The sequence below is a fragment of the Myotis daubentonii genome, chromosome 9, assembly GCF_963259705.1.
Source record: "Myotis daubentonii chromosome 9, mMyoDau2.1, whole genome shotgun sequence".
Lineage (NCBI taxonomy): Eukaryota > Metazoa > Chordata > Mammalia > Chiroptera > Vespertilionidae > Myotis > Myotis daubentonii.
In genome coordinates, this window is record NC_081848.1 from 12,929,400 (window position 1) to 13,001,488 (window position 72,089).

At 39.8% G+C, this 72,089-nt stretch overlaps 1 pseudogene; it reads right to left on the minus strand.

Annotated features, from left to right (window-relative positions):
- Positions 1-21,821: 21,821 nt before the first annotated feature.
- Positions 21,822-55,260, minus strand: LOC132241720 (tRNA (adenine(37)-N6)-methyltransferase-like; annotated as a pseudogene).
- Positions 55,261-72,089: the final 16,829 nt, after the last annotated feature.

Consider the following 72,089-nt stretch of genomic DNA (forward strand, 5'->3'; position numbering starts at 1 on the left):
ATGATATACCTTACCAATGTCACACAGTTAGTTAAGTGGCAAAGGTTGAATTTAAATTCAGATTCCTTTGATTCCAGGACCAATCTTAGCTATAATTTATAAATCAAAAGGAAGCACTTTGTTTTTCTAAAGTATAATCACCTTATATCTTGTCAGTTTCAGGATATTACATTTTATCTGTTCTACAGAGTTGGCATTAGCTTTGGGACATTATTACACATTTGACTGAACCGTTAGAGCCCCCATAATTGAGCAATCAGCAATGATACTGGGTTAACTTGCCTTTTTTTCCCCCAATACAATGACCATGCACTCAGCATAACTGGGTTTGTGAGAGTTAGTGATTTTTATTCTTCCATGCTTTCTTTTGCTTTAACAATAACCTCTCGCAGAAGGCTGGCTTTGAGTTGTGCACACCTATCCACATCCTGTTTGTTTTGTCACTAAAACATGGGAGATATAGAAGTAGTCCAAGCAGACCTAGTCGCATCCTGTTGCCAAGGCAATATTGCCATGATTCCCTTTGCTTTATAACTAAGATGGCAGCAGGCTGGCCCCAAGCAAACTACACATGCCCACCTGTGTCTTATTATTTTGGGAGAACATAAGAAAAATTGTGCTTGAATTGGGCACAGTCAGGATTCTTTATGCTTATTAAGAATATACTCAGACAACTGATACATTTTTGATGTTTTTTTCTTAGCGAGTTTTACTGACAAAAATAATGTGCCTAACAAAATATATGCTAGCGGGATCCTTGGAGTCCAAGGCTATGTATTGAAAATCTGATTTGTCACTAACTGAGTACGTAGTCTTTCTATTTTTTAAAATATGTTTTTATTTATCTTTTTAGAGAGAGGAAGGGAGAGGGATAGGGAAATAGAAATATTGATGACAGAGAAACATCATCAATTGGCTGCTTCCTGCACGTCCCCTATTGGGAATCAAGCTCCCAACCCAGGCATGTTCCCTGACTGAGAATCAAACCTGTGACCTCTTAGTTCATGGGTCAATGCTCAACCACTGAGCCACACCGGCCGGGCTGAGTATATAGTCTTAAACTACTCTCTTCACTTCTTGCAGAAATATAATTATTAACAGAGATTACCTCACTGAGTCACACTAAAGTGAAAAAGAACACATATGAAATCAGTTTATAGTTATTCAAATGTTAATTGTTTTAAAATCCATGCTTCTATTTTGATAAAGCTTTATCCCCATGTGAAGAAAGTAATCAGTGACAAAAGAGAAGGGATGTTGAATTGTTTGAGGTCAGGAATTATATTTATACGGCGTACAAAGTAGCTCCTCAATTAATGATTATTCATGCATGGGTGTGGGTTTTCTAAGCTCAAGCCATTGCATCTTGAAAACCAGGCTCAGCAGGACTCACCAGTGAATACCATAGTCGTGAACACTGTAGTGCTCTTATCCTTGGCCTGCCTTAGAAGAAGCACCTCATTTTCATGAAAGAAGTGTAGCCATGAATGGTAGATTTGATTGTCATGTTTCTAGGAAGGTTTGTGTGTGTATTTAAAGTTCCATCATTATGATGTACATTAATATTTTATTCAGTTAGATTAGGGATAAACTGTATTTTATAAATTATCTTTGACAAACACACACACACAGCTGTGTTTACCCTAAGCACTACACATTATGATTGAAATAAAACTGAATGGAAGCTTTCATGCGATGAAGCAGAGTAACTCCGGCTTTCTCCTCTGCATTTTCTAAACTATTTCAGCCTATTAAGAGCAAGTCAGAAATAATTTTATTTAGAGTCAATATGAATCAGTTATAAGTATGGACAAAGTATACTGGGAAGGAAGTGAGAGCCAATCTCAGCCATGAGAGATTTCCACTGCATCCTTGGTAATTATGCACATATCATTCTCAAGCAAGGTCTTGGTGCCTTTCTGATCTTAAACTAATATTTTTTTCTTTAATGTCATTGGACAACAACATTTATGAAGTTGAAATATCTAAAAAAGAGTTCATGATTTCAAAAATCTATAAAAATCATTAGCTATATTATATATAACCCTCTTTGAATTCATGCCTCTCTTGAGAGTGAATTATGTTTTGTCTATAGACAAGATGAACACTTGTTATACTCATTTGATAAACTCTGAAATTGTAAAGACCATAGGAAATTCACCTCACTTAATGTCTCATAGAGCATCAGGTACCAATGAATAATCAGGCAGTGATATTTTTTAAAGTTACAAATGATATCATCACTACTTCTCTTTCTTTGAAAGGCAAACAGAAATTTCATTTCCTGGATTAAAAGTGGACACTCAATAAATAATTGCTGAATAAAAATGTAATGAACAAATTAAAAAGCATTAGCAGAATGAAAATATTGAATCACTGCATATTAACACAGTAGTGATAACTGTAAGTAACACAGCCATCTTCATTAGTGATGTACAGTTGCCTACTCATTTCAGCAACAAAAGGTCATCTCAAATCCTTAAAGAAATAAAGATCCTGCCCTGGCCGGTGTGGCTCAATTGTTTGGGCATCATCCTGTACACCAAGCATGTCAAACTCAAAGGCTAACACGGGCCAAATAAACAAGGTTTAAGTTTATGTGGGCTGAAAAAAACAAAAGCTTCAATTTTCATAGAAACATAGGTTTATTTTGATAGAGACATGCTGAATACAAAGGGCTGAAATAAATGAGTAATCTTTAACATAAAATAATAGAACATTTTAATAAAAACTAATATTTTTTCTTAAACATTAACTTTCCAGACACTGAATAACTGAACAAATTAATAAGAGTAACACAAATAAACCTATTTTTCTTGTTCTCAAAAGTGAAATATTTCCTGTTGCGCACACCAAACAAGTCAGAACAAGACTAATGACTTGTGGCTGAAAGGCGCGCCGCCTGCCTCTCTGGGTGGTGCGGGAGGAGGAGTCTGGCCGCTGGGCTCTGAAATCCCTCCGCGCCCACCGTAGGGCCTGTCCTCCCCGGAGCGGGTCCGAGTGTCTGGACCGGCTGCGTGGGCGGCGGGTGGAGGGGTGGGGGCCAGGCGGTGACCAACCACGGGGGAGGTCGTGGGAGCAGAAGGCCTCACCGCCTGGCTCTTTCCTCCCTTCCCCCGTGGTCGGCTCCCCGCTTGCCCGTGCTGGGGCCGGGGTTCCATTCGGCCCTCGGGGCCCGGTCAGGGGGGCCTGTGTGGGCCGGCAGCCGGGCCCCATGGGGCATCGGCCCCCCGGCCCACAGCGGGAGCCTGGTGCAGGCTGCCACCCGCCCGCTGCCCCCCGGACCGGGCGTCCACATGGGCCGCGTGGACCCCCGGCCCCAGTGCAGCAGCGGTGGCAGTGGAGTGGGGCGCGTGCCCTAGCCCGGGGAGGCCGCCGTGCTGCGGTGCACCGGCCCCGTGGGCCAGGCCTGCTCCGAGCAGATGCTGCTCTTCCGGAGCCGGGCCGCTCCACCGGCCGCACCCCGTGTGCTGGGCCTGTGCCGCCCAGACGCTCCGCTGCAGGTGTCCCGGTCCGCCCGCAGGCCGGCTGCGGGTGCTGTGCGGGAGGGCCATCCTGCCTTGCGGCATGTTCGAGCGGCAGCAGCGGGAGCCGGGCGATGACTGAGCCCTCCATCTTGCCTTGGGTCCTCCATTTTGGGACAGAGCCATGTGCTTCTTCGCCGGGGAAAGCCGCTGCTAGCCACGCCCAGGATTTCTCTGGACTAACCAATAATAATCAAGGGAAGTGCACGCCATCACTATGACCACATCCTGTACTGACTTGCGCCTGGCCAATCGGCGGGGCACACAGTCCCCTCTCCTGCCCTCACTCCACCCCCCTTTAAAACCCCCTGTCCCATCAGGCCTCGCTCTCTCAGCCACTGGACTTTCCGCTGTGTCGGTGAGTCTGGTGAAAGGGGAGCGCAAGCCGGCTTGCATTAAAAAGAACTCTTTGCTTTTTCATCGGACTGACTGGCTCCCTGGGGGTCTTGGGAACTTTGAAATCTGGGCACAACAGTGGCAATCGGCTGCTAAAATATTCGCTGCTAGTATTAGTGGAGAGAAATGGTGCTCCTGCGCGTAAGGCATAAGGGGAATGAATGCAACACGATTATAGTAGTCAGTCATTAGCAAACATTGTAGTTGGTTATTAATAATTATGTATAACAGGATATTATAAAAATTAAGTTACAAATTTTTTATTAAAACATTTCTTACATACCGTTATATTGGCTGGGCTGCAAAAATATTCTGTGGGTAGCTTGTGGCCCATGGGCCGTGAGTTTGACATGCTTACTGTACAACAAAAAGTTGCCAGTTCGATTCCCTGTCAGGGCCCATGCCCAGATTATGGGTTCAATCCCCAGTAGGGGCCATGCAGGAGGTAACCAGTGGATGTTTAGCTCGCACATCAATGTTTCTCTCTCTTTCTTTCCCTTTCCTTTTCTCTGTTTTATCTTTTTTTTCTTTTTTTCCTTTTCTTTTCTCTGTTTTTAATAATATAAAATATCAATTTAAAAAAATTAAAAATAAAAAGAAATAAAGATCTTCACAAAGACTATTTGACCAGTATATACAGAAAGAAATTTCACCCGAACTACTGCCTACAATGCTTTCAATATTAATGATGTAATATGTAATTAAACAAAAAATTTCATCAGAAATTATAGGTGTATGTGTGCGCAATTATAAATATTGCTCCCCAACACCGTAACAGCAGGCCAATGTTTGGTTTAGCATTTTTCATTTGTGCCATATAATGAAGAATTATGCTATTTCTTCTCAGAGAATTAGCAGCTAGTCATCAACTTCAATTAATCAGGACACTTCAAGTAATTTTGAATGTTTTTTGCATTATTAAATATTTCAGCCTCACTTGGGACTTTCCCTTTAATGTTCTCAGAATAATTTCACATTATTATTTTTAACAGATTTCCTCACTTTTTCATCCCTTTAAAATGAATTTCTCTCAGGAGGGAAAAGAACCAACACAAACCATTTCCTTCTAACCCCATCAACTAACCAGATCCATTATCATAGTAGCATCTGAAATAAGTTCATTTTCACCTATCCACAGGAAAAATAAAAGGTGTTGTGCCATAAGAATTTTCTTTGAGTAAATGCTAAAAACATTACATGAAATCACTTTCCCATGCCATCATGTTTCCATCTACTCTGATTAATTAATAAATGCCTATTGAGTAAGCAACATTTTATATACTTGGATAGAGCACAAAAACTATTAGAGGGTTTTTTTTCAGAAGCTCGCCTTTGAAGCATTTGGTACATGTACATCACATCTCTAGCAAGATGCACTATAAAACGATATTCTGGTCATCATAAATTAAGTTTGAAAATAAATGTAAAGTACCTACAGACTTCTGGTCAAGATGGTGGCATAGCCGAAACCGGTTTGGCTCAGTGGATAGAGCGTTGGCCTGTGGACTGAAGGGTCCCGGGTTCGATTCCGGTCAAGGGCATGTACCTGGGTTGCGGGCACTTCCCCAGTGGGGGATGTGCAGGAGGCAGCTGATCGATGTTTCTCTCTCATCGATGCTTCTGGCTCTCTGTCTCTCTCCCTTCCTCTCTGTAAAAAATCAATAAAATATATTAAAAAAAAAAAAAGATGGTGGCATAGATAAGGTACTCCCATCTTCCCACAACCACATCAAAATTACAACTAAACCATAGAATAATAATTACTCAGAACCACTTGAAATCTTGTTGAATAGAAATACTACAACTAGGGATTGATGTAAAGAAACTGCATTAAGACCGGTAGGAGGGACAGAGATGCAGAATTGGCAGGTCCTATGCCCACATGTGGAGGGTAAAAATCAGGAGGGATATATCAGCTCAAGAGGTACCTCTGAGAAATGAGCAGTCCCAGGCCCATACCAGCTCCCCCAGCCTAGGGTCCCAATGCCAGGAAGAGACATCCCCATAACTTCTGGCTGTATAAACCAGTAGGAATAGTGGCTGAGTGAGATGGAAGGCTGTTGGAGTCCCAGGAAGTTCCTCTTAAATGGCCAGCACATGGGCTTACTTGAAATCACTCCCTCTAAGCTCCAGCACTGGAGCAGCAGCTTGAAAGGAATCAGAGACATACAGGGAGAAACTAAATTATCTGGTATCAAGACAAGGTCTGAGGGCAGTTTTCTCCCAGAAAAAAGTGCTGGCAGAGGCCATTGTTCCTTTTCTGAGCCCTTCACCCACAGAGCTGGCAGATAGGCACCATATCTGAGACTTCATCAACCTGGCTATCACTGTTTGCCCCTCCCTGGTGATTCCCTGAGGCCCTTCCCCACCCAACTTTCATCAAGCCCACCCAATTTGTTTCCAGTGGCTTTTCCATATAATGGCCTATCTTCACTCATGCTTCAGACATTCCTAAAATCTCTCAGTCAAGCAGCATGTTGCCTTAGTGCACCCTATGCCTCACAATAAGTGGTTCCAGACCCAGCACTAGCAGCAGATCACCTTGATTCGTAGCATGGCTTTGCCTGGGCACCTCCAAGCCCAGAACAAAGAGCCCACTGCCCATCGCTTAGTAATTCATAACAGGTGGCCCCAGGCAGAACATAGTAACAGCTGACCTAGGCCTGCACCTCCCAGGAAGTCCCAGAGACAGTGCATCACATGAATTGCTTCAGACCACATGGAAGCACCACCCAGCCACCTCCATAAGTGACACACTCAAGAGGCAGGCTCAGCAGGCACCAGGGCCCCACTGAAGTAAGTCTTGCCCTGTGGGGCAGGGCCCTGCACAGCTGTTACTTCACAGTGATCAGAGCCAGTGCTTACAGCTTATTGGTTTAAACATAAATCCCTCCCATTGATATGCCAATAGCAATCAAGGCTCAACTACAACAGGAGGGTGTACACACTCGTGGGTGCACTTGGAGTGTCCATCTTGGGTTATAGGGGAGACTGTGCCACTGGACCCTACAGAACACCTACTACATTAGGCCACTCTACCAAGCCTGGGAGATGTAGCAGCTCTACCTAATATGTAGAAACAAACACAGGGAGGCTGCCAAAATGAGGAGACAAAGAAACATGTTCTAAATGAAAGAACAGAGAAAGCTCCATGAAAATAATTAAACGAGCCCTGACCTGTTTGGTTCAGTGGATAGAGCGTCAACCTGTGGACTCAAGGATCCCAGGTTCGGTTCTGGTCAAGGGCATGTACCTTGGTTGCGGGCACATCCCCAGTGGGAGATGTGCAGGAGGCAGCTGATCAATGTTTCTCTCTCATCGATGTTTCCTTCTCATCGATGTTTCTAGCTCTCTATCCCTCTCCCTTCCTCTCTGTAAAAAAAAAAAAAAAAGTCAATTAAATGTATTTAAAAAAATAATTAAACAAAATGGAGATAAGCTATCTACTAAATGCAGTTTAAAGACTGGTTATAAGGATGTTCAATGAACTTAATGAGAACTTCAACAGCATAAAATAATATAGGAACACCATAAAAAAGAACCAGTCAGAAATGAAGGATACACTACCTGAAATGAAGCATAATTTACAGGGAATCAACAGTAGAATAGCTAAAGCTGAGAATCAAATCAGCAATTTGGAATATAAAAAAATAAAAACACCCAATCAGAACAGCAAAACAAAAAAAGAATTTAAAAAAAAATGTGGATAGCTCAAGGAGTCCCAGTTAACTTCAAGCATACCAGTATTCACATCATGGGAAGGCCAGAAGGAGGACAGAGAGAGAGAGAGAGAGAGAAGGAATTGCAAATCTGTTTGAAAAAGTAATGATGGAAAATTTTCCTAACTTGGTGAATGAAATTGACATGCAAGTTCAAGAAGTGCAGAGAGTCCCAAACAAGAAGAACTCAAATAGACCCACACAATAGTTAAAATGCAAAAGGTTCGAGACAAAGAGAGAATCTTTAAAGCAGCAACTGAAAAGCAATTAGTTCCCTACAAGGGAGCACCCATAAGACTGTCAAATGATTTCTCTAAAGAAACTTTGCATTCCAGAAGGGAGTACAAGAAATATTCAAAGTGATGAAAAGCAAGGACCTACAGCCAAGATAACCCTACTAAGCAAAGTTTTCATTTAGACTGAAGGGACATATAAAGAGCTTCCCAGACAAGAAAAAGCTAAAGGAGTTCATCACCACCGAAGCAGTGTTACATGAAATGTTGAAAGATTTCCTGAAGAAGAAGAGGAAGACGGAAGAAGAAAGAGGAGAAGAGGAAAAGCTTAAAAATATGAACAATAAAGTGACAATAAATACACATCTATCAATGATTAAATATAAAAAATAAAATAAGTGAAGAAGCAGAACAGAAACAGACTCATAGATTCAGGGAACATTTTGATGGTTGACAAATGGGAAGAGGTTGGAGGGATAGGTGAAAAAGATAAAAGGATTAAGAAATACTAATTGGTTGTTATAAAATAATCATGGGGGTGTAAGGTACAGCACAGGGAATAGATGCAGTAATATTCTAATAACTATATATGGTGTCAGATGGGTACAAGATTTATTGGGATGATCATTTAGTAAGTCATTGGGTTGTATGCCTGAAACTAACATAATATTGTATGTCAACTGTAACTGAAAAATAAAAATTGTTTTAAAATAAAGAAAGAGAAATAAATTCATATTTCATTTAATGTAAATTTTATGGAAAGGTTCATTTCTTCCTTGTTTGCTGGGAGTGATAATCTGGTTCTCTTAAGCTATTTAAGGATAGTTCTCTGTTGAAAATAGCATATTGAGACAAGTATTAAATGAAAACAAAGGAATTTTCATGAATGAAAGGTTCAAGGTTATCCAAGCTGAGTGAATGTGAAATGGAGAAGAGTTGGGAGTCTAAAGTGAAAACAAATTATACACTAGAAGCTTCAAAGAGGCTTGCTGTATTTAAGAAAACTATAAAATCACTGATCATAGTGCTCACTAGTTTACTAAAATGAATGGCCCCATAAAGGCAGATACTCTTGTGTGTTGGAAGCACTATTGTACTCTCAGTGCTGAGGACAGTGCAGGCACATAGTAAGTGCTCAATAAATATGTTTTGAATAAGTGACTTAACTGAGGCCAGGAGGTAGCCTTTCCAGAGGCTTCTCCTAGATTGTTGGCTCAATGTAAGGATGCCAGAAGTAGTGGAGACATAGCCAGTGTTAGAAAAACAGGCTTAGGCTAGGTATGTCACTGATGAGGTGGATGTATCTCCTGCATTTTATTCCAATACTAGAGGCCTAGTGCACGAATTCGTGCACAGGTGGGGTCTGGTCGGCCAGCCCTGATGGGGGCCTGTTGGGCCAGGCCAGTGGTGGGGAGGGGCTGTGGGTGGTTGGCTGGCTGGCCCCGCCCCTGATCATGGTGCACATCATAGCCAATAGTCATTCCAGTCGTTCTGGTCATTCTGCTGTTCCAGTTTCTGGGCTTTTATATATATATATAGACGTTACAATCAAATTTCTTCAATGCAAGTCAGCCCTTTACTGAAGATTACCAAAACAATTGTCTAGATGAAAGGTGTCTAGTAGAATTTTTTTTGACATGAAAATGTTCTATAATCTGCACTACTCAATAGAGTACCAGTATCTAGATTTACCTATTGATCACTTGAATATATAGCTCAGGGGTCCTCAAACTTTTTAAACAGGGGGCCAGTTCACTGTCCCTCAGACCGTTGGAGGGCTGGACTATAGTTTAAAAAAGAACTATGAACAAATTCCTATGCACACTGCACATATCTTATTTTGAAGTAAAAAAACAAAACGGGAACAAATACAATATTTGTATTTGCATGTGGCCCGCGGGCTGTAGTTTGAGGACCCCTGATATAGCTAATGCAACCAAGGGGTTGAATTTTCCATTTTATTTAATATTAATTAATATGAACCCTAATAGCCACTTGTGGCTTTTGGCTACTGTATTGGGCAATGCAGGACTAGATCTATGTCACCTACAGTTGTGTGTTTATTTCTGGGGTGGAGGACGGCAGACCATGACATCGGAATTACTTTCTGCTAATTGGTTCAGGGTCAAAGCGGGCTGTTGCTGAGAGGTACCACAGTTCCCAGCTCTTAAAATGGATACCTTCAAACAGGGAAGTTGTGTTCTTTTTTACAAGAGAAAAGCAAAATCAATCTTTGCCTTATCACATAGTGTCAGGTCATTACAGAGGGCTTAAAGAAGGATAGAATATATCAAGGGTTCCCAGAAATGCAGTTAGTAAGGAAAAACAATGAGGGTTTGTGATGTTTCAGTTGAGCATGGATTATTTGTCTTTCAGGGTTAAAAATAGACTTGGTTTTACAGCCCTACCTCTGACCTTCAGATATGATAAGCAAGATAAGAGAAGAGTGTTGCTAGACCTCGGAGCTGTCATGTCAGGGTCAGATGAAGCATTGCATTCCTCTATGATGATAGAGTTTCTGCAGAGAGAAGGGCCAATTCCATTAGACCACACACAGAGAATTGGGTGGGAAGAATTTCAAACAGCTCTGAGAGGGGAGAGCATAGGAGAAAAAGCAAGGGAAAAATGAACCAGAGTTAGTTTATATTTGTGCATAAGAAATAAAGTGGAAATGAGCGTATTTTTATTTAGAACATATCCTTAGGAAATGTGATTCCCATAGTCTGTGCTGGTGGGAAGGACACTAAGTACCTCTTCTGAAGGGAAATTTGGCAGTAATTATCTAAGAACCGTTCGTATATGAACATTTTTTCACCAAGAAAATTTATTTTTAGAAAGGTATCACTAGAAATAATCATAACTGTGCAATAGTACAGCTAAAGGAAGGTCACTGAAGTGGTGGATATTGCAGCATTAATTTTAATGGCAAAAAATTGCAATTGAATGTCTATCAGTAGAAGTTAGTTAATTAAATTATGATACTGCCAAACAAAGGAACATTATACAATCATAAAAATCATATTGGAGATGCCTATAAATGCATGAGAGTATAATTTATATACCCATAAAATTGTTTTTTTATTGTATATGTGTATTTTTAAAATATTCTTTGTAGAGATGATGTGTTGTGGAATTGTGCACCCGAAACCTGTATAATTTTAACTAGTGTCACCCCAATAAATTCAATAAAAATGAAAAAAAATATTCTTGAGTATATTTTCAAATTTTCTTAAATGTATTTACAAAATATTTTCAAATAGATTAATTTTATAATAAAAAGGAAGGTTGTTGTTTTTTCAAAATGTTCATAGGTTGTTTTACCAAAATTGTTTTTAGCTGTTCTGTGAATTCCTTTCTATCTTAGTTGTCAAGGAGATCCACTGTATCTTGCACATAGTGGGCAAAAAATAACCCTCTTTGGCACCTCTAGGAACTTTGCTGCCCACAAGATCCAGAAGGACCTTAACCATATAAGCAGTCACTAAAAACTATAGTTAATGTGTAAGTATCTTTATGTACTTATGCTTTCCATTTGGCTCATGAGCATTACATTCCTGTTTTCTCATCACTTATAATGCACAGGACCTATTTCACAGAGACTGCCCTATAATTGCAGGGTGCTGGTTGTTTCCTCTTTCTTCATGGAGAGACCTGGGTCCCTACCTGGATGACTGGAGAAAACTGTCCCCAGAGTGCATATCTATTGCCCCACTCTGGTCAGTGAACGTTTGCCATGGGTTTTCTAGAGAGTATGAAGTCAGGGCGCTGCAGACCTGTTGACTCTGTCTCTGCAACCCCTTTTCTGAGGTCAGAGAGTTTGACTTCTCAATTCCTTCCAAGAGTACTAAAGCAGCTACAGAAAAGGAGAGAAAGAAAGACAAAAGCAAACAAAAATAAATAAAAACAAAACAAGGAAAGGAAAGGAAAGAAAGCCAACCTGCACTGCAGACAAGGGTCATGGGAAGGACTGGAAGCAGAGGTCTCGATGCTTTCTCACTTGTTTTCATTGCTCATATTGGAAACCACAGCCAGTTTTTCAATCTACCGTCTTCACCACGGCAGGGTCAAAGTGATATGCACTCAGAAGCTTTTGCAGAAATGAAATTATAATGCCAGGAAGGGGCCTGGAAAGAATGTTCTCGTAAGAAAAGGCCATGTCAGTTTTTTCTCATTTCTTTTCTGGAAGCCAAATCTCATGAAACAACAACACATATTCCCAGGAGTGACAGATCATGCCTTTCTTATCAGTGTCACTTTGGACAGAATGTACCCAAGTCATGGGAATATTCAGGATTTCTGATAGCTTAGCTGGGCTTCTCATACCAGTATTAGTATAGTTTGGAGGCTCTAGATCTTTCTTTAACTAATTCTGTTAGCCAGAAGTGCCACCTAGCAATGACTCTTCAGTTACTCAGTAGTGAGTTCCCATCAGTATAGACCCCCAAGGACTTCATACTTATAGGCAGCATATAGCACATCTGAAGTCACTTGTTCAATGTCTGTCTCTCCCACATCACCAGAAGACCTTTGCTTTCAGGGACTATGCCGTTTTTGTTCACTGTTTTATCCCTCGGGCCTGCTTCTGTGCCTGGAGCAGAGTGTACAGTCAAAATCTGTATGTTGAGGAACCCTTGGAAAAAGAAGCTCTCACTGAAGTAGGATTAGGACCAGGGCTGATAAGGTGGCATGTCCAGTATTATTGCTCTATGGACACTCTTCATTTACCTGAAAATCATAGTAACAATAACCATCTATTGAGACTCTACTGTAAAATCCAAGCATTTCCATTCCTTGTGCCATTCAGTCCTTATAAGAGACAGTACATATGTTCTTATTTTGTGGATGGTAAACTCAGGCACAGGGTATTCATGCTGTTTAATATCACAGCATATCAAGAGCTTATAGCAGGCTCTTGCCAGTGATTTATTCAAGAAAGAAATGAAATGGAACCACCAGAATTTACTCTGTTCATTGAATTCCAAGGCTTATATACCTTTCATTCAACTATATTTCACTCATTCCCAGAAAGGAAATGTAGACGAGTTATATTTGCATAATGCATGTTCTTGCCTAATATTGAGCTAGCGACTACTAAGCAGATTTTCTCGGGGGGTGGCTGAGCTCAGACCTCCTACGTCGTGAGGGAAAGAGGTGCTCAGAAAGAGGAAAGAAAGCTCCACTGGGTGAGCTTCCGGGTGTAACCTCAGGGATGACCTATCCTCTCCCGAGAGCAAAGCACAAGGAACCCTGATAAGGGGTTCAGCACCTTTCTGATGGGAGTGAGGAGCAGGACCCCAGCAGCTCAGAGGTTAGGACCATGAACCCTCAAGGCAACAGCAAGCAAGGGGTGGCAGTAGCAAAACAGGGAGAGGCCAAGAGCACATCTGAGAAAGAAGGAGCAGTTGTGGGAGAACCACCTCTGCTGGGCTCAGCTGACTCTCAGAACCAAGCTCCAGAGCTAAAGGACTAGTCCTTGATATCTACATGTAATTAGTTGGATTTGTCATTTTTTTAAAAAATTCAATTTCCTTAAAACAGGGGTCCTCAAACTTTTTAAACAGGGGGCCAGTTCACTGTCCCTCAGACCGTTGGAAGGCCGGACTATAGTTTAAAAAACAACTATGAACACATTCCTATGCACACTGTACATATCTTATTTTGAAGTAAAAAAAAAACACAAAACGGGAACAAATACAATATTTGTATTTGCATGTGGCCCGCGGGCCGTAGTTTGAGGACCCTTGCCTTAAAACAACAACAAAAATAGTTCACCCATTTCTCCCACCCCCAAGCCCTACCTCTGGCCACCACCAATCTGTTCTTCATATCTATGAGCTTAGTTTCCTTGTTTTAATTTCCAAAACAAAAGAGATCATATGGTGCTTATTCTTCTTTGCTTGGATTATTTTCTTTCGCATAATGTCCCTGAGGTCCATCCATATCTTTTATGGCTGAATAATATTCCATTATTTTATCCATTCATCCATTAATAGACACTAGGTTGTTTCCAGATTTGTCATTTACTGAGCACTGGTGGACTTGCCCTTAGAGGGCTTGGGGGAATGTGAAATTCCAGGCAGGCTTTGGACATGGGCACACTGGAGCCTGGTTCTTGGTTTCTGAAAACTTGTTTGGAAGCTGACCTTTAAGGGGTGAATGGTTTGGGACAGAAGTGCAGCTTCTACTGGTTGAGACAAAGTGAGCTTAATTTCTCTGTTTCATTTCCTCCACACTTAGCTTTATGTCTTTGAAACTGCTTGCAGGAAATGATTCCTTGAAGGGTGGGGCCCTGTGCTCTCCTTTGTGGCTGATGCATCCTCACTTGCCCACAGCAATCCCCTTCCAAGAGGCAAATCATAGGGAAAGCGCTCAAAGCTTACCAGGGCTGACTTAAAACCAAGACCAGGGACTAATAGCTCGGCTGAATTTAGTGATTGTTATGGGCTGATTGTGTGCCCTCAAATTCACATATTGAAGTCTGAATCCCCAGTACCTCAGAATGTAACCACATCAGGAGTTAATGTATTACAGGAGATAATTAGGTTAAATGAGGTCTTTACGGTGGACCCTAATCTCATGACTGGTGTCCTTATAAGAAGAGGAGGTTAAGACATAGACATGCCTAGAGAAGATCCTGGAAGATCCTGGAAGACAGACATCTGAAAGCTAGGGAGAGAGGACTTTGAAAAAGTCAACCTTGCTGAAAACCTGATCTTGGACTTTTAGACCACAGAATTGTGATAAAATAAATTTCTGTTGTTGAAGTACTTGGTTATGCAACCCTAACAGACTAATATAGTGGCCCATGGTTCTGAACATGAAGGTTTAGGGCAGATGGAATAGGGCTGAGGGGAAATAGTGGACCAAATTCTTCTTGCATAAGTAAATGAAACCACCAAGTTTTGGTGTACTTTGAACCAATGTACAAATAGAATGTTCACAGAGAATATATAATAAAAATGATAGTAATGGCTATTTGTGGAATGTTGATTGCATCTAGTCTGTGTTCCAAGTGCTGTACACATATTATTTCATTCAATCCTTACAACTGCACTCTGAGGTGGGAAGTCGAAGTATCCCCATTTTAATATACTTTTTTATTGATTTTTTACAGAGAGGAAGGGACAGGGATAGAGAGCTAGAAACATCAATGAGAGAGAAACATCGATCAGCCGCCTTCTGCACACTCCCCACTGGGGATGTGCCTGCAACCAAGGTACATGCCCTTGACCGGAACCGAACCTGGGACCCTTGAGTCCACAGGCTGACGCTCCATCCACTGAGCCAAACCGGCCAGGGCGAAGTATCCTCACTTTATAGATAAGGAAACAGTCACAGAAGGCTACGTAATTTGCTCAAGGTCACCTAGCCAGTCACAGAGCTCAGGCTCTGACAGAAATATGGATTAAATTAGGCTCAAAGGTGCTTAGAGGCTCAAAGGTATTTAACAGTTGTTCAGACTCATAAAATAAGCAAACTAGCAGATCTGGGACTTCCAATCAGCTCCTCCATCTTTAAATGTTGCTTCCCATCATTCTTCCCAGACTGCAGTGACTCAAACAAAGGTTCTTATTTTGCACCCAGTGTGTGTCCAACACTCTTTTGAAAAGGAACAGCCTGTTACAAACAGGAGCATTAAGACACCAGTGGTGGTCAGCTAAAGATGGACTCCTTCCACTTTATTTTTGTTTAAACTTTTCTTCCTCATTTCTGAAACCCCTCAGAGGAAAACTTCAGCTTATGCTGAGTATTTATAATATGTAATTAATCTTACAACTGGAATTATGCCATGATATAAGGCTGCAATAATGCGTAACCACTGACTCACAAGCCCAGCTGGTGCCTAATTTATATTGCAACCAGCAGTGTAGAAACACATTTTTAATTTTTCAGACCTAGTAAACATATGAATCCAGGATCAATATAGATGGGGAAATGTTTGCAATTAACAAAATGTGAGTTGTATAATATTATAAGGGGGAAAAAGAGAGCAAAAGCAAGGCTCTTTTCTAAAATTTATCCAGTTGCTCTCTTGTTGAAATGCCTGAATAAATTGTTATAGACTTAAGAAATTGTGTTTAAAACAGTGTTGTAGATTCACCTGCATTAAAATGCATATATACATACAGGGAAATAAGCTTTTGAAGACAAATATTTGTTTTGATTAAAGATAACATATTTCAGCCCTAACTGGTTTGGCTCAGTGGATAGAGAGTCAGCCTGTGGACTCAAGGGTCCCAGGTTTGATTCTGGTCAAGGGCATGTACCTTGGTTGTGGGCACATACCCAGTGGGGAGTGTGCAGGAAGCAGCTGATCGATGTTTCTCTCTCATCGATGTTTCTAACTCTCTATCCCTCTCCCTTCATCTCTGTAAAAAAAATAATAAAATATATTTTAAAAAGATAACATATTTCAGCCCTGGCTGTTGTAGCTAAGTGGTTAGAACATTGCCCTGAGCACCAAAGGGTTTGATTCCTGGTCAAGGGCACATACCTGGGTTGCAGGTCCCATCCCAGCCCTGATCAGGGAGCATGGGAGAGGCAACTAATTGATATGTCTCTCTCACATCGATCTCTCTCTTTCTCTCCTTTTCTTTCCCCCTCCCTTTCTACCTCTCTTCCATTCTTTCTGAAAAATAATAATGGAAAAGATATCTTTTTATGAGGACTAACAACAACAATAAAAAAGATAATATATTTGAGCTTGAAGAGGATAGATTGTTGTGTGTGTGCCTATACCTTCATCCCTAATTGTGTTAGAACATTTGCAGTGGATTTCACATGTGCTCTGAAAATCTTTGAGATGTGGGCTGACCTTTCAACCATGTGTTTACTCATTTATTCTTCTGCTTACCTGTAAAAAATGTTTATGACTGGCTTACTGGTGCTCAGAACTGGAAACACCACAGTGAACGCACCAAAGCTTATCTCTGTTGCCCAAAGACCTCAGAGCCTAGAAAGGCAGTAAGCCGTCGATCAAGGGACTACAGTGTTGATGAATGCAGTGAAGGAGAAGTAAATGGTTCTATAAGTACAGAACAGATGGCCTAACTCCAAACTAAAATTATTTCCCAGATGTGTTTGCAGAGGTGATATGAAATGCCAATAACTAGGAATGAGAGCGTAAAGAGAATAGTCACATTTTATGTTACAAATATTTCCCTTCACTACATTTATAGAATTTATTCTGTAGTTGCCTGAAAATATAGAATACTCTAGCTCAATGGTGTTATAAATTTCTATTCACTACTATTGACACGTCAACTTCACATTAAATCAAGAGGAGGAGTAATTTTAAATTTTCTCCTGCTTTATTTTCTGGACACCCAATGCCATCCCTCAGATTGGCTGGAGCACCTTTAGCAGGAGAGAAATCAGGAAAAGGATGGAAAGTCCAACTGTTCTCAGCCCTTTCTGGACTCCATTCATTGTCTTCAGATCTGTTCTTCCTCATTTAGCTGTTGATTTCATGGGTTCTGAACACTATTTGTCCATGACCCAAATGTATGGTTCAGGGAGACTGAGCTGCTGCCTTAGAATTGAGAGTCAATTTAGACTCTGAAAACTAAATGAGGATTCTTTCATGTGGAAACAATGAGTTCTTTCCTAACTCATCTTATGAGTAGAAAGTCATTTAATCACCAAAAAACCATTTAGCCAGTAAATGTATGACGCTCTCAAAAGGTTCAAGGTAAGTATGGGAGGGAGTAAGGGAGAAAGGAAGAGAAGTGAATATTTTAAAAATTAATAAAAACAACTACAAGCAAAAGCATTTCTTTTTGACTAGCTGACTTTGCTCTGTCAAACTAATCTTCAGCCAGATAATCCTAGCTACCGTATAGTACCAGAAATATTTCATTGTGCTGTGACATGCCTGAAATAAATTTTATTAGAACCCATTATTGTAACTTAAGTAGCAGGAAAAGCTCAAGATATAATAAGCTAATGTTTTAATTTTAATATTTTCAGTGTTTTACAGCATTAGTATCCTTTATCAACATAAGTATCTGTTGGTAACATAAGCAAGCAAAAGGGAACAGGAATTAAAGATGATATTTCCATTTGATAGTTTATAATTTTAAGAGCAAGTAAGGATAAAAGATAAGACCTTCAGGGTTTTACTAATCTCCAGTAGCTGATACTAAATCCTGTCTAACTAGTTACTTCATGGCCTAAAAGAGAGACAGATAAATGATCCACACTTAGGGGGGAAATATAAGGAAATATTCAGACTTTAGCTTTCAGCAGATTGGAAAGATGTATTTTTACATTGACTAATCAACATTAAGTTATAAAATTAGACATATTATTAGATAACAAAAGAAAATCAATGAAAAGACAGCAAGAGTATAAATACATGGAATTCAAGCAAAACTGTATCTAATTGTTATGCTGAAAAATTAGCTACATGTGGATTAAACAAAATAGTTATTTTATATATGATTGAAGAAACTTGTAGCTTATTCAATAGATAGCATTGTTCAATATGCCAAATATTACAAATTACTGTGTAGTCACTGTTTTGCTCCAAGAGAAGACAATTAAACAAGAGTGATGAGGTTTAGAAATAGGAAATTTTAAGAACCAATGATCTAATAATAAAATTTAAATGAAGTGGAATAAAATACATCCTGGACTGAAAGTCAAGAATAGAAGGATCTCAATACTAGCTAGCATGTTTGGCTCTCTAAGTTCATTTCAACAAACATGAAAAATGGAGATAATTATGCCTTTCTACCCCCTATTGCACCCAGGACAAACAAACCAATCAATAAGAAGCTATTCTTGGCCCTCAGGGGAAAGGTAATTTAAATTCATAGGATGACTTTAAGCCCTAAGCCCCATGGTAAATGCAAATATTCACATTTTATTTGCTTAACACTTAACTGAGAGGCCTGGTAAGGTTTCATCTTGGAATATTATTCAAGATTAAGAAAATGTATTGGGCCTAGGATGAAAAAAGTGGTAACAACTATCTTTGTATCTCTTAAAAAAGCTTTTGCAAGGCTTGAAAATTTTCTCCAAGTTATGCAGCTATATGGGGCAGTTCAGGACAGGAAGTTAATCTCTGTAGCTGCCATCTATCATTTCCTATCATCTGGTAGTTATTTTGTACCCAGGGAAATACGTCTCCATATGGTCTTTCCCTGCTATCTCTTAAATGTTCTCAATCTTGTATTCAATGTGCAGGCCTAATGGTAGTTGAGTAATGAAGGTCCTATCTTAAGGATGACTTTCTCCACACTTGATGTGGCTCCACCATCACCTACCACACAGGGGAACGAAGTAGATATTTCTCTGCCCTCATTCATAGAGATAATTGAGAAGACAAACATTGAAGAAAGAAACCCATCTAGCTATGAATGCTTTGGGGGAAGGAAATTTGCATCATGTTTTGACAGTTAAATTGGTACAACTCTGTCTTTAAAAAATTGGTTGTTATGAATCCAGGATCATAACAATGTTAAAATCCATTACTTAGCCATCTCATTTATTCTTTAAAAAACAGTGCAAAAGAGGATAAAATCATATGCAAAGAGATGCCAAATTATATGTCTATTATAAATTTTAGTATAATAATATACAGAGTGAAAATAAATTATATGTCCATAAATAGCAGTGCTTATGGCACTCAGAAAGAACACTAAGCCATCATTTATAGTTATTATTATTAAGATTGTGTGGCTACATAAAAAATGCATACAATATTTAATAGAAAATGTGAATGTTTTATATACAAGATAATATTTTATATACAAGATAAACTTTACAAAAAATATTTACTGAATGCTGACTTTGTTCCAGGTCCTGTTCTAGGAATTGAGAGAAAGCAGTGAAAAAAACAAACAAGACACAATTTGCTCGACATCTGCATTTAGTGGAAGAAAATAAACAAAAAAACAAATAAAAAGAACATTATCAGATAGTGATATCACCGGAAAGGGACCAGGACCAAGGTGGGTCTGCCACAGTATGATCTGGAATGTGTGGGTTCTTGACTTTATGCAGGAAAGATTTCATGATATGAGTCCAGGTGATTTTGAGAGTAAGTTTATTAAACTGGGGACAGTGAATAAAGGAAGGGCTGGTATGGGTGGGAGTTCCTGAGTCTCCAGTTCACCCAAATGCTCTCCTTGCGAGATGAACGCTCAACTTTGCACAGCATTTGAGATCACTTCCTTTTCCTTCTATCCCCCCACTGTTCTCTCTCAATGCTTGTTTCTCGGGCTGTTTTTTCCCAGTGGCGAGCTGAGGATTCAGTCCCGAGACACCCCTCATGGAGGACTCAGAAGCTGAGCTAGCTGCCAGCTTCCCTTCCTGGCGGACCATGCATGGGGCCTAGAGGAAGGAAGTACTAGTATGTGACACAGTTTGCTCTCTCGAGCTTTCCAGCAGGAAGGTATTAGTTTTTCTCATGTTAAAGTGGATCCTCCCTGACATCATCTTCCCATAAACAGCAAACTCAAAGGCCATGTGGCCTTAAAGCCATTCTAACTGCTAAGCCCAGCAGTGAGGTGATGGGCGTGATCTGGGCTGCTGTCTGCAGTGTGTATGTCTGGGCAGCAGCCCAGGTGCCTGTCTCTTGTCAAACTCACAGACATTTCCCTCTGTCTCTATACAGTAATGGGCCTGAAGTCCTACAAACAGAATTGATGAAACAAGACTTTTTTACATGCACCTGCTAGCCTGGGAGTTAGCACAGCGTTTTGAGCTGAATGGGTAATAAATTGTTGGCATTGTTGAATCCAGGATAGACCCTCCATTTGCCTTGAGATTCATATCACCTTTAAGGGCACACCGCACTCCTGGCACACCTGAAGGGTTAACATAAAGTGGTCCCCTACCCCTTCGCAGTCAGTCCCACACAGATTCTCTGTAGCCAAACCAGTGTGTGTCTTAGCCTAAGAGACAGACTGCTCTCAGCCTGCCAGCCTGTGGGGGTAGGGAATCATAGATAGGGACTGTGGCGCAGAAGGAACGGAGAGAGCGCTGTCACCTGGTGATCTTCTGTTCTGGAGGAGGCACAATGACCTCACCAGGCATGTCTGGAAGGATCTGTCTTGTGTAAGGGTTCTCTGCAGATGAATTACTGACCTCTAACTCCTCTCCCTGGTATGCGACGTCTGAATGAATGTGTATCAACTGCATTACATTGCAGCCATAACACTAGACAGGTGCTCTTCCCACGCAATAGCATGTGTCCTCCTAATCCTACCTGCTCTTAACAAAGCAGCAATAATTCCAAACACAATCTCAATTTTGTTGTCCTTTTTATAGCTGTTTGAAAAAAACTAATTGTACTATAATAAACAATAAGATCCTTCTTACATTTTCTCTGTGCAGGGCATCTGGTTCTTAAAGATTTGAGATGGAATCTGCTTGAGAGCACCCACCATGGATAATTTTATGGATTTTTTGTCCTCCCCTACACCACCATTCTATGCTCTTATAACTGCTTCTGAACCCATGCCTGCCTCACACCGGCTTAGTATTCAAGCTCTGTCTCATCTTATAAGAATGCTAACACTGTGCTCAATGCAGCCTCAGGTCATCTTTTTTTAATCCTCACCTGAGGACATGCAGAGAGAGAGAGAGAGAGAGAGAGAGAGAGAGAGAGAGATCGGGCCCTGACCAGGAATCTAACTGGCAACACTTAGGTGCACAGGACATCAGATCCTGACTTTTAAATAACCGTATAGAATTATTACAAGGACACATACTATACTGCATTGTTGTCCAACATGATTTTCCCACAGAAGATACTTTTTATTTTTAATTTAAAGAAGTTCTCTCAATTTATTAAATACATACTTTTCAAATAAACATATGAACAACTCAAATCAATCAAAGCAGTGAGACCATAAAGTGCTGCTTTGCTCTGCAAAGGAGGCACACCATTAGCTTGTAGGAAAAATCCACTGGTGACAACCAAAGTCAAACAGGCCGTCTCAGAGAGGGCCATGAAGAGGCCCTGGGGCATGCCGCCTACTGCCTGGTGGGGCCACCGCTTCCTGCCCTCTCCGTGGCCTCTTGTCTGCGCTCTCCTCTGCAAAGCTCTTCTCCAGGCTCCGCCCCACCCTGTCACACTCAACCCCTGGCCACTCTGGGTTCTAGACCCAAGCCTGCTGCTCTCTCTGTGCTTAGGTGAGCTCAGTGGATTTGGGCTGTCATTGTGTTGCATGTCGTTTCCTCCTAAAGTTCTGTCTTCGGGACCTTTAGACTTCTCCTTAGTGTGACTGCAGGGCCGTGGTTCATCATATAAAAGACTTTGTTTTGGGTTTATATCGATTGTTCTGTAAATGATACTCCTCTAAAGGCTCAATCAAATTTTGTGGTGAGTCACAATCAGTGACATAGCGCTTCATGTCTAGTACAGGTGTGCCGTGAATCATGTCAATTCCAGAAAGACGTATAGCTCCACCGCCTACCTTTCCCAGTGTGGGCAGGGTCAGACCTATTGTATTAGGACAATGTGGGTCCTTGAGGAGAAACTCTAGTCTTCCCACCAGTCAGCCTAGGAGGCTAAACTTTTACCTTACAGCTCAAATGACCATTTTTTTGTGAAAAACAAGCAAAATCCAAACATGAGAAACTCTCCTAAACCCATCAAGGAATGTTCATGATTATTAAAGACTAGAGGCCCGATGCATGAAATTCATGCAAGGGGTGGCCCCTGTCCACTGGTTGTTCCAGAAGCTTGTTCCGCCATCCAGTCTGATTAGCATATTAGCTCTTTATTATATAGGATGCTCTTTCTAATTCTCAAACAAGCCCTTGAATGGCAACAAATGGATGGCTGCCTTGGAGCACCATTTTGGGCCGAGAAACAGGATTCCAAGGAGCCAACTGGCTCAGTTAAAAATTTCTCCATCTCCAGAGCCGGCTTCACGCATCCTCTTGGGTTGCTGTGGGGCAAGGCTCTGGCTCTTCCAAGCCACACGTGGCTACTGGTCAGAGGACCCACTGGGCACGGTCTAGCTTTCCGCTTCCATCCCCACACCTGGTGCCTACACAGCAGTCACACCTGCAAGGTGGTCAGAAGATACTCTTTTGGCATCTATCGATACCTTTTAGTTTTATGTTACTACAAATATAACGTATACTATAAATCCACAAGTCATTTTCAATCGCTCAGTAGGCTGTGTATTTAAAAGTTGTTTGGCGAGGAACAAGCAGTAATGCATATTCAGTCATCTGGTCCACCATCTGTCACAAATGTGTTATTCGGTTACCACTAAAGCTGTGATGCAGATTAATTCATAGAGATTTATAAGAATCAACCTTAAAACAAAGCCTTAAAACGTAGTTTGTCTGATTTGCTACAAGCTTGTCTTTACGATAAAACTCAGACACACAGATTTGCTGCTTTCTCTATGTTTAAAACATCAACTTGGAGAAATATCACTATTACAGATCACATCCTGGATTGCTTGTATTAGAAAAGCATAAGTATTACTGAGGTTGTTCAATCTGTATATACCATCGCAGTCAGATTAGACTCAGCATGTCATCGCCTAAAAAAGTCTCTCATAATACTTACCTGCTTATAATAATTCTTGGCTCTATATCAGTAAGGCACTTTTACATCCAATACATATGATATTAACCAGGTGTCTCTTAATGGGAAGATTTTGGGGGCATTCCTACAGGTTCTCTACCTATCAAAGGGGTGACCTTTTATGGGAGCTTCGTTCCAAAGATGACCTCCAGCCATTTTCCCCCTTGGTGTGTTCATACTGAAGGTCACATTCAGAGGTAGAGCTCTTTTCTTCTCCCTAAATCTGGACTAGTCCACAGAAAGCAGGGAAGGGGCATACTGAGACCTCCAAGCCCAGGCAGGATAAGCTGGAAGCTTTTTTGAAGGGCTTGCTATCTGGATGATCCCTCTTGAGCACAGCTTCCATTCTGTGGAATGGAGAAGCCATGTTAGCCCAGTTGGAGCTTAGGCCCCATGGAGAAGCCATGTTAGCCCAGTTGGAGCTTAGGCCCCATGGAGAAGCCATGTTAGCCCAGTTGGAGCTTAGGCCCCATGGAGAAGCCATGTTAGCCCAGTTGACATCCCCAGATGAGCTCCCACCTGAGAGCCAGTGCCTCCTGCCAGTCCACTGACATTCCAGCCTAACCTAGGATGACTTAGCATACTGTTGAAGTCACGTGGAGAAGAACCATCCAGCTTAGCCTAGGCCAGTGGTTGGCAAACCGCGGCTTGAAAGCCACATGCGGCTCTTTGGCCCCTTCAGTGGGGCTCTTCCACAAAATACCGACTTCTGCGCATGGGTCACGAAGTTTCAATCGCACTGTACATGCGCGCCCGCACGTGGTACTTTGTGGAAGAGCCACTCAAGGGGCCAAAGATCCGCATGTGGCTCGCGAGCCATGGTTTGCCGACCACGGGTAGGCAACCCACAGAACCACGAGACATAGAAATGCTTCTGTTACAATGTGAAGCTGGATGCTGGATAACACTAGACAAATAAAATATCTTGTCAGGACCCTGTGCCCACCAGGAGGTAGGGTCTCCAGTGGGCAGCTGTTAGGCGTATCCTGTACCTTTCTGGGTGCTCAGTTTCTCCCCTGCACTCAGTACTTTTCCATTGTGCCCTGCTTGGGGCTCCTGCCCTCCCTGCGATTTTCCTGTTATTCTCATTTCTGATGTCACAAGAGACAGCTAAGCAGCCAAGAAGAGCAGCTCAAGACACAGATCCCTGCAAAGGCTTGCGCCTGCAACCAGCTTAACTGCTAGCCTCGACCCACACAAGAAACATATAAATACCCCACCCTCCCTACTCTTGCTGGCCGACACCACTTTGGTCTCAGCCCTTCTGTTCACAGATGAAACAATACATTTATAAATTTTGCTTTTTAATTTCATTTGGCCTGGTTCCTCTCGGCATCGGCCTAGCAGCAGGTATATCTTCTGTGGGGGGAAAATATTGCCAGTCCTTAGATTTTCTGCTTCCTATATGAAGTCAAAAGAATGCCAATATTTCAAATTTCATTTTTAAAGGTTCCATACTCATGCTTCACCAGATGCCATTATCTGATTTATTCACTCAAATGGACTCAATTTCTAAATAATATGAAAATAGGCTACAACTAGGAAGTACAAGTCTCATTTTTGTACTTGGGTACAAAAAAGATTACCCCTTCAGACTCCTACTTCCATAAATTTTGCTTTTTAATTTCATTAGTTTTTGTTCTCTGAACTAATGTTCAAAAACTAAATTAAAAAGCAAAATTTATAAATGTATTGTTTGATCTGCAAACAGAAGGGTTGAGACCAAAGTGGTGTCAGCCAGCCAGAGTAGGGAGGGTGGGGTATTTATATGTTTCTTGTGTGGGGTAACAGAGGATCACATTTACCAAGGGGCTTCTTTATGTGTCTGTCAACAGTTGGGGTTTCCCAGAGAACAAAAACTATCAAATTCATCACTCTGGGACAGGGAGAAGCAGATGGGGGTTCTATGAATTTCTGCATTCTTGCTCTTCTCGGTAGTATTCCTACACTTATTGATGCATGCTTTTTATATTTGTCTTGTAACTTTGTTGTATTTTCTTCCCTATTTGCATGACAAGCGGTTCAGAGGAATGGGGACAAGTACAGGCTTCTTCTCTGAGTATATCCTTGACACTATACTTGAGTCTCTGTAGTCTGTTTTTCTGCCTGTAGGATGAGAATAGCAATACCTGTTTTGCAATGCCGGGGTCCAGCCCCAGCAGGTCCAGGGGTCCCCAAAGGTGTGGACGGAGTCAGCGAAGAAGGAAGGACACGGAGACAGCGTTCAGTTGATCAGCAGCCTAGCCAGGATCTCCAGCCAGGATCTCCAGCCAAGTTCTGGTCTGGATCTCCAGAGAGGTCCAGCCAGGTTCTGTGTCCATGTTCTCTTGCTAGGTTCTCCAGGTTCTCCAGCCAGGTTCTGTAGCCATGTTCCCTCACTAGGTTCTCCAGCCATGTTCTCCAGGCAGGTTCAGTCACCAGGTTCTAGTCAGGTTCTCTTGCCAATTTCTGTAGTCAGGTTCAGTCCAGGATCTTTTGCCATGTTCTCTCCAGCGAAGTTCTTCTGTTTCTAGAGAACGTTCTGTGTAGGTTCTGTCTTCTAAGTACTGTCTCTTGCTGTCTTGTTGCATCTGTATTTATACCAGTTGATTCCAATCCTATCAATCTCTATTCCAAAGGTTAGGGCGTTTCTTATCTCCATTCCAGGGAGTAAAGATTATGTAGCTTAAGCATGATTGTTCATAGTTAAAATGATTAATTACCCGCCTGGCACTTAGTTAAGAGGTTTTATTCCCTCCCTAACTTCAGGGGAAAATCCCTACCTGGGAATTCAACCTTTCTCGGAGAGGTGACCTTGGTTAAAACACAGCGCCAAGAAGGTGAGCAAACATATTAAGAACCGTATGCCATACATGCCAGGTCCCTTGAAACAGCAAGGATGGACCGGCTCCCGGCATTGCAAGATTGTGTAGGATGAAGTAAACAGACTTAAGTGTTTTCTGTAATATCTTAAATGCGCTTCCAAATTTATGCTTTATATCTAGGGTATTGAGATTATATATATATATATATATATTTGCTTTGTCTTGTATATTATGAAGGCTTGACATGTTTAAATGATGAAATTTTTGATTTAGGTTTGGAAACAATATATTTATCACTTTTTTTCCAGGAGGCTTTCCTGGCAGTGTATAAATGGGCACTTTGCCTCCTATGATAAATTACAGCAGTACCGCAAACTGTCCCGAGGCCGATCGCTTCCTGAAGTGAATATGATTAAACTCAGCAGGGGAGTGATGGATCACTGACTCTCCTAAGAGTTTGTCTACACAGCCATTAGAATGGCCTTGCTAGCCAGGCAAGGCTAAGCTGTTACAAATGGCTCTGGTCGGTAGTAATGAGACTAACCAGAATGGGTCTCTTCAGGAAGCAGGAGTCTGAAGTGGTAACCTTTTTTGTAACCAAGTACAAAACTGAGACTTGTACTTCCTAGTTGTAGCCTATTTTCATATTATTTAGAAATTGAGTCCATTTGAGTGAATAAAACAGATAATGGCATCTGATGAAGCATGAGTATGGAACCTTAAAAATGAAATTTGAAATATTGGCATTCTTTTGACTTCACATAGGAAGCAGAAAATCTAAGCTCTTTGTTACCTAAACTTACCTGTGAGGAAATGATACATGTGAACTTCTCAGTTCCTGTAATCCTCCAGGTCCCAGAAAGCTGACCCTTCCACAAGGAAACTCTCTTCCAGGATGTCTTGACTTGCGTGCCATCTATACTAATAAACGGGTATGCTAATTAGACCAGGAGACCTTCCGGACAAAGCCATGGTGGTGGGGCTGAGGCAGAGGTGGTTAGGGGCAATCAGGCCAGGAGGGGAGGGCAGTTGGGGGTGATCAGGCTGGTGGGGTGGGGGGGTGGGGGAGAAGTTGGGGGCTAGCAGGCCGGCAGGCAGGTGAGTGGTTAGGAGCTAGTGGTCCCAGATTGTGAGAGGGTGCAGGCTGGGCTGAAGGACACCCCCCTCCCCTGTGCATGAATTTCATGCACCGGGCCACAAGTTAAAGATAAGAGAGGGTCAGTGATCCTCCAGCATTTTAGTGCTCTTAAAGGAGCCTGAAATATGAAAATTTAACTAAACACATGCAGCCTGAGTATAGATGATTGTTTACTTTCTATTTTATTCTCCTAAATGGCATGTTTTCTTGAAGTTTTGAAATTGAATTCAATGTGCATCCGAGTTTTTCAGGCATGCCTGTGTATTTCATTGCTCACATCTATGTAATTTCAAATAGCTGCATGCAGTGTAGGTATGGAAGAGCTCCTTTAAGAGCAGTAAAAAGCTTTAGGAGCATTGAGCACCCTCCCAAGGAACACAAGGCAGAAGCCTATAGGAAAATGAACTGGGAAACAAAGCACAGGAAGTAATCAATGGACTCACTATTCCTAACCAAAGCCTCAGAAATAAGTTGCGTCCACACTAGAAGGGGAAAAGCCTTTCTCTGCCGCCTTCCTTGAGGGCCTAAAGTTTAGGCCCTAAACCAACGCTGCGATGTGCAAAGAAAAGCCAAGGTGCTCTGCTTCACCGCCCTTCACTTGCTCTTCCATCTATCGGGAATGTTTTCCCTGTCATCTTTCTCACCCAGTTCCTGTTCACCTGCCAGGTTTCAGCCTAAATGTCACCCCTTCAGAGCAGCCTTCCATCTGAAGAACATACTGACTTATCGTGCATGCTCCCCCCACCCCCCCCACACACACTTAATTTATCTCCTAGCAGGTATCGCCATCTCTCATTATTCATTCTACTGTAGTCCATCTTCCCACTAGAATATGACCTCTGTAAAGTGGAAATCACCTCATTTATGTATTTTAGTCAAATGAATGAATGAATTAATGAATGAGAGCCTTAAGTAAACATGCAAATGTTTACCTTAGTGTGTGTTCATAAAACTGCATTGTCTATAAAATCCTAGAGGGAAGGTAGTTCATGGATACACAAAGACTCTTTAGGGGGAGGAGATGAAATTTTCTGCATGTGACTAGCTCCCTTGTAGATTCCCTTTGCTAGCCTTCCATTCTAGAACACTTCCTGTTGTCACTAAGAACATGTCCTGATTGCCTTGCTGGGCTCTGATTTGATATGTGCTCTCTGAACACTCAATTTAGTACCATTTAAGTCAGACATAATTGAGAAGGGAGATGAGCTGCTCCTGGTGCAGATGCACGTATCCCCAAAACAAACAAAGAAACAAACAAAAATAATGAGCAGGGAAAATTCCATGGATTGCTGCTATGAGGAAGAAAATGGTCTTAGAAAATGCAAGATCTGAGTTTCAGGCCTTTCTCCACAGCTCATATTCCCTTCACAGAGGCCTCTTTGAGCCTCAATTTTGTGAACTGTTACGTTGGGGCAAGAGCAACTGCCCAACTTGCTCTCAGAGTCCCTGTGAGAAATAATGGCATGGAAAGCACTTGAAAGACTGTAAAGCTCTCTATCCATAAAAGAAATTGTTTTTAGAATATTACATAGATAAATAAATTCCATAACTTGTAAACAAAAGCCTGTGAACCAAGGATATAACACCATACACAAATTACATATTCTCATATGGTCCTACCCCTGAGAAAGTCAATATTATATATTTATTCAACAACATGTATTAAATGTTTGTATCTTCCAGGCTCTAAGGTAGACACTAGGGCAGGGGTGGGCAAACTTTTTGACTCGAGGGCCACAATGGGTTCTTAAACTGGACCGGAGGGCCGGAACAAAAGCATGGATGGAGTGTTTGTGTGAACTAATATAAATTCAAAGTAAACATCATTACATAAAAGGGTGTGGTCTTTTTTTTCAATAGTTTTATTCATTTCAAACGGGCTGGATCCAGCCTGCCGGCTGTAGTTTGCCCACAGCTGCACTAGGGGAATAAGAGACATAGTATGTGTCTACATAGATTATAAGCCAGTGGAGAAGATTAGTTGGGAATAATGGTAGCATATAAGTGATATTTCAGGGTTAGTGCCAGGTACTCCAGGAAGGATGAGCAAAAACATTGTTTTCTGAAGGAAATATGGATAGCCTAAAACCTGAAATAGAAATAGGAATGATGATGTTAAAGGGTAAAGGAAAGATGGCTTTTAGGGGGATGGGATTTTTAAAATCCAGGAGTGAAGAGAAGAGATCATAGAAATTTTGAGGAAAACAGAAATCGTAGATATGTATGAAGCTCCGTGTGTAAGATGGGGAGTGAGGTGGAGAAGCTAGGTTGGAGTCAGGAATTGATGGAGTTTAAACTTTATTGTGAGGTTGATAGAGGGATCTTGAAGGATTTCAAAGAATGGCAGTAAAATGAGATTATTTTAGAAGGGTTACTTTGACCATAGCAGTGCACATAGGAAAAGGGTACTAGAGATATAAGTTGAGAGGTTGAATAAGGAACCTAGGCAAGAGATGGATGAGAATGATGTTGGCGGGGGGTGGGGGGGGGTGGGGGGGTGGAGGGGGTGGGGGGGGGTTGAGGAGGGTGGATAGAAATGTAGGTCCTTGGTAGTGAGGGTTGTGAGTGAGATCATACAGTCTGAGTCTACCCTGCTCACTCTTGGTGGATGCAGTCCCTTTCATTCCAAGATTCGGGGTCTCTAAAAACGATTGTTCTTATTGCTTCAGACTTTAAATTATTTAAAATTCTCAACCAGGAAGTAGAAGAAAGCTCCAGAGTGGTGGATCTATTCTTAAGTATCTGATTGGGTTTAGGAAGGAAAGAAACCTGATGCATATGAAATTTTGTGCTGTTGTTTCTTTTTCAAAGAAACTAATATAGAAAAACTGCACTTTAAAAAAATATATATTTTTATTGATTTCAGAGAGAAAGGGAGAAGGAGAGAGAGATAGAAACATCAATGATGAGAATCATTGATTGGCTGCTTCCTGCATATCCCACCCCTGGGGATCAAGAGGCGGGAAGAGAGAGACAGAAACATTGATGAGATAGAAATATCAACATAGATCGGCTGCCTCCCGCATGCCCCCCACTAGGGATAGAACCCACAACCCTGGTGTGTGCCCTGACTGGGAATTGAACCAGTGACCTCTTGGTGCATAGGTCAAAGCTCAACCACTGAGCCACTCCAGTAGGGCACCCACATAATGCTTTAATTTTGTCAATCAATTGCCAACATTTTAAAATTATGCTACTTTACATGTATCTTGAATTACTAGCTTCTTTTGGAAAATTGTGAGATCTGACCAAGGTTTTTGCAGAAAAATGATGAGTTGGAATTCAGCTTCAGTAGAGTGCAGCATAGCATATTGCAGTATAACATAAAGTTTATACCTTGTACTCTCCAGTTTACAGTAGTTCTCTCTACTTCCCATTGCATTTCTATCCCTGAGGCCAAGCGTCAGTTGCCATTGATGATAAATGCCTGCCTGATGATCTTGCTTAAACTAGAATTTAAAAGACTTAATTTCTTGTGATGTATTCATGTTTCTCTAATGGTAAAAAAAAACTAGAAGGTAGCCCAAGAAGGCTGCGTGCTTCAGGAAAAACGAGAGAAAAAGTATTTTTTGAGGTTTTGAAAAATTCTGCTTACTTACGTGAACCCCCGGTTCATTGAATTTGTGATACCTGTTTAATCTTCCTATTTTGTTCATGACAGCTTCAGAATGGAGGCCCAGAGAGGCTCCGAATGGATGCCTGAGTATTTTTAAAGCTCCCAGTAATCTTAAAGCAGGTTGAGAATCACTAGATTAACAACAGAGCTGGTTGTCACTCGGTTGTCACATGTGTGGGTGGCTCATCTGGGAGGAGAAGCAGGGCTGGCTGTGAACTCCTCACAGGAGCAGGACAAAGCCTCCTCCATTCAAGTGAAACAAAAGGCCTTTTGTGTTTCTTTCATTTCATATTTTCTAAGCTCTGCTTATTTCTGTTTACTCTTCTTTTGGCAAATATTTTCAAAAATCTGTCTAATTTAATACAGCCTATTTATAACAAGACTGCAATTGGGAACAGCTGTGTCTAATATTGATGCGTCATCACCCCCTCCAGCAGGAAAGGGCCTAATTGACAGAGTGGGGAGTGATGGAGAGATGAACCATTTCCTGCTGGACTTGTAGTTCAGAAAGTTAAGGGTTCATTGTTTTCCCCTGAAAATCAAATGAAAGTATGCTAGAATAAATCTGTCAGTGAGCCTACTGTTGACAGCCAGGGGGAAACAAGAGTTAGAATATATAAAAATTGAAAAGAGCAAAGAGCCCAGGTTTCCCATACGCACGCAGCAAGTGCACAGAGCATAACAGAGCCATAAGCTTCCCTCAAGAATTTCACACATCAGTTTGGGAGCTATACTGACAGCAAACAGAGTTAAATGAGGACTAGGTTTTAGGAGTGACTTAGCTTAACAGAATTCTGATCTAGCATTTCTCTATAAAACATATATCTTTGTTGTGGTCCAAAAAAAGAAAAGAAAAGGAGGCATATCAAATTAACCTGTTTGTTTAAATATTTAACACCCTGGAGGTAAAGCCCTTGAACTTGGTATCGAAATATCAGTTCAATCATGAGCAAATTATCAATCATGTTGAAGTACTCAACATTTTCAGCATTAATTGATCACTCATTTTGGAGAAAACACAGAACTAGGCACTCTGGATTAGCATCAACTTGTAAATGCTTGAGCTGATTACTGAAGATTCTCAAAATTTCAGGATGAGTTTTATTTTAGTGGAGAGTCTTAACTTAGAGGGAGGCAGTAGAATCTGTGAACACACATAGTAGAACCACTTTAAAACGTTTAGCTTGAAATATTATAATCCCTGCTGTATGCTACACCTCGATTCTCCTGTACTCCAAGTATTTGGGTGCAGGGAGACAAGTAAATTAGCAAGTGAAATGAGCACAGCTGGGTTTTCATGGTTTGTCCTATCCTATGGGGGTTTTACTTTACTTAGGCTTAATCTGTGGGTCTAACTGCTCCATAGGTAAGTCATGTCAACTGATTATCCTTGGTGTCAGGTCAATGCCAACAGGAATCCCCAATTTGAAATGTGGTGAAGCCTGGAAACTTTACTCAGGGCATCAGCTCAAGGGGCTGCTAGGTGGCCCTGGGGCAAGTCCCCTTCCAGCTTAGCAGCCCTGTTCTGTCCTTCTCTGTTCTGCTGTACTCCTGTGCTGGTCAGCCCCAATCTGGGCCAGACATCTTTGGTGTTTCATTGGCTCTTCAGTTTCAGCAGAAGAAACAGTCTTCAGTCTTGGGTGGAAAGGGAAAGGGGTTCATAGAGAAAGAAGTCCCCGCCCCTGGTCCCTGATTGGTCCATCCTCATGCAAATGAGTACTCCAAATCCTTGCAGTTTCATTGGTCCAAAAGGCACTGTCTTGATTGGTCAGAACGGAGCTTATCTAATTGTTTGGTGAAGATGCTGTGGAAATATAGCTGCACGGATCCAATTAGATGGGGGACATCTCAGTCCTATGGGTTGAACAGGATTCCAAGAACTTTATAAAGGGCTTGCTCAGATGACAGGAACAGGGTGCAGTTCAGTGCACAGGCTTGGCCCTGAAATGCAGTTTGCTTGAGAGGCCCCTGTGTAGAAATGGCTTCTAGGCTCTGTCTTTAAAATTGGAGCCCAGTTAAGCCACCAGGGCCACGGTGGTGATTTCTCCAAGTATTCTTCAGTACATTTGCACTCATGCCATATAACGATTCTCTGCCTTAAAATTACTTAAATTCGATCTGATTCTCTGCCCATGTATGTGCAGGCTATATAACCTAGAACAGCTTGCTACGTGTTTCTAAACTTCAGTTTCCTCATCTGCAAAAGTGAAATGATAATGGGTTCTACTCCATAAAGCTATTGTGAAAATTAAGTGAGATAATGTATGTTTTAAAAAACATACCAGTGTCCCAAATTTTGAAAATGAGATGTATATTCATAAACACTGCTTTTATAATTATTCAAAGTGTGTATACATTTTTGGGGGACACTCTATATATGGGTCACAATCAGTACTTACTGTTAGATATCATCTTTATACTCACCACTACCATCAGGTCTTCACCTACTGTTTATGTATAATAGTGTTGCTTTCACAGCTTCTCTTTTTTGAAATCTCCAGTCTTTGCAGTTAGTCTCTCTCCACAGCTTTCCTTAGCACTTTGTTTAAACCTTTATTACTCTAAAACTAAATTACAGTCTGGCTTGTAACAGAGAATTTATTTCCCTAATACACAGCGAACTCCTTAAGAGCAGTTTCCATGTCTTATTTATTTTTATTTCCCTAGGACATACTAAAGTGACTGAGTCCCTGAACATGTTTTCTTTATTAAGTGCTTCTAGGTGACAAGATACTATTTCTAAATTGGTCTTATCCAGGTACTGTGGAGCACTGCTGTAATTTGAAGAGGATACAATAGAAAAATGTAGGAAAAGAAAATAGAAAACAATGACCAGAATATTCATGCATTTTTGTAGAACTTATTTGTAGTTGTAAAAACATTAAAAAGTACTAGAAAATGTCAAGCGGCAAAAAGAAATACCAATAATTCCTCCAGTATAAGGTAATTACATATTTTTTAACATATGTATTTTTTAGTGTTTTGATATATTTTAACAAAGGTAAGGTCACACATACACACATTATAAATGTTATATTCTTCTCATTCCACTTAATGCTAAATTAGTAAACTCTTCCAATAAAATTTAAAATCTCTTTGTAAATATTATTTTAATATCTATATAGAGAATCATCATCTATGCATAGGAATTGTTTTTATTCCTTCCTTTTTGATTTGAATGTACTTTATTTCCTTTGTCTAGCTCAGTGTGCAGGCTGGAACTTCAGACTATGTTGAAAGTAGTAGTGAGGGCGACATCCTTTCTGTGTGTGTGTGTGTGTGTGTGTGTGTGTGTGTTTGTGTTTTGTTAATCCTCACCTGATTGGTTGCCTTCCACAGGGACCAGGACCGGGGCAGGAGATTGAACTGGAACCCAGGTAGATGCCCTTGACCAGAAATTGTGTGACCCTCCGTGCTTGGGCTGATGCTCTAACCATTAAGCACACCGGCCAGGGCCCATTCTGTGTTCTTTTACTCTTAGCAAGAGAGCTTTCAATCTTTCACCTTTAAATATGATGTTAGCTTTGCTTTTTAAAATTAAGTTGAATTTCTCCTGTTTCTAGTTTTCTTGTAGATTTCATCATAAACATTGTTGAATTTTTTCAAATGCTTTGTGTATACTTGTGTGTATGTGTTTGTATCAATTAACATGATAGTGTGATTTTTCTCTTTTAGCCTGTAAAATGGTCGGCTGGGCTAATTTATTTCCAAATATTGAATAAGTTTTGCATCTCTGGAATTAATTCAACTTGGTTATTGCCTGTAATTCTTTTTATATATTGCAAAATTCGGTTAGTTAATATATGTTGTTAAGAATATTTATATCTATATTTAAGAGGGTTATTGGTCTGTAGTTTTTCTTTCCTGTAGTGTACTTGTCTGGTTCTAGTCTTAGGATAATTCTAGATTCATAAAAAGAATTGGGAAGTTTTATTTCTTCCTCCACTTGCTTGAAGAGATTGTGCAGAATTGATGTTAATTCTATAAGCGTTTGGTAGGATTCTCCAATGAAACCATCTCAGCCTGGAGGTGTTGTAAAGGGTTTTTAAATAACGAATTAAATTTCTATAATAATTATATGGTTATTCCAAATATATTTTTATATTCTGTATTTTGACCTTTTAAAGAAATGCATCCATTTCATCTCAGTTAACAAATTTGTGTGCACAGAGTTGTTTCTTGTATTTCCTTAATGTAATATGGATGTTTGCAAAATCTATATTGATATCCTCTTTCTTATTCCTGATGTTGGTAATCTGTGTCTTTTCTCCTTTTTCCTGTTAGTCTTGCAAGAGGCTTTTCTTTTTCCTTTTTCCTGACTTCCTCAGGGTTACAGTGCCCACTCCCCCACTCCCCCCCCATGGTGTCTGGCTGGAGCTCAGTGCTATCTCTCTTTATCTTGCTATGCTGTCTCTTTCCCTCTTTCCTGGTCCGTTAGCTATAGATTGCAGGCTCTTTTTGAGTGTGTTGTTTATTTATTTATTTTTTTGTATGCCCATTACTCTTTTTGGTTTGCTGGCTTCTTAAGCTCTAAGTCTGGGATTTATAAGGTAAAAGAAAACCCAAGAAACTCACCACCATGTTGTTCTAAGGGTCCCACATTCCCTAGCTTATCTGCATTATTTTCTCCATCTTTCAGAGTCCTTCTGTGTTTTATATGTTATGTCCAACCTGTTCAATTGTGCTCAGTGAAATGAACAGGAAAAACGTGCATTTATCTACTTCCCAGAAATGGAAATCTATATGCAAGTATTTATATGTGAAAGATCTGTATGTTAACAACTTTGAAATGAATAAAAAAATCTAAGAACTAAGTAAATGGAGAAATATAAGTGTATGGATTGTAAGACTCAATACTGTTAAGATATCAATTCTTTCCAGACTGATCCATAGATTCAATGCTATCCCAATCAAAACTCCAGCAGAATTTTTAATATAAATCAACAAGCTGCTTCTAACATTTATATTTAGTGAAAGAATTTAGAGTAGCCAAATAATCTTTTTAAAAAGAAGAATGTTGAGGAATTCACACTATTGATTTCAAGCCTTGAGATTAAGCTATGGTAATCAGGACAGAGTTGGCAAGGGGAAAGACACATGCATGAATGGAAAGTAATACAAAGTCTAAAAATAGATCCACACATATATGGCCAATTGATTTTCATAAAATTATAAATTTAAATCAATGCATAAAAATAGTCTTTTCAACAACTGACACTAGGACATGTATATAAAAAATTAACCTCAATCTATAACTCACATCATATACAAAAATCAAGTCAAAATCAAACACATTCCTAAATGCAAAATCTTCACCAAAATAGATACAGAAATGACAGTCATATGAAAAGAATTTCAGTATCATTAGACATCAAGAAATGCAAGTTAAAACCATAAAAAAAATGCCACTTAGAACTTAGATAAGTTTAGAATGGCTTTAAAAAAAAATCTATTGAGGTTATAGAGCAACATGAACTCTCATACATTGGTTCGAGGTGCAAAATGGTACAGCAACTTTGAAAATAAGAGTAGCGATTTCTCATAAAATTAAAATATATTTGCATAAGACCCAGCAATCCCACTTCTGGCTATTTGCTCAAGTGAAATGATAACATATGTTCATACAAAAACTTGTGTGGAAATGTTCATAGAAGCTTTATTCATAATTGCCCAAAAGTGAGAATCCAAATGTTTATGTGGTGAATAGATAAGGAAACAATAGAATACTACTAAGCAATAAAAGAAATGAATTACTGATACATGCAACAGTATGGATGAAACTCAAAAGCTTTATACCAAATGAAATTAGCCTCACCAAAATGCTACACACTATAATATAAACTCCATTTATATTACACTGTGAAATAGATATGTCTATAGAAACAAACAAACAAAAAACCCTGAAAGGTGGTTTCCAGAAATTAGGGTAGAGACATAAAGGTATTTTTGATTAATGGCAATGTTTCGTATTTTGATTTTGGTGGTAGTGTTTTGTTTTGGCTTTTAATCTTTGATATTTATTATTTTTCTCTTTCTTCCAGCCTCTTTTATTTTTATTTCTTTTATTTTTATTTTTGATCATATAGGAGCGGGGGGGGGGTTGGGAGACTGGAGGAAAGAAGGTAAAGAGATTAGCCAAAGAGCATATATGCATAGCCAATGGACACAAACAGCAGTGTGGTAAAAGCTGGGACTGGCGCCCTGACTGGTTTGGCTCTGTGGATAGAGTGTCGGCCTATGGACTGAGGGGTCCCAGGTTTGATTCCAGTCAAGGGCATGTACCTTGGTTGTGGGCACATTCCCAGTAGGGGGTGTACAAAAGGCAGCTGATTGATGTTTCTCTCTGATCGATGTTTCTAACTCTCTATCCCTCTCCCTTCCTCTCTGTAAAAAATCAATAAAATATATTGGGGGGAAAAAAGCTGGGACTGAGGGTAAAAGGTCACTGGGTGAAGGTGGTGGTAGCTCTTACAGGACTATTGTCAAAACTTATGTAATCATACACTAAAAAATAGTGAATGTTAAATGTCAACTAGACATATACTTTAATAGTCACCTGAATCTCATTATTAAAGGAAAGCTGGATTTTGAATTTAAAAAAACACACACCCTGAAATCACAGTTAAGGCATTTTTTTTTTATAACTTTCAGTGCTCAGTACCTTGTAGGTCACTCAATAACTGTTCGTTGAACAAAGTTATTGAATGGGATATAATTCAGTAATATTTTCATCTCGTAGCAGTAGCATCTTATATGCAAAGGGATTGTGGTTAAATTGAATGTGCAGATGCCTGTGGAAAAAATATTCTACACAGTGTGAATCATTTTCAAAGTGAAACACTCTAGGGAAGCATTATTATGATGAATTGTGATTCTCTTCTCATTGTTCACATTTTTTATTGGATCATTAGTACTGATTGTTGTTTTCCAAATTACACGTGTCAGAAATAATCTGTAAGTACAGAAGTAAATTTACCAGTCATTTAGTAAGCAATATCACTGTCTATTCATAGATAGGTATTAAAATACAAATATGGTTTTAGTTCCATTGTAGTTTTCATGAGCTATTTATCATCACTGGATTTTATTTATTTATTTATTTATTTATTTATTTATTTATTTATTTATTTATTATCATAGTGCCTTCCCATAAAAAAATTGTGACATTGATAAAGTGGAATATTGCATTAGAGTCTCCTTAGCTCAAAGAGGCTTGAATAAATTTCATATGGGCTAGTTTCCCTTTGTTATTCTTGGGACTGCCAGTGAAGGGTCATATACATGACTATAGAACAGACAGTACTAGTGGTTGATAGGTTACTCAATAGTCAATCAACAAATTCTGCAACCTGGGCCTTTAAAAACCTCATCCCCATAGGCATAAACACCTGCTCCACTGCCTGCTACCACATCACTACCAGCTATGCTTCTAAATTATGTTTTATTTTATATCCTAAGTACAAAAAGTAGAAAAATGTCAATATCAACTTCACCCACATGAAAAAAACATTTGAATGTCCACGAATTCCTGGAGCCTGATAAGAAGCATAATATAGTAAAAAGAGAATGGGTTTTGAAATGAGACTAACTTGGACCCAAATTCTAAATTATGTGACCATATTTTGCTTTTATGATTTTCAGTTTCCTTATTTAGAAAGAGAGAGAGGAAATGATCATATCTTCCTCACAGCATTGTGAGTGTCAGATGTGTAATATTTTTGAAATATGTATGAAAGCACAGAGCATAAGCAATCAATTGGAGTGCTATTTCCCTTTCTCCAGGCCTGAGCTGTGAGTTAAGTAGATTTGGTTTCTATCTTTGTGGCTCTTATGATTGGAAACCTAGAATAATTATATTGAAGAACACAGTATAACTTACAAGTTGTCTGCCCCAAAGTGCATTCTCCATTTCTCTGAAGTGGCCCCGGGGTCTACATAAATATTTCTGAACCTGCTAAGTTTTCACAAGATCTGCTTCAGCTACCTTGCCCTCTGTTGGCTCAGAGCAGACCCCTGACCCAAGCAGGAGCTTTTGAATTGAAATAGTCAGTTCCTCTCTCCAGTGGGAGCTGTGTAATGTGAGCTAGCAGCCCTTTTGGTTGTTTAATTCTTCCAAAATTCCATGAGCTAATTTGTTCACATTTTTGTCATTTTTCAACCATTCACAACTTCCTTAAGTTATGGCTAGATATTTAACAGAGAAGTGACATTTTCAAAGCTTACTTTTTTAAAAATATATATATTTTTACTGATTTTAGAAAGGAAGAGAGAGGGAAAGACAGTTAGAAACATCAATGATGAGAGAGTATCATTGATCGGCTGCCTCCTGCATGCCCCCTACTGGGGATCGAGCCTGAAACTCAGTCAGGTCATGTGCTCTGACCAGGAATCAAACCGTGACTCCTGGCTTACAGGTTGGCACTCACCAATGAGCCGCACCAGCCGGGCCAAAGCTTATTTTTTTGAACAATTTTAAAAAAATGGTTGAATTTGAGTGAAGAAGCTGGCTCAGAGAGTGTATGTGAATTTTCCAAGTCACAAAGTTCTTAAAGTTAAGACTAATTTTGTGTCTGGTTATGTTTATTATACCATGTTTCTGTGTGTCATGTGCTAGAATGCCACAAACATCTAGAACAGGGAGTTCTGTGGCTAAAGACACACAAAACTTTTTATAAGAAAAATTGACTCAGATATCATAGCTTTGCTTCCTCGGTGGTTACACTGAGAGGAGCTCTGGCCTGTAGAGGAAGAGGAGAAGACATGCCCCATGGAAGCAAAGGTCTTCTGTAATGGATTCCAATTTATTTTTGTTTGATTTTTCTTACAGTATAAAAGTTGAAAAATATTAAAGATTACAGAATTGGAAGAATGTGGTGATGGATTATATGGAGGGAATGAGGGTAAAAGAAAAATAGAAATGATGCTCATGTCTCCAGCTTGGGTCAAAACATTAAAATTCACGGAGATAAGACACAGGGCAGTGTCTCTCCAACTGCAGCCATGTTCTTTCTCTGAACACTACTCCCTTTTCCAGTCCTGGCAGGTATGCATGTAGTATGTTACCCTGCCTCCCTGGGCCATAGTTTATTGAATAGGGATGAACACTTGATTCAAAGTCAATGATATTCTTTCTTTAAGAAATTTGGACTCGGATTGAATTTGCTGCTGAAACTGAGAACATATAAATTCAAACACAGGTGGTATCATCATCTACCATGTGCAGGGAGAAACAAAGGAAGCTGGTATTCAGAGTGAGAAGAACAGATATACATAAGGAAGCAGGGTAGAGATAGAGAGGTAACAAGAGCAAGAGCCAGAGAGGAGGCAAGGCAGCTGCCTTGGTTTCAGTAGCTTTTCTGTTTTTGGCTTTAGACCACTGTTGTGCCTGGATATTCTCTGTACTGTCTCTGTGAGAAATACAGTTAACCTTTGAACAACATGGGATTGAGCTGCACAGTTCCATTTATACACAGATTTTTCTATAAATATTCTTATAGTAAATGTCTTTTCCTTATTATTTTCTTAGTAACATTTTCTCTAGCTTACTTCACTGTAAGAATGCAGTATGTAATACATATACAAAATGTGTGTCCCTTGACTGTATGTTAATGGTAACAGTAGGTTTTTAGTACAGTTGGTCCTCTGCATCCACTGTTTTCGATCTGCAGGTGCAAACCTCAGAGATACAAAGGGCCCACCTTAGTTAAGTTCTGGGGGAGTCAAAAAGTTATACTTGGACTTTTCACCTGTGCATAGTGTCAATGCCCCTAAGTTCTATATTTTCCCAGGGTCAACTGTATATTATGTTTTTTGAGAGCCAAGGGTTAACTTGGGTGATTGCTCTCAGCCTGGATTCAGAAAAGGAGTTGTCTTCTCACAGACCTCCATGGGAACCCATTATGGCCTAGTTCTTAAGCAATTAACCCTTGTCAAGAGCAAGGCTTGGACCCAGCCCCTGATCACCCTAGGAAAATGGCTGGTGGGTTCCAATCATCACAACTTGTAAAAACATCACTAGCTGCTAAATTGGCATATTACATGACTTCAACACAAAGGCCTGGACCCTCCCATTCTGTGGTCACACTAGAGGAGAGGCCAATGCTTACCCCAACATGGATATTGAGCTGGCAGAATAAACGCATACAGTCAAGGACTCAAGTCCCTTCCTTCCAGTTTGTTGAGTTTACTCTGTATTTCTGCACTGACCAAGAAGGTTATAGGCAACAGGGAACTGACTCGGTGGTTGCTGCTTCTGTGCCCATGAGCTTCCCCAGTAAAGCCTGCTACATGGAGCTTGATTAATTCTTACCTACGAATTTGCCCTTGTTTTTTACAACTGTCTTTATAATACATCTCCATCTTTTTGCTTAAGACACCCTATGGTTTACATTGCCATCTGCCAAAAATTTAAAGAGAACAGAACATACATAATAATGTCCATCCTTACATTCCATATTTAGTAAAGGTAACTCCTGTGGATGGCTATGACTGTAACTTGCCAAGTGAAAGCCTGTTGATTCTTGATAGTCATGAAAGCAGATACAACAGGTGCCCTGTGTTCTCTACAGTACTTTCTTGCATCACTCCTTGACTGATAGCCTGAAACCAGGATTCAGTAGGTGTGAAGTTGTCTGCATGGATTTGCATGTCCACCAAAACTATGGAAAGTATCAGAATAGGGCTATTGCTATAGTGTTAAAAGTCCTAGTTGACTTCTTTTAAAAAATATATATTTTATTGATTTTTTACAGAGAGGAAGGGAGATGGATAGAGAGTTAGAAACATCGACGAGAAAGAAACATTGATCAGCTGCCTCCTGCACACCCCCCACTGGGGATGTGCCCGCAACCAAGGCACATGCCCCTGACTGGAACCGAACTTGGGACCCTTCAGTCCGCAGGCCGACACTCTATCCACTGAGCCAAACCAGTCAGGGCCTAGTTGACTTCTTAATGGGCTCTAATCCAAGGATTACTCAGTGCCCCCCCCCCCCCCCCAGGATCCTATGAAAATTTTACTTCACCAATTATTGATCCTTACTATGATAACATCCCAGAATATAAGCAGGGCATTTTCTTATTTTCATATTTACTCCATTTACTGCAAGTCTCTCAAGGGTATTCTCAATCCAAGTATTTTACCTTTTACTGTAGAGCTACCCCTGTCCTTTGATATTAGAGTAATGTCTCTGGAGTCTTAGGAATCTTATGACTTTCATGTCAACTATCTTGAAATTTATCCACGTGACAATTTTGATTTTTTTAAAAATATATTTTATTGATTTTTTTACAGAGAGGAAGGGAGAGGGATAGAAAGTTAGAAACATGGATGAGAGAGAAGCATCAATCAGCTGCCTCCTGCACACCCCCTACTGGGGATGTGCCCGCAACCAAGGTACATGCCCTTGACCGAAATCGAACCCAGGACTCTTCAGTCCCCAGGCCGACGCTCTATCCAGTGAGCCAAACCGGCCAGGGCAACAATTTTGATTTTATCACTTCAGTGGATCCAGTGGTTCTGGATCCACACATCTCAGAGAACACATAGAATATTATCCAAAGTGTTGGGTCTGTGGGCATAAGACTGAAAATTAACAGTGATAAACTCTCAAGTCTTATAAAGGAATTTTTGCTATTTTCCTTATTATAAATCAGTATATCTTCAGAGTAAAAATTATAAGATATATAGAATAAAAATTTAAAAGATACTTTATATCTCACTTTAAAGAGATAAATTAATGACATTTTAAGATAAAAATACATGTCCTTAAAGTATCTTATTAATTGTTCTTGAAATCCACTTTTCTTGATAAGTTCTTGTGATGGTTGGTCAACCATAAAAGCTTTCATGTATATTTACTTGGAAAACATATTTGTTGTCCTCTTTGCATCTACTTATCAATAATTTGGTTGGGTACAAGATTACAATTTTGGGGACATTTTGAAGACATTACTACATCATTTTCTGCACCTTATTATATTACATGAGAAATATGCCATATTTCTTACAGTCATTCCCTTGTCTATACGCTGGTATTTTCAAAAGATTTTCTGGGTTTTGGTTTGTTTATTTGTTTTGTTCTGCTCTTTTAAGTTAGGGAATTATTGCATATGACTTTGCATTTATTTCTTTTTCCACTTACGTCTTCTTCCAATGATTCAATCTTTCTTTAAATTTGTCCATGGTTCATCTTTTGAATGTTGCCTTTTCTTCTGAAACATTACTAAGATGTAGCTTGGCTATTCTCATTCTACTCTCCATGCCTCATAACTACTCTTTCATATTTTCAACAAAATAAAAAAGGAAAACATCTCTCTATGCTGCTTTCTGGGGATGTACTCAGATCTATTTTTCAATCAATAATTCTCTCTTTAGTTGTATTCATGTTACATTTTGCATTTCTAGTCTTCCATTTCATTGTGCTTCAAATCTGCCATTTTTACTTCATTCATTCTATTATTGTCTTATCTTTTTGAACAGTTTGAAATACTTATCTCAAACTCTCTTTTGAGTGGTTCAATTATCATGTAGTTCCATGGATTTTGTGTTAATTTCTTTGCTTTAGGTTCCAGCATTTCTCACATTTTAATGAAGATGTATGGTTCCAAAATTGTGTTCTGAGTAAACTGTCATTTCTGTTACCACCAGAGCCAAAGCCAAGCAGCTCATCTTTGTGCCATATCCTTGGACTGGAGAGCTGAGGTTTCTAAGCCTTTATTCATGGATGGGACAACTATTCCCAGGCTTCTATATTGGTATTTCCAGACCATATTTTGGTCATAAGCCCTTGAAATTTGTCCACATGACAATTTTTCCCTGTGGTCATCAGAAATATTAATTCAAAGTCTATCTGGTTTGGTTAATCTTTTCACTCTTAAGAGTTACTTCTTAAATTCTGGCATAGTTTTAATTATGCTTATGTATTTTTATAAAATTAAATTTATTTTTCTACTATTTTGTATATATATGAAGAAGATGAGGGGAGTGTACTCTTTAACCCAGGCCATAGCGATAAAAGTCCCCATAATAGGCTCTGTAAATTTCCTTTCCACAGACATCTCTAATTCCCTAGAGAAAGGTACAAATTAACCAAACTATTACTTAACTTTTATTGAATAAAGCCAACATTGCTTAGTGCTACTAGTCAATTGTGTTACTAGTCATTGCCAGTGATTATGAGCTGAGATAAATAGCAGAGGACTATGTTTATGGAATATTTGGTGTTTCTTGCTAAGGCAATCTGTTTAGCCAGGAAGACATAACTTTGACTATCACCAGATATATACAAATATATACAGACTAGAGGCTCAGTGTATGAAATTCGTGCACTGGGCAGGGGGGCGGGGGGCGGGGGTCCCTCAGCCCGGCCTGCGCCCTCCCGCAGTCCAGGACACCTTGGGGGATGTCCAACTGCCGGCTTAAGCCCCTCCCAGCGGGGATCGGGCCTAAGCCAGCATTCGGACATCCCTCTCTCAGTCCAGGACCCCTCACTCCTTACCACCCACCTGCTCACTGCTCCTTAGTGCTGTTGCGAAGATGGGGGAAGCTCCCTCCACCACCGCTGCACTTGCCAGCTGTGAGGCTGGCTTCTGGCTGAGCAGCACTCCCCCTGTGGGAGCGCACTGACCACCAGGGGGCAGCTCCTGCGTTGAGCATCTGCCCCCTGGTGGTCAGTGCACATCATAGTGACTGATCGTTCTGATCATTCCACCGTAATGGTTGCTTAGGCTTTTATTATATAGATATACCAGTTGATTGCTGACAATATGTTGATTTCACAATGGTTAAATTAATCCATTAATATTAGCAACTAAATTCACAAGAATTTATCTGTTGCATTTGTTAAAATAGTTTAACTGGTATTTTAATTGTATCTTTTTTACCTCATGCTCAATATTAATTAGAGGTGAAAAATCATCTGAATAGATGCCAGATTAAAAAAACACACCTGGTGACATGAAATAGACATGATTTATGAATAATAGGTTAAAAATAATGATGATAATCATTAAGGTGAGAATATATGTTTCTAATATTTTCAGTGGGCTTTCCATGTATTTTAACAAGTTCAGTATATTGGTTGATCCATTTTTATGGAAGTAATTTTTGTAGCATAACAAAACAGTTGCCATTAAATATCTTATAGACCTCATGAATACCAAATATGTACGTTCACAGCTTTACTGACAATGTTGCCTAAGTACTTTACAATCAAATACACGATTAGCCTTGTTTTTGCATGGGAAAAGTTAAGGTTTAAGATACTAAATATAATATTAAAGTTTGCATAGTAAATCCATAGCCAAGAGGGAAGATGAGCCCATCTTGGGCCTCATCCTGTGCTCTGGCCTGAACACGGCATATCATCAGCATAAATCTACTCCGAACATTCAGGGCATTCATTAAGTAGGTCATGTGGATGTGCCTGGAATGTACAGTGATGCTACTGAGCCCTGTGGACTCACAAACAGCAACACTGAGTTAAATAGACCATGAAATTTCAGATCTCCAAACTGATAAATATATTTGCAAAGGGGAAAGGAGATAAAGTGGAGAACAGCATTTTCTCATTCTACTAAATCCTAAAGTTTATAAATTCCTTACTTTGGTTGATTATGTTAATATCAGTTTGATCAGAATGGAAGGGATCAAAAATATTGAAGCAATGATATAGAATAAAGATATCAATAAGCAGTTATTTTTATTATGTTGAAACAATGGGGAAGGGTTCTGATAATGAGGTGCCTTTGTTTGCAAATAAGCTTGATCATTTTGCTCCCAGGTTATTATTGATTGTTCTCTTATTAAGCTACCAAGTAATCTGGAAGAGCATGAAGTTGGTATTTGAGTTTTGATGTTTGATTCTTGCCTCTGCTTCTCACCAGCTATATCAGTGATGGTGAACCTATGACACGTGTGTCACCTCTGAACTCATTTTTTTGGTTGATTTGTCTTTGTTAAATGACATTTACATATATAAAATAAATATCAAAAATATAAGTCTTTGTTTTACTATGGTAGCAAATATCAAAAACTTTCTATATGTGACATGGCACCAGAGTTAAGTTAGGGTTTTTCAAAATGCTGGCACGCCGAGCTCAAAAGGTTCTCCGTCACTGAGCTATATATATATTTTTTGAGCTAGCCATTGAACTGGTGATATTCTATATTTTCATTTGGTCAGGTATATACATTTGTAAAAACAAAAGCCAAATATTTACTTAAGATTTGTGCACATATCTGTATGTCTGGTGTATGTGTGTGTGTATAAAATATTGACAAAAATTACCTTGGTTTATTTTTAAAAATATATTTTTGTTGATTTCAGAGAGGAAGTGAGAGGGAGAGAGAGAGATAGAAACATCAATGATGAGAATCATTGATTGGCTGTCTCCTGCACACCTCACACTGGGGATTGAGCCCACAACCTGGGCATGTGCCTTGACTGGGAATTGAACCTTGACCGCCTGGTTCATAGGTCAACACTCAACCACTGAGCCATGCTGGCCGGGTGGTTAATTTTTTTTAAATGACAGTTTTATTGTATAAAATTTACATAGTAGGATTCAATTTTAAAAAGTTAAAAGCGGCCATGGCTGGTGTGGCTCAGTTGGTTGGAGAGTAGTCCCATACCCTGAAAGGTCAAGGGTTTGATTCCCAGTTAGGGTAGGTGCCCAGGTTTTGGGTTTCATTCCTGGCCAGGGCGCTTACAGGAGGCAGCCGATCAATGATTCACTATCTCTCTCTCTCCCTGCCTTTCTCTCTGAAAGAAAAAAAAAGTTAAAAGTCTATAGTCATATCTGTGATACATTACTGTAGATTAGGCACCAAGCTGAGGATTTATGAATTCTCTAGGGCAGTGAGAATAAAAAGAGATTTGAGAAATTTAAAAAGAAAATGTTTCCTTTTATAGTGAGCTATGTATATATGCATGTGTGTACATATATATGCAGACATATATATATATGTATATATATATAAACATATATACACATGCAGGAACATGTGTATATATATAGACACATACATATACATATGTGTGGTATGTACTATATTTATGTTGTATCATATAGTACAGCAACTTGCTTCTATATTAGCGGTACCTAAGGTGTTTTCATATTAGACATATAGATTTATCTCCTTTTTTAAAACTGCTACTTGTTTGCCATGAAAAGATTGGATTACATTGTATATAACAAATCTTCCATTGATGGATTTTGAAATAATTTTTTAAAATATTTACCCAAGGATATTTTTTTTATTGATTTGAGAGAGGAAGAGAGATGGGAGAGAGAGAGAGAGAGAGAGAGAGAGAGAGAGAGAGAGAGAGAGAGAGAAACATCGATTGCTTGCCTCTTGTATGCCCTGACCAGGGATTGAACCTGCAACCTGGGTCTGTGCCCTGACTGGGAGTCACCTTTTGGTGCATGGGATGATGTGCCAACCAACTGAGACACTGAGGCAAACCAGCTATTTTTAAGCACTGCTTGTGGGTATGGAATCAACCTCTTTCTCCTACTAGTCTCCATGTAGCTTCTTCTGCATAGCCTTAATTATAGAACTTTTGTTCAGCAAGACTCCAGGTGGTTCTCAATGATGGTTGTTTCATAGATTAGCTGTAATTTTGATGTGATTGTGGGGTGAGGTGAGCACGTTTACCTACTCTGCCATCCTATTAGTGCCATTCCTTAATTACTGTCATGGCTTACCTGTTTTGTCTTCTAATTTGTCTTCTGTTGTACTGCCAAGGTAAACTTTAAAAAATGGAAATCTGGTCAGATCTCAGTTCTTCTGGAAAACGTTAATGGTTCTCATTTTCTTTGGTATAAAACTTAAACCTTGTAATGTAGAGTTCAAGGCACTACATTGGTTGGTCCCTGCCAAACTCTCCAGTGTCATCTCTTGCCTCTGTCACTGAGTGTGACGCTTTGACAGCTGAAGTTCCCAGGCTTTTTTATATCCTTGGAGAGGCACCAAGCACAGCTTTTCCTTGTCACTGTGCACAGTTTTATTTTAGAGTAAGGCCTGGTTTATTGTTGTGTATATGTTTTTTCTGTAATTCAAAGTCTCTTCCAAAATGTAATTTATATTGATTCTCAGAAATTCTCTGTATTTCAATAGTTCTGGAAAGATAATCTTATAAAACAATACTACATTATTCTAATGTTGGACTATATCAACAGGCACTTAATATATGTAAGAGTAGCAACATTTTCATACTTCAGTTGTATGAAATTACAAAATGTATTCTTCATCAGCAGCAGCAGCATCTAATTTCTTAAAAAAGGAGATGAAATAAAGTAATTGGAGAAATATGTCATGCCTGTGGACAAGTCTTGGCTGAATGTGTTTGGAGTCATGAGGGAACATCGTGAAATGGAAAAGGGAACCATCTGAAAATGAAGTAGAGGTACACATTTTATCTATAATAAAGTGATTTTGAACTTAACAGGATAAAGTTTATATTCAAGAGCATCCTCAATTGGTTATTGACAGCCAAAAATAAATACAGAGTACATTTAATAGGTCAAAGAAGTAAGCATAGATTAAGATGCTTTTAAAAATTTGTTTCTTAAACTTTAGGCAAATTAGAATAATAAAATAATTTAAATTAATTATTAAAATAATGGAAAGTATGGAGCACTTATATCCTAAGTACTTACAGAAATTTCAGTCTCAAAACATTTCTAGATTAGGAAACTGAATTTCAGAGGAGCAAAACTATATTCCAAAGATCCAAATAGCTAACAGTGGCAAATCTATGATTTCCCTGACCAGCCAATGCACCATTTAGAAAACAAATTAATTACTGTTTTTCTTTTTAAAAATGTACTTTTTATTGATTTTAGGAAAAGGAGGGGAGAGAGAGAGATAGAAACATCAATGAGAGAGAAGCATCACTCAGCTGCCTCCTGCATGTCCCCTACTGGGGATCAAGCCTGCAACCAGAGAATGTGCCCTCACTGGGAATCGAACCATGACCTCCTGGTTCATGGGCTGATGCTCAACCACTGAACCACACCAGCCAGGCAAGATAAATGAATTAATAATCTCTTTTTTAAAAAATATGTTATTGATTTTTTACAGAGAGGAAAGGAGAGGGATAAAGAGTTAGAAACATCGATGAGAGAGAAACATTGATCAGATGCCTCCTGCATGCCCCCTACTGGGGATGTGCTCGCAACCAAGGTACATGCCCTTGATCAGAATTGAACCTGGGACCCTTCAGTCTGCAGGCCGACGCTCTATCCACTGAGCCAAACCGGTTAGGGCGAATTAATCATCTCTTGATGAATGTTGCAAGACCTCTGTAGAAAAGAACAGAACACAGAAAAGTGAGAATCTGAAGCCAAGAAAAAAGTTGCCAGTATGTGTTGGACTGTACATGCTGAATCAGTGCATGGCCAATTCTGATTCAGCAATGTTGAGACATGGACTATGTCATTTACAAGTTGAACCTTATGTTCACTTGCTGTATTTTTGCCTCTGTAAGTTCAAAGAATCTTTGACTGTGATGAAAATTATTCAGAAAGAAAGATCACCTCACTAACTAGAGTAAAGCTTTTGTGCTAAAGCTATCTTTTCCTCATAGCACAAATAACTTGCAGAAAAGCAGAATATCTGATGGGAACTGGCAGTCTGCTTACTAGTCTTTAGAAAGAGAACATTGGTTTTAAACTTCACTACCTCCTTTCAGATCTTCCATATATAAGTTCTGAATTCACCTGCATAATCCTATTTCTTTTTATCATTGACATCATATTTTTTATGTGGCTTTAGAAAACAAATTTTGTAATGGAGGTGAAATCGAAAAAGTATCTGTCACTTCCTAGACTGAAATGAGGACAAAAAATTATTCTCAGAAATGCCAGTACAGAATTGAGTGCATTGTACTGTATGAATTGCACCTTTTAAGCTTTTAAATGATGTGACATTTTATTTCACACCAATCCAGAAGTGACCACAAACTAAATGAGCTTTGCGATTTTGCAGCATTTTATCATTCCAATATACAAGTTCTCAGAATTATTTATAACTGAAGAATCTAAAGGTAAATTCATAGACTTCATCTCTGGGTTTCTATGTCTTGTTATCCATGCAACTCTTTCCTCAAATGCTTTCTTCAATTCATGAGAAAGTGAGTATATAAAGCCATGATGTGCTCCCCTGAATGAAGGGGAGGTGGGAGACGAAAGTGGAAGAATCCTTCTGACAGTCCTCTAGCCAATGCCGTGGTCTCTGAAAGAACTCAGCAGAGCTCCTAGCTGTCAAAAAGCACAGCTTACAAAACTCTCGACCTCAAAAAGATAGAAGGGAATCCATAGGGCATTCAGGCAGCTCCTTCACAGATTTACAACACTTTCTATAACTTCCTTGATATGTGGTCAACTAAATGTCTGTTCAAATATTTCTATAATGGTTTCCACCAAATTCTTTACATTTGTGTCCAGATCTGCTGGTCTATATTTGCTTGTTCTGAACAGAAGCTTCTAGATCTATCTTATGTCACACACTAAGTCTATTTCTTTTTTCACAGGCCTTCTTGATATTATGTTTTTCTTAAGTAATCCCTTATCAAAAGCTAATGTCATTGTTTCAGTCATTCCAAAAAGATATTTACTTTTGTAAACAACTCTCCGTTTTAGCAATTCTTCCCCAGAATTGTTTCTGCTGTCTATGCTATTTTTGGAACTAGACTTCCTAGAATAGACATGAAGCTCAGATAGGATCTGACCAGGGTAAAATACACTAGGACATTAGGACATCGCTTTCCTTGTGAATGCTGATTCTCTATAAATTGTATTCAAGGTTGGATTACTCCTTTAGGAATACATGGAACAGACTGATGAATCTCAGAGGGAAGGGGGAAGAGGGTGAGAAGAGATTAACCAAATAATTTATATGCATATATGCATAACCCATGGTTATAGACAATAGTACAGTAGATCTGAGTACAGGCGAGTGCAGGGTGTAGGAGGTCAATGGGAAGAGAAAGGGGACATCTGTAATATTTTCAACAATAAAGACAAATTTTAAAGAAAGAATATATACAAAATGAGATATGAGAACTTCAAGAGGAATTATTCAAGAAAATCACTGTTAAAATAAATATTCCCAGTTTATGGTGGTTGTTTTTTATAGTTTTAAGCCTTAAGTTTTTATCGCACATTTTTTTTACTCATTTTGGTTCATCTGGAAGTTTTGATACTGATTCTCCCATTAGTTATCTTTTACAGTTCACCACCTACACGTGATAACAACCCTCTATGTCACCATGCTGGTCATTTGATTAAAATGGCAGAGGGCTTCTGATTCTCATCAAGATGGAGTAAACAGAGACAGACTTACCTTTCAGCATAAAACTACTAGAAAAACTGGGCAAAATATATAAAATAATGGCACTCAAGACACTGGACTTCAGGCAAGACAAGATTATGAAACTTGTTACATGAGAACAAAAACAGCAAGCCCTACAATTGCCTGAGCTTACTTCTTGGTGGAAGTTTCCAGGCCACAGAGCAGAGAGGGAAGCAAAGGCAGAAGCCACTTTTCATGAATTGAAGATCTGTGTGTCCAGGAGAGCTAAGACAGCTAGAATTCATGGTGCAACATCCCAAAGAGGAGAGTGCTACAGAGAAAAATAATAACATAATTCTGGAGGTCTGGAGATAGTTCCCTTTGAGTATTCAGTTGAGAGCCTTTCAGTGCATACATATGGAAAATCACTCAACGCGTGGAAGGAGCCACTATGAAGAATGCTAAGGAACAATACCTTGATGCCTGCACAAGGCCAGAAAGAGTATATGTTCTGAAAAAACAGATTAGAATACTTCATAATTCACAGTGCATGAATTAAAAGACAAAGAAAGATTCTGTTAGTATTGAGGAAAAATTAACCTTGTGTAAGCACAGGTCTGGTCCCATCTGACAAAGGACAAAAGCAAGGCTTAAAAGGATCAAACAGTTTCCAATTTATTTGACCATGTCTCAGATTAAAGCTCAAGAATATTTATAGAAATATAAAAATATCTGGCACTGAACAAAGGTCAAATTCACAATGTTTGACATTGGTTAAAAAAATAACAGGCTTGCAAAGAAGCAGGAAAATACAGCCTATAAGAGAAAAAAAATTAATTAAAATTTACTCAGAAATGACTCTGTTGATAGTATGCAAGAACATTAAAAGTTTTTATCACTATATTTTAATGTTCAAGAAGCTAGAAGAATGATATAACATGATAGTATTTGCATGGAAATGACAATTAGATGAAAAATATATTGGATGATATTAATATCACATTAGGCATTACAGAAGAATATGTAGCAATAGAAATTTTTCAGATGGAAACACACATAAAATATTTAAGGAGGGAGTGTCAGAAAAAGACTTTGAAAAAAGAATGCCTGAAAATATTCTAAATTTGTTTAAAACAATAAATGTGCAGATCTAAGAAGCTCAACAAAACCCAATGAACAGACAAAATCTAAACTAATAAAAATCAGCGATAAAGAAAGAATCTTAAAAGTAGTCAAATATTAAGAACATTTTATACATATAGAAACCAAGATAAGGATGACAGATTTCTTGTGAGAAAGAATGCACGCTAATCGAGAGTGGGGCAATGCCGTTAAAGTTCTGAAATTTAAAAAAAAGCTATCAACTGAAAATTAAAAATGAAGGTAAAATGAAAACCTTTTCAGACATCCAGTAGTAAAAGAATTCATCACCAGCAGATCTGAATTTCAAGGAATGTTAAAGGAAGTCTTTTAAGAAAAGAAATAATACTAGATAGAAATCAGTTTTATACAAAGAAACATAGACCATTAGGAATGATAATTTCTGGGTAAATACATAGTCTATTTTTAATTATTTAAATTTTAAAAAGAAAATCAATTTTTAAAAGTAAAATAATAACAGTAATAGAATATTAACAAGTTTATATTTATATAGAAGTATAATTATGAAGAAGTATGACAGTACTACAAAATCTAGGAGAGGATATTGAAAAACTGCTGCTTTAAGGATCTCAAACTATATGTGAAGTAGTATACTATCACCTAAGCCAGCAGTACTCAACCTGTGGGTCGCGACACCTTTGGCAGTCAAACGACCCTTTCACAGGGGTCGCCTAAGACCATCCTGCATATCAGCTATTTACATTACGATTCATAAGAGTAGCAACATTACAGTTATGAAGTAGCAACGAAAATAATTTTATGGTTGGGTCACAACATGAGGAACTGTATTTAAAGGGCCAGAAGGTTGAGAACCACTGATCTAAGCTAAACTAAAGATATGTACTTTAACCTTAAAACAACCACTAAAATAACACACAACAGTGAATCAAATACACTAACAAAGGACATAAAATGAAATTATCATAACTGGTCAATCAAAAGAATGTAGAAAAAAGAAAAAATAAATAACAAATAAAAAACATATAACATTGTATTAGGATATGTGGTGTGTGTGTGTGTGTGTGTGTGTGTGTGTGTGTGTGTGTGTGTGTGATTGGCTCATGCAATTATTAAGGAAGTTGAGAAATCCAGACCCAGGACAACTGGTGGTATAGTCCCAGTCTGAGCTCAGAGGTCTGGGAACTGGGAGACCCAATAGTGTAAGTTCCAGTCCAAGTTGCATCCCCAAAATTCAAGGTCTGTTTAACATTTGCAGGCCAATTTAATTCATTATAATAACAGAATAAGAAAGAAAACAATATATGGTCATCACAATATATTCAGAGAAAGTATTTGACAACATTTGATATTTGTCATCTATTTATGAAGACAAAATATTTATGATAAAAGTAGAGGCCCGGTGCACGGGTAGGGTCCCTAGGCCTAGCGGGTGGTCAGGGCTCAGGGCCTTCTGGCTGCCAGCCAGCCAGGGCCTTCCTTCATTCTGTGCCGCCCCCTGGTGGCCAGTGGACATCATAGCAAGCAATCAAACTCCCAGTCTCCCAGTTGAACTCCCAAGGGGACACTTTGCATATTAGCCTTTTATATAAATAGATATGTTAGTGTGAAAGGAACACAGAGAATTTTTATTTGTTTTTTAATTAAAATGTGTTTGTTTGTTTTTAAATTTAAGAGAAAGCCTTAACTAGTTTGGCTCAGTGGGTAGCGAGTCGGCCTTCAGACAGAAGGGTCCCAGGGTCAATTCCAGTCAAGGGTATGTACCTTAGTTGCGGGCACATCCCCAGTAGGGTGCTGAGGAGGCAGCTGATCGATGTTTCTCATTGATGTTTCTAACTCTCTAACCCTCTCCCTTCCTCTCTGTAAAAAATCAATAAAAAATATTTTAAAAAAATAAATTTAAGAGAAAGAGAGAGAGAAAGAGAAACACTCATGCAAGAGAGAAACCATCAGCTGCCTCCCAACAGGAGATCATGCATGTGTCATCACCTGGAATCCAACCTCAGTTCACTGTATGATCCTCAACCAACTGGGCCGCACCAGCCAGGAAAAGATCATTTTTTATGACAAATCTAAGCTATCATCATACTTAATCTTATTGGACTGACTTTTCCTCCTACTAAAATCAGGAATGAATACCTAGTCTCACGAATGCATTTCAATATTGTTCTGGAAGCTTCAACAAATGCAATAAGGTAAGAAAAAAATAATGTAATACATCCAGATTTAAAAGTAAGATATAAAATTGTGTGTATTTATAAATGACTCGATTATTTATATAGAAAATTCCATGGAACCTACAGCAAAAACTTTTAGAACAAATAAGTGAGTTTACCAACCTTACAAGATACAAAGTCAATCCAAAAAGTCAATTGTATATCTAGGAACCAACAACTTAACAATCTCACATCAAGATAAAAAAATTCTTGCACCTATATCTGACAAAAGATGCACAAGACCTAAAAACTATAAAATATTGCTGATAGAAATTAAGAAAAACTCTGGTCATGGATTGGAAAAATTTAATATTGTTAAATGTCAATTCTACCAAATTTATCTATAGATCTAATGCAATTCTAATAAAAATTATAGCAGATCAGTTAGGGGAAGAAATATAATATTGGAAACTAACTATAATTATAAGAAAATATTAATCATGCTCTGTTAACCGTAATGGTTCTGTTCTGATTAGAGAAAGCATATTCTTACCTGGATAAGAGTTGTATGCGCTGCCCTGGGACATGGGAGCTAATGTCAGAATATAGTCCGTCCTTCTTTCCCGAGAACTGCCTATCATTATGGAAAGATTTACACAACCTCCTGGCTGAAACAATCTAGTCCCGAAGGCACCCATTCTTTACAACCCCCAACCCCTACTGCCTGTAATCAGGTCCCAGGGTGCCCAGAGGCACCGCCCTCTGCGAAACCCTCCCTCCCCGAGCCAGCATGACTTGTAACCTGTAATGATTGTCCCGAGCCTACTTTCCCATGCTTGTAATTCCAACTTTCCCATGTAATCTTTGTCCTTATACCCAATATAAGTGTTAGGGTCACCAAAGGAGAATGCAGGAGGCCAAAAGGGGTAAGAATTATGAATTTATTAGGTCATCTGGAAACCCAAATGGGCTGATCCCCCAAATGACACCAGCCCCCAAAGATGGGGAGTCAGAGGTTTTTAAAGGACTCTAGGTGGGCTTTTTCTGGGTGGAGAATTCTCTGTGCAGGTCCGGATTCTGGGGAAGTTTGGAGGGGAGAGATAACGGTCTTAGCAAGTGGAATGTGGTCTAAGTAAGTGGAATGTCCGTTGTGAAGTGGCCTAAAGGAGGAGGTATCGATTCAATTATTTGATTAGAACTAACAATAAGCAGCTGGCTTATGGGGTCGAGGGAGAGCAGATTTCTGTGGATGACCTGCTGCTCTCCCATACTGCCGGCATTATTGGAATAAACTCTCATATATAATTCAACCCTGTCTCTGCTTAATTGGCTCAAGTAGTGACAGGCAGCCCAGACCCCTTGCTTCTCTGGTTACAGAACTTTTGTAGAAATTTAGAAACTGATTCATAAAAAAATGCAAACAATTTTGGAAAAAAAGAACAAAGCTGAAGAACTTACACTAACCAGGTTCAAACCTTAGTATAAAGTTACTACAATCAAGACAGTTAGTGTTGACATCAAATTAGACAATAGATCAATGAAATAGAATAGAAAAGCAGGAAATATATATTAAAACATATATTATGGACTGAATGTGACCCCCCCCCCATTTTTATGTAGAAGCCTTAACCCCCATATGTCTGGGGGGATAAGGCCTATGTAAAGGTAATTAAGATTAAATTAGGTCATAAAGATATAAGAGGCATCAGAGAGCTCAAAGACAGCTGCCTGCAAGCCAGGAGGGGAGCTCTCACCAGAAACGGATTAGCTGGAAACTTGATCTTGGTCTTCTAGCCTCCAGAACTATGAGAAAATCAATTTCTGTTATTTAAGTCACCAGTCTAAGTTATTTTGTAGGGCAGACTATATAACATACATAATGAACAAAGTAATCTCAATCTATGCCTTATATCTAAAAATTAACTCGGTGGATTATAGACTTAAATGTGAAATCTCAAATTGTCAAACTTCTAGAAGAAAACATGAGAGAAAATACTTTACAACTCTGAGTTAGGAAAAGATTCTTTACATACAACACAAAAGGACAATCCATGTAGAAAAGAATTGATAAATTGACTTCATCAAGATAAAGAACTCCTAGTCTTACAAAGAACAGTCAAGAGAATGAAATACAAGCCACAGATTGAGAGAAAATATATATCTGATAAAGGATGTGTATTCTGTATTGTGATAGGCTTTTTATTACCATAATAAAAGTTAGGGGGTTAATTTGAATGAATTACATTTAAGTGAATTCATCTTTGATCCTAGTATCTTGGGTAATTACTTTTAAAACTGCTTATGCATTGATCAACATCAAATTCATTGGCAAAAAATAATCAATTCCAGTCTCTGACTCCTGTGTCACCTTCGGTGATAGTTCAAAGATTACTGAAAGGGTTCTGCAATCACAATTGCCAAAGTTTGTAAGCGCCCTGGTGAAGAGTGACATAAAGAAATGAGAACTCAGAGGGCAGGCTCAGCAAGTTTCATCATCACCCACAACATTGTTTTTTTTATTTTATAAGGTTTTGGAACAGATCATCTCTAGATGCCTTTCTAATTTCAGATACTATATTTTTGGAATATAACAAAGAGTGCTCATCTATTGTGGTGATTACATTTAGTTACCTTTGCTCCTAGACACCATTAGATCCATGTTTAACTCCTCTGAAGAGAAGGCCATGTGGGCACAGTGGGTGAAATCAGCCAAAGGGATGTATAACTAACCACTTTTGCTGGGGTCTCTTCATTGACCCCATGATCTCATTTATGGAAACTGTTGGCTGGCTGAAATTTTTAATCCCTGTACCATTCCCTCTTCCTTATTCCTTAAATCTTCCTCTTCTGATCTTTGCTTTTTTTTTTTTTTTAATATATTTTATTGATTTTCTACAGAGAGGAAGGGAGATAGAGAGTTAGAAACATCGATGAGAGAGAAACATCGATCAGCCGCCTCCTGCACATCCCCCACTAGGGATCCGCTCGCAACCCAGGTACATGCCCCTGACCTGAATTGAACCTGGGACCTCTCAGTCCGCAGGCCATCCACTGAGCCAAACCGGTTTTGGCTGATCTTTGCTTTGATAAGCAACAGCTCACTTCATCCGCACTGCTAGTACCAAAGTTATTCTTTTCAGTACATCCATCCTTAGGCATGTACATGAGGTCTGACAGTATTTATTTGCATGCAGAACTCATGGTCAGATGCATATTTATGAGCCTATCTGTTATAACTGTCCCAGTTTGATCATCCTGTGTAAAAAACCCAGGCTCCTCTGTCCTTTATCCCAAGCCCCTATGGAGTGAGCAAACTGGAAATTCAGTTTTCCTTAACAGACCACCTTGGACACAATGTTCACTCAAAGACCATTTGTTGCTCCTTAGCTGATAATGAAAACAGAAACTAGGCTCAACTCACACCCTAGCCATTGCTTTCAATTTGCCAACACATGCAGGCTCTGCAAGAGCAGTTAATAAGTGACAGGACTGAATTAGGTGTCCTCTCCTTGATAGAAATTTTAATGAAGTGGGTAATGAGCCAAAGGTAGAGAGAATCAGGCAGAAAGAGAACTAGATGCATGAATAGTTTGGGAAACATATAACCCATCAGACTGATAATGCATTGACTAAATCAGTGAGTGTTTGGTATATTTCTAAGCAATGAATATTTTTAATGGGGTCATTGTTGCTCTTTTAAAAAGAACAAAGCCAGAGAAATAGGCCCTCACGATTTTAGAAAACTGGTAATTATTTAGGTCTTCTTTCCTGCAAATAACTAATTTCCTGGAATGTTAGAATGTGGTATTTTCTAAATGCTAGAACCTCAGAGCCTACTAGAGAAAGCAGGACCTTGAAATTGTCAAGGATACCTTTTTAGCTACATTTAAGTCCACCCGCCATTCATCTGGACTGTTAACACAAATAGTGAGGTGTCAAATTGGCTGGTATACTGGTGTGGCTGTGTAGCAAGAGTTAAACTGAGGAGGAAACTGGTCTTGCAAGGCGTGTCAGGCCATAGAACTGTGAATAATGCCCTGCCCTGGGGAGGGGAGGTCGTTATCGCTGGCCCCAGGACGGATCATCGGATATGGCCTGGGGACCCCCAACACCTGGGGGCCTTCCTGTAAGCCCATGAAAGGGGGCGGAACTATATCTGCAAGACAAAGACCCCAGCCGGATATATATAGACTGGCTCTCTGCATGTTTCTTCACTCTGATTTGGAAATTATTCCCGGAGTCCACTAGTGTTCATAAACGGGGTCCCTCCCTTTCTCCAGGAAGCGTGCTTGGTATTTCTTAGGTCTTCTGTATCAAAACTGTGGGTGACTAAAATGCAGAGGAAATATATAGAGAATCCACTTATTTTTGGAAGTTTGTTACTAACAGCCTTTATTTGCATGCTGCTTTTTTCAAAGTCTGCTTCTTTTTAGCTGGAAGATTCGAATGAATCATGGAAGTTTTACAGTATGTATATACATAATGAAATTTCCATAATTTATATACATAAACATATATAAATATACATATATACATATATATAAACTTTGATGTATATTTAAAATAAAACAATTCATCAAGGAGACAAAAGAGGGAATTAAAATATAATTTTATTTAACTTGCTTTAGCTTGTAGGCCATGTGGCATAGTGGAAAGAACATGGTCTTTTGGAATAACAAAGGCATCAATTTCAACCAGTTTCGCTACTTATAAACTGTACAACACTGAGCAAGTAGCAATCTCTGAGACTCAGTGTCCTCGTGTACAAATTGGAGTTAATTCCCATTCCATCATTCTATACAGTGCATCCCCCCAAAAATGTATGGACACTTTGAGATTATAAATTCAGTGTTTATTAACATACAGTTCCTTTTCAAATTTTAAAAGAATCTACAGAAATGAGTGTGTATACATTTTGGGGGGATACCCTATATTTTTTAAAGATTAAATTAGTTAATACTGTATAGGTCAGGGGTCCTCAAACTACAGCCCACAGGCCACATGCAAATACAAATATTGTATTTGTTCCTGTTTTGTTTTTTTACTTCAAAATAAGATATGTGCAGTGTGCATAGGAATTTGTTCATAGTTTTTTTTTTAAACTATAGTCCGGCCCTCCAACGGTCGGAGGGACAGTGAACTGGCCCCCTGTTTAAAAAGTTTGAGGACCCCTGGTATAGGTAAAAGACCCGGGTTTGTTTTTTTAAAAAACCCATAAACTAGAGAGTAGAAACAGTAGAAATAAAAGGATCCAGAAAAAGTATCCTGGCCTGTATTTTTCAGTGTGTATTTTCCATGCTCCGAAGGGTCTCAGGTTTGATTCCCATCAAGGGAACCTACCAGGTTTGCAGGTTCGATCTCACCTGAGGGAAGCAATCAATCAATGTGAGTACATCAATGTCTCTCTCTGTCTCCCTTTCTTTCTCCTCCCTCCCTCCCTCCCTCCCTCCCTTCCCCTCTCTCCTAAAAATCAATATCCTCAGGAGAGCATTAACAAAACAAACAAAACAAAACAAACAAACAAAAAAAAATCCAGAACGTTTGTTCCCATTGCCTAATTGGAGAGACAATAGGGGTGATGCTTTTCTAAAAACATCTCATAGAAACTAGATAGAACAATGGTGAAAGCATTACTCATCAATATGTATTTACTAGAAATACTATTCTGTGGAGAGCAGAGTCTATTTTTTGTTGTTGTTGGCTTTGATTTATTGATACATTCAGTTTTCTGAAGTTTGTGGGATAAATACAGAAACATGCGGTTCTGGTCTCCTCTTGGATAAACAAAGAACCAGTTAGTAATGTGTAAAGGCAGTGGGGGAGGGGGCCAGGTCATTCTTTAATTTTAATAGTCAAGAAGAAGAAAACTGAGGCAGACTGTTAAAACACTTGCTGTACAAGAATCCTTTCAGGAAACATTTTCTTTACTTAAATATAGTATGTTTTCATTGATTTGAGAGAGAGAAACATCCATCAGAGAGAAACAGCAATGGGCTGCTTCCTGCATGCCCCCTACTGGGGCTCAAGTCAGCAACCCTAGCATGTGCCCTGACCAGGAATCCAAGCAGAGGGATGGCCCACGTGTCTAAACTTGAACACTCTTCCGGGTTAATCTTGTGTTAGGATTTCAAACAGATACCCAAAACAACAGGAACACATTTTAGAAGGTTCATAGAAAAGCATAAAGCTATAAAGGGAAGATAGAATCAGAGCAGTGGGTTTCAACCTTTTTCATCTCATGACACACATAAAGCAATCACTAAAATTCTAAGGCACACCAAAATATATATTTTTTGCTGATCTGACTAAAAGTAGGTATAATTTTGATTCATTCACACCAGACGGCTATTGTTGTGTTGGCTGTTGCTTTATTTATTTATTTATTTACAGTATATGGGAAAAGAGGTCAGTTATTGCATGTTTTAAAAATTTTTGCCACACTCCGAACGAAAATCACTGATCTAGAGGAATCGTGGATTTTCAAACTGGATTTGGATGAGGAAGAAAAGTGGGAGGTCTAGAAAGAGACTGAGCCTCTCTGAAATGGATGGGAATGCCCTTCGTTATTGTTAAGCCTTTCTGAGATAAAGTTGCTCTTCAGGCCCTCCAAGAGTTCCCAGCCCAGAGCAGGAACCTGGAGAGCAGAGAGCACCACTCATTGAATATTTAGACTAGTAACATTGATTTTTAAATGAAAGTCATATAAACATTTTTAAACATTTTATTAAATTTTGTTTTATTATGAAACTGGAATTTTAGGAATAAAATAGGACAGGTTTAGGAAATTTTAGAAATTAAGGGGACCATGGAGGAAGCACAGGGCTGCAGAGCAGCAGAGGGTATATTTCCATAGAATAGGGGAGCTGAAAAGCAGCAACAGGTATGTTTCCATAGAATGAGGGAGCTGGGAACAGCAGAAGGTCTACATTTACAAAAATACAGGGAAGGAAGCCCTTCATCCAGAAAGAGAAGAAGCCCAAAGGGAATAGGAAAACAATAAGAAGGGGTGGGGGGACCTCACATGCGACATGTGAGGTTCTACCTTTGAGCCCAGGAGTTACTATAGTAACCAGTCCAAGGGAATAGTAACCAATCAGAGGGGATATCAAGGCACCTAGAAATGCAGTCTTTATAAGCCATAAGGAAAAGGAACTCAGTGGGATCCTTTTCCCCTCCCCATGTGGGAGTCTGTACTTGTCCTTCAATAAATCTCCACCTTTGCTAAACCATCTTCTGTCCGTGGATTCATTCTTCTACTCCGGTGGACAAAGAATCTGGGTTCTATTCCAAAAATTCCATGTCAAATATTTTCCATGAAAAATAGAAATTCATAAAGAAACAGTAAATGTACACTTATAAGGTAAAGATTTCTGAGTGAACCCTAATGAAGGGTCCGATGGTACAATGGAGAGAAAATGTTGGATTAAGACAGGAGGATGTGATGAAAGGTGTTGTACTTTCAGTCCCACCCCTGGCCTCCAGGGAAGGGAGAGGGGCCAGAGGTTGAATCAATTGCCAATGGCCAGTGATTTAATCAGTCATACCTACCTAATGAAGCCTCCTAGAGAACCTTAAGGGACTGGTTTCAGAGAGCTTCGGGTTGGTGAGCACATGGAGACTTAGGGAGAGTGGGGTGCTCAGAGAGGACATGTAAACTGCCCCCCTTCCTCATGCCTTGCCTGGATATCTGTCCCATCTGGCTGTTCCTGAGTTACATTCTTTTATAATAAACTAGTAACTTAGTAAAAATAAGTTATAGGCATTCAAAATCAGAATCTGTCCCTTACTACCTGTGTGGACTTTGAAAAAGTGTTTTAATTCCTCCCCGCTTCTGTTTTCACATTAGTAAGATTTAGACAATAGTATCTTTTCTTTCTACCTCAAACAAAACCCATGAAAAGTTTAAGTGCTAACTCACTATTAAACCCATGAAAAGTGTAAGTGCTTTAAAATTGAGACATCATTGAAAAGTGATTGAAAAGCATCAAAAACATAAAATAATAGTTGAACTTGCCGGCATAAATTTAACCTGGAACTTTTTTTCAGCAACTCGGTGTTACTTCCCCAAGCTCCGAAGTTAGAACTGTTTGAAAGGAGTTTTAAACTGCTGTGACTCTATTTCTCTTAAACAATTACCAAAAGAGTATTTTCTATAGACCACTAGAGCTTGAATTTGTTGGCATTCTGCAGAAGGCTGATTGAATATCAAACACTGACATATGCTCCTGTGTGAGCATCCCATATGGAGAAAAACAGCTCACTGCACTGCTCTTTTTGATCATCTCTCACTCTGGTGAAACTAGACTTTTTCCACTCCTTTGAAAGCTGACTGAAGTTTCTTTAAAAAGGGTCCATTAATACTTATGGATGAGTTTTAATTGGGAATTAGCATTTCATTCAGGGCAAGAGCTCACCTTCTTGGACTTTTGTGTGCTGCAGGCAAAAACCTTCCCTGAAATCAGTGAAACAAGCATGCCCCCAGGTCTTTCCCACCTTGCTCTGACACCATTGTGGGCAGCTCAATTCCACGAGCATGTTTTTATTTTTATTCGCTGCTTAGTTTTTCATCTTTCTGGTCCAAAGTGACGTTCACAGAAAGCTCCCCTCCCTGGATCATATCTTAGATATAGCATTCCCAAACAACATAACAGCTCTAAATACTGACTTCTCTGAACACTACCACCAGTCCTTCCAGCATTTATTCACTCTCTGGAGACTTTTTCCTTTTTCATTTGTTTTTTTAAATGAACTTTTAAATTTTAGAGTAGTTTAGGTTTATAGAAAAATGGTGAAGCGAGTACAGAGAGTTCTCAAATACCTCACATCTACTTTCCCCTATTATTCATATGGTAAATTTTTTCAATTAATGAGCTAATACTTATACATTATATATATATAATAAATTGGGCTCCATTCTCTCACCTTATCCTACTTTCTTACCTGTCTGCACCTCTTCCCCAATTACTTAGTTTTTACTTTGTTTGCCAAATGAGTTACTATTCATAAATATGCTTTCTACTCCAAAGCTTTTTACCTGTTATTTTCTCCGTGGTCTGTAGACTTCATAATTTTCATATTAGTTTACTACCATGATAATGAGATTTGGGGAAAAAGACAAAATAAACAAGCATGCTCAATCTGCCATGCTTTATCAAAAATGTCAGTGAGATTTAGAAAATCCTGCCTTCTCAGATCACCTATTTAATCACCTATTTCTTCCAGAGTCCACCATCATAGCTAGACTGAAGGACCAGCATCTAGAATGAAAAGAACTTTTTTCTTGGGAGCCCAAAAGACCTCGATTTGGATCTTAGTCCTTCTGTCTACAGTTACTACAGTTATATAATATCAAAATTGGAAATTTAAGCTTAAAACAATAGAAATTATTTCATTTATATTTCTGTAGGTAAGAAATCCAATATAAACATTGTGGTAGGGTCACACTCCCTCAGAAACTCCAAGAGGTATTCCATTTTTTATCTCTTTTAGCTTCTCCATTTCTTCTCTTATGGCTGCATCATTCCAAATTTTGTCTTCATCTTCACATAGCCATCTCCCCTGTGTGTGACTTTTTCTGCCTCTCTATTATAAAGATACTTGTGAAATATCATCTCAGGATGCCTAACTTATTTATCTGCAAAGACCCCCTTTCCCCCCCCAATCTACTACAGTAGGTGTGTCAACCAGCATTAGTTTACAAAAAAACAAGAATTGATGCCAGTTGTCTTAGAAGAGCAGGAATCTATTGCAGGGTGACACTGAAAGCTCATTTAATTGGAGACCAGGTTAGTTTTGAAAATGGTGAACAAAAGGATGGGTGCCCAGAAGCCAAGCAGTAGGGATATTCTTCTCTGGGACAATGTCACTGTGAATAAATTGTAATGAAATATTTGCCTTTGAGTTCTTTGACCAAGATACAGAGTAATTTGCAAGGACAGTTGCTGGTTAGCTAAGCCCAGGTCACTATCAAGTCTCTGTTCTCAAAGGCAGGGAGATTGAGGCACTTCCTGCCACAAAGAAATATTAAAAAATAGGACAGAGAAGGTTAGACATTTGTACACATAAGTAAACAAACAAAGAAACAAATAAATGAAAATGTCCACTATAAAAAATAACTGTATTCCTCAATTTTAAAAGATGAAGAAATAGGTAATAAATTAGTAAGCATAGGAAATAGTATCAAATCACAGGGCTTTGACTCCATACCTCATATTATTTTAACTTACCTATACCAAAAATCCTGATACTTATAGGAGATGTTTACATTAATAAAGCACATATATATGTATTTCCTAATTCACAGGAGAAATAAATGTCAAAAACTTAAGGAACTGGTTTGAATGAGAGTTAGGCTCTCCCCCATTTTCCCTTTATCTAATCTAATAAAAGAGAAACATGCAAATTGACCACACCCCTGCTACACCTCAAACACACCCACCATCCAATCAGAGCAACTATATGCAAATTAAGCCAACCAAGATGGTGGCCAGAAGCCACAGAGCTGGAGCAAGCAGGAGGCTTGGTTGCCTCCGTGATAGAGGAAGCCAAGCTTCCCGCCTGCCCTGGCCCACTGTACCCTCCACTCAAGGCAACAAAGTTTCAATTATAGAAAAAAAATAAATCCCAGATACCTGCTTCCAGCCAGCCTCCACTGGGAGCTTGGGTAGCTGGGGGCCGTGGTCAGCCTGGAAACAGTCATCAGCCCCTCACCCAGGATGGTCACACCCTCCTGGGGTGAGGGTTCCCGCTGGGGGCTTGGCCAGCCTGTAAACAGCCCTCAGCCCCTCACCCAGGCTGGCTACACCCTCATGGGGTGAGGGTCTCCCCTGGGGGGCTTGGCCATCCTGCAAACAGCCCTCAGCCCCTCACCCAGGCTGGCCAGGAACCCCAGCGGGACCCCCACCCTGATCCGGGACACCCTTCAGGGCAAACCAGCCGGCCTGATCCATGCACCAGGCCTCTATCCTATATAATAAAAGGGTAATATGCAAATTGACCCTAACAGCAGAACAACTGGGAATGACTGGTTACTATGACACACACTGACCACCAGGGGGCAGACGCTCAATGCAGGAGCTGCCCCCTGGTGGTCAGTGCGCTCCCACAGAGGGAGCTGTGCTCAGCTACAAGCCAGGCTGATGGCTGCCAATACAACGGTGGTGGTGGTAGCCTCTACTGCCTCCTCAGCAGCACTAAGGATGTCCAACTGCAGTTTAGGCCTGCTGCCCACTGGCAAGTGGACATCCCCCAAGGGCTCCCAGGCTGCCAGAGGGATGTCTGACTGCCAGTTTAGGCCCAATCCCCAGGGAGGGGGCCTAAGCCAGAAGGTGGTCTTTCCTGAGGGGTCCCGACTGCGAGAGGGCACAGGCTGGTCTGAGGGACCCCTCTCCCCAAGCGCACAAATTTTTGTGCACCGGGCCTCTAATGTAATATAAAAACACTCAAACTTCATCCTACAAGTAAATATTAAAAAGTACTCTTTGAAATCTGTTTCTGAACATTCTATTTTTAAAAATAATGTCATTTCTCAATATACTTTTAGAACTTCTATTTTTAATATTAACACCAGAGTCCCCATAGTGCACGCTTGTGTCTTAAGACCTATCATGCATGCTTAAATTAGATTATCATTTGTAGTAAAATATTTATTTTAAATGACATTCTGGGAAAAATAATAACGTTTTCAAGAAACATTTTTTAGCATTAATTTTAATCTGAAAGCAACTGGTCAAAAATACTGGTTGCTAGAGAAACCACTACACCCAGATTTCCAGTTCTATAAAAAGGTAAAAGGAGGGGGAGGCACCAACCTTTATAAAGATATTTATGACTTGCCAGTTCCATAGTGAAAAGGAATTTTTGGACTGGAACCTGGATTCTTTGTCTGCCAGAATTGAAGAATGAATCCATGGACAGAAAATGATATAGCAAAGGTGGAGGTTTATTGAAGAACAAGTACAGACTCCTACATGGGGAGAGGGAGTGAGTCCCATAGAATGGACTTTCCGGTGGGGAGGGGGAAGAGTCCCACTGAGTTCCTTTTCCCTATGGCTTATAAAGGCTGCAGATCCTGGTGCCTTGATATCCCCTCTGATTGGTCACTATCCCCTAGACCAGCGGTTCTCAACCTGTGGGTCGCGACCCCTTTGGAGGTCGAACGATCCTTTCACAGGGGTAGCCTACGACCATCAGAAAACACATATATAATTACATATTGTTTTTGTGATTAATCACTATGCTTTAATTATGTTCAATTTGTAACAATGAAATTGGGTGTCACCACAACATGAGGAACTGTATTAAAGGGTCGCAGCATTAGGGAGGCTGAGAACCACTGCCCTAGACTAATTACTACAGTAACTCCTAGGCTCAAAGGTTGAACCTCACATGGGACATGTGAGGGTATCCCCTTCCCCCACTTCCTTATTGTTTTCCTATTCCCTTTGGGCTTTCTTCTTCTCCTTCTGGATGAAGGGCTTCCTTCCCTTTATTTTGTAAATATAGACCTTTTACTGTTTCCACCTCCCTCATTCTATGGAAATGTACCTGTTGCAGCTTTTCAGCTTTTTTATTCTGTGGAAATATGCCTTCTGCTGCTCTGCAGCCCTGTGCTTCCTCCGTGGTCCCCTTAATTTCTAAAATTTCCTAAAACCTGCCTTTTTTACCCCTAAACATTCCTTTTCAACGGGAAAACAAATCTCTATTTTATAATTTAAAAAGCTAAGAAAGTTTATATACTTATTTTAAGATCTTAGAGCAAGTAAATATAATTTAATCCTGGATCAACGCAAAACCCATATAAATTTTAAACTTAAAAAAAGAGAGAGAAATGAAATTATAGCTCAGTTTTCTTTGCAAAAAAAGACAGGATAGCTTGTGAGCTTCAGCAATGGGGGAGGTCATGGAGTTTCTTTGTTAGTTTATTTTCCTCACTTGATGCAGAGGTGAGAGAATCTTCAGGAAAGTGTTGTGAAAGAAGGAGCCAGGGGTTTCGGGGCAAATAATGCCTTCATTGTTTACCAACGAAAGCTGAACTAGAATTATTATTTAAAATAAGTACTTAGTAGAAGAAGTATTAAACTGCATATGTTCATTCTTTCTATAACAAAATGTTCCTTAATAACACTAAGTGTACTTGTTCTAATGAAGAGATCTGGGCAATTTTTAAATAAAAAGTGTATGAAAGGGCAAACACATTTATTTCTTTCTCTTATTTAGTTAACCATAAATTATTGTGTTGTTTCTTTTTTATTAAATCAGGACACGGATTGAGACTTGTCAGAACACAGTTTCAAATATTTGAAATAAAATTAAGGTTTTCCAGGGGAACATTAAACACATACTTAGTGGCCTGCTACATAAATAGCTTGATACTTATGAAAGAATAAAAGAATGTTACAAACTGCACAGGCCCAGCTGCCAGGCCTAGCTGCCTGTTTTATCTCAACTCCCTAGGCTTCCCCCACTAGAGATAGGAACAGAGGGAATGACGCCCTCCCCAAGGCTATTACAGGAGATAGCCCCAACAAAGGATGGGTTGAGTAAACCCAGCTTCAATCAACCTTGAGAGGAACAGGCTGTAAAACACCAGGAAGGAGTGCCTTATCCCTATCAAGACACAAACAATTTCTTTGTTCTCCTCTTACCCTCCTGCATGCAACCCCTCCCTGATGTGTGATTTTAGCATATAAATAGCTGAAAAACTCCTTGCTGGGCGCACAACTCCTCTGCTCTTGTGTGAGTACGGGTTGGGCCCCAGCGCGCTGGAATAAAGAATAAAGCCTCTTGCGTTTTGCATCAAGTGACGTCTCCTGCGGTTGATTGGGGTCGCCGTCGATCTGTGGGACAGAGTGAGGGTCCCGCTTCGGGGGTCCCACATTTGGGGGCTCGTCCGGGATTAGACGACCACCCCTCATCCGCGGAGCCGACCTTGGAGGTAAGAAGGGGTACCCCGAGTTGTTTGTCTCTGTCTTGTGTTTGTCAAGCGGTCTGGATTTGAGTGCGTGCTTTCGGTTTGGCAGCCGTTCGGCTACTCGTGAGAGTGGCCGAACAGTGGTCGGTAGACGTGCCTGGAGGACCACAGGTTGCAGCCCTGGGGGACGCCCCGAGGGTAGAGGAGGAGTCAAGGGACGCCTTGAGCCCCCATCTGGGGGGGTGTAAAAGCCCCCATTTGCTTTGTTTTCAGTTTTTCTTCCGCGGGGTCGGAAGGCTGTTTTTAGGTGTCTTTGTTTGTTTGGTGTCTGTGTTCTTTTGTTTGATTTTGTGGACTGACTGGACGGACGCTATGGGACAGACTCAAACTACTCCTTTAAGCATTATGGTCGTTTTAAAGTCAAGGGCTGGGTCAAACCTGCTTGCCAGCCTCAGGTGTGGTTTTCCAGAACTGCTGAGAACTTGGGACCTTGAAGCTTACTGAATTCAAATGATAAAAACTTATGTCTTGCATTTTTGAAGGTTATTCTTAAAAATGTTACTGATTGAGAAAAACTGTGTTGTGGTAGCTAAATGCCTTTGCTGAATGAATGTCTGGTGAAAGTGTGCGAGTGTGGAGGGAGGGGGCCTGCCCTCTCCTCTCCTTTGTGTGGCTCCACAACTTTGGTCAGGCGGGTACCTGAGTGAAAATCTATGAAAACAGGTCACCCCTCCCTTGTCTGTCTCTCGTCACCGATCATCATGAGGTTGGGATAAAGTAAACCTGCTGCTCTTAATTACATGTTAAAAAAGATTTTTTAAAAGGGATACAATAGAGATTGTGAAATTAAAATGAATGCTAAAACATTGAGGAAGCATGAGTGAACAGCTGTTTGTTTGTGTGGAACTAGCCAATTTGCTACCAAGAGGGGGAACTGGATGCAGTCTTAACTCCTCCGGTAGGTTCTCACCAAAACGTTGGTCAAGAATTCTGTTCCGGGACATGGGTGCCAGGAGTGCCCCCACGCCCGTCTGGGGAATTGGGCATTGTTTTGTTTATCTGCTCAGCTCCAGTCTGGGCTAGTCTACTGAGAGTGTGAATACGAGTGTTTATCTATTTTGGCTGCTCATTACTAGTCTGTGTAAAGTGAAAGTTACTTTGATTTATTTTGCATTTCTGTTAATTCATCTGGCTGAACGTTTGGACTGGACCCGCGGTGGGCTGCAAGAATCTCCAGCAGTTCTCAGAGTCTTTTGCTCTCCACTACAGAAGGAATCAGCCCACTTAGTTAATATAAATTTCTGTCTATCAGTTGCTCTTACCTGGGTTGTAAATCGCTGTAATTCCAAGATTGCTTATAAAAGAGTAAAAGAAAAAATCTGTGAGGAAAAGCAGCCTGGGCTGAGAGAAGTGGGGCGGGGGAGGGTTGGCAGTTATGCTGCTGGCTGCAAACCTAACAGGTCTTATCAATGAACTTCAAGGTTACAAAAAGTAACTGTAAGCACAGTCTTTCTCTGCCCTGGTTTATTCTTTTAACCCTTCCAATGCTAAATTAAACCGATACCTGTTCTTAGTTTTGTCACAAAAGGTCTAGATATATCTTAAGAATAAAAGTACTTTAAAATGTGTTCATAAATATTAATCTAAAATTGCTGACTGTTCACTTTTGGTAATCATTAAAAGATTAAGGTTTCTAAGAATAAAGAATTCAAATACATTAAGAACAACTAAACTTCCAGGAGAAGGGCGGAGGAGAAACAGACCTGAAATCCACAGCCGCCCTGGTGATTTAGAAGTTTAGAACTGTTTGCTAGGCAAACTCAGCCCCTGAGAGCCAGGTCAAAAAAAGGGGACTGGTGGGAAGTCAAGGATAGGGCCCTGTAACTAGTAAACAGGGTTAACAAAAGATCAAAGAAAAGAGCACTCTCCCTGGACCTGGGAGCCATCAGGACTTTGAAATTCTCGAAGAGAGGAGGAGTCTGACTCAGAGACTGGCCAGAACCTCATTGGGTTAGAAAAACCGGAGGCTGCATATTGAACTTATAGACTGCAGTTTGTCTCCCTAAACAAAGGTTAAATCGTTTATGTCTATCTGATTAGTGTCATTTGTTGTCCACACCCAGGGACAAATGAAGTTAGAAAATAAGCCTTATTTTAATTAGTTCTTTTATTCAGGAGGAGCCAACCTGGTCCCTCCCTGCAACATGAGTAATAAAATGCATGTTAAAAACTTTTAAAATTGCTCAAACCTTGCTGCCTTGGATCCAGTTCTGCGTGTGTAAGAAGGGACAGAGTAAAGGCCAGAAGAAGCTGGCAAGGCCATCCAAACCACCCAGCCGCTATTGGCCAGAGCTGCCTGAGGCGGACCTCCTCGGACTGGCAACAGCTGACTCTGACTAGCACAGACTGGGCTTTTCCCAACTGGGCCCCCATGAGCCGATGGTCAAAATGAAAATCGGGGGCCAGACTGGGAACTTTATGATTGATACAGCGGCAGAGCACTCGGTAGTTACTCAGAAGGTAGCTCCCCTCTCAGGACAGGAAGTCACCATTATTGGAGCTACCGGTACGGTACCACAGCTGCAGACTGTTCTGCCGCCCCCGCCGATATCAGTTAGGCGGCCGTCAGGTGGTTCATGAATTCCTATATTTACCAGTTGACCTGGTCCCTCTAATGGGCGGAGACCTTTTAGCCAAAATGGAAGCAGAAACCACTTTTACCCCAGATGGCTCAACACAGCCTTGCCTAGGTGAAGAGACCTCTCCAATGATCCTGTCCTTAGCAGTGCCGAGAGAGGAAGAATGAAGACTTTATACCCCCCAGCCAAAGGCCCCCACATCTGTTCTTGTCAGGCCCCCATCAGAAGACTTGGGCAGTGTTCTGCCAAATTTCCCAAGACTGTAAAAGTACTTGTTCACTGAAAAGGTATAAATGTAAATGTTTATTTGATATTTATATATCTACTTAGGTATAAATATTTGTAAGATAAATAAAACCCCCGTTTAGTCTCCTGGTGTATTCTGGAGCAGCCCATTCAGTCTTGACAGAGCCAATGGGACCAGTAACATCTAAGAAGACACCAGTTCTAAGAGCCACCGGACAAACTGCTTTTTTCCTTGGACATCAAAGAGGATTGTGGACCTCAGAAAGAACACGGTAACTCATTCGTTTCTATTCATGCCAGAATGCCTGTACCCCTTACTTGGATGTGATCTCTTACAGAAATGACAAGCTACCCATAAGCTTGTTCGAGATGCCCTGCCAGTGCCACCTCGGACTTTGTACATCCTTTCATCCTGGGAACTCAGTGTGGTTAAAGAAGTTCACGACCCCAGGACTCACCCCAACTTGAAAAGGACTATACCTGCAGAAAATTGTATAATAGACTCATTTCATAAACATGGCTTCAGAAAGACAAGAACAATTTTACCTTATATAGAAAGGTCCAATATTATGTTTCATTGTATTAATGTGTTGTATTAACCTTCAATTCTCTTACAGGTTTAAATGTAGCTGTAACTGGCAAATGTCCAGTCTCCCACACTGAGGAACATTGCTATAGCTATGTGTTAGCTGTCCTGGAAGGGGACTATGTGGGGTGAACTCCAAAAGTA